Raw genomic sequence first — 72,089 nt, forward strand, 5'->3', positions numbered from 1 at the left:
CCGTGTGTTGTGGCTGCGACAAACAAATTTACACAGACTACAGAAGTCCCGTGGAGAAAAAGGGACAGCATGGCTGCTCTCTAAGTGAGAGAGAGGGCCCCAACCCCTGCCTGGGCAGGATTTTATTATTTTTCTGGGTACATTACATCGAGGATGGTCCCCATTTACTATGCACAGGTTCGCTGTAGGTGATGACCTTTTACAGATAACAAAGGAAAGAATGTTGCTAATTACTTCAAAGAGAAGAATGTTACAGATCAAGGGGAAAAGTTGTTGAACTGGTTACACTCCATACTTGGGAGGTTTAGCTCAGATTTTAGGAAGTCACTTTAGAGATATGCAGTAAACATTTGCTGCCTCAATCCAGAGTGAGGGAGTTTTAGCAAAAGCAAGTCTAATAGCAGCCTAGGTACAATGCAGGCCTGATTCCCCACGGGAAGACCCATGCCCACCCTATCTGTGGGCATGGGTCTTGTGTACCTGACCTCGCTCCCCACTGGACTTTCCTAGTGGGGACTGGGCTACATTCCCTATGCCACGTGGAACGGTCCCTATACCCTGCCTTCACCAAAGCTCTCTCAGCAACAGCAAGTGGCCTAAGTAAGTACCTTCTGCCACTGCAGGTAGTGCTAGCAGACACTTAAAGAACAAAGCAGGCCACAGTAATATTTCAAGGACTCAGGAAGTTAAACTTTTTTTAGAACTAAAGCCAAAAATGTAGGGCAGAACCTACATGCTAAACTTAAAAAGAGTAACTTCCCACTAAAATAGATTTAGATAGAATCAAGAGTCCCTTAATATAATTACCAACATTACCATAATTACGATAAAAAAAATCATCTTTCACACTAAGAAGCACAAGAACCACAACTTGAAAGAGAAAAGACAATTAATAGATGCTAATTCCAAGATGCTGGAATTATCTGACAAGAAACTCTCATAAAAATGTTCCAATAATCAATTACAAATTCTCTTGAACAGTGAAAAAGATAGAAAATCTTAGCAAATACATAGTAGTTATGAGAAAGAACCAATCAGAAATTATAGAACTCAAAAATACAATAACTTAAATTTAAAAATGTGCTGGATGGAATCAACAGCAGAGTGGAGATGACAGAGCACAAAATCCATTAACTTAAAGACAAATCAATATAATGTTCTTAATCGGAACAAAGAAAAAACGTCCGAAAAAAAGAACAGTCTCAGGGATTTATATAACAAATATCTAACATTCATGTCGTTGGAATCCCAGAAGAGATCATTGTTGACACTGTTCAAATTGATAAGAGACAGAAGTCTATAGATGCATAAAGCTGAGTGAATCCAAAATAGAATAAACCAAAAAGAAATACATACTAAGAAACATCATAATTAAACTTCTGAAATCTAATGACAAAGGAAAAAATAACTTAAAAACAGCCATAGATAAGTGACACATTATAAAACCCATCACCATTCTGAATGACAGGGGATTTCTCATCTGAAAATATGAGTCCAGACAGAAATGGCATAACATATTTCAGTTCTGAAAAAAAAAGAAGTGGAAACTCTGAATCTTATGAAACAGACAGCAAGATAGCTGGAGCTAATCATAGGTGTAAAATGGATCTTGACCTAAATCACACATCCTATATACAAATTTAACTAGGAAATTCTAGTTAATAAAATTCTAGGAAATAAAAAGCAAAAGAGAAAATCTTTTGGTTCCAAGGCTAGGTGAAGAGCTCAGATTTGTCACCAAATAAAAAAATAATAAATTGGGCCTCATCAAAATTAAAAGCTTTGCTCTGCAAAACAAACAAACAAACAAATAAAAACAAATACAGACTGGAATGAAGTATTTGCAAATCACATGTCTTACAAAGAAATTGTATCTAGAATGTATAAAGAACTATCAGAACTTAACATTAAAAAAACAAATAATCCATTTAGAAAATGGGAAAAAGACACACACATATATTTCATTGAAGAACATATACAAACACATGATATCTAACATTATTCATCAGAGAAATGCAAATTAAAACTACCATGAAATAGCACTACACATCTATTAGAATGCCTAAAGTAAAAAAATAGTGATAAAACAAATACTGGCAAGGATATGAAGAAACAGCCATATATATATACAGTGGCTAGTGGGAATGTAAAATAGTATAGCCACTCTAGAAAATAATTTGGTATTTCCTTTATGACTAAAATGGACTTAACCATAGGATCCAACAATCACACACTTAGGCATTTATTCCAAAGAACTGAAAACTCATTTTCACATGAAGCTTATATAAGAATATTCATAGCAGTTTTACTTGTAATAGTCCATAACTAGAAACTGTCCAATGTCCTTCTGTAGGTTGTAGATTAAATAGGCTGTGATACATTGACATCATGAGTTACTATGAACAATGAAAAGGAGTTAACTTAGTACTGCAACTTGGATGAACCTCAAGGAAATTATGCTGAGTTAAAAAAGCCACTGTCAAAAGGATAGATGATGCAAGTCTATTTGTATAGCATTTATGAAATAGAGTAATTATAGAGATGGAGACGAGATTAGTGGTTGCCCAGAGATAAGGGCTGAGGGAGAGGAGGTAGCTATAAAGGGGTAGCGTGAGGGAGTCTTGTGATGACGATACAGTTAAGTATACTGATTGTGGCGGTGGTTTCATAAAATTCCTCATGTGCTAAAGCTGCACAGAGTGATACAAATTCACACTCACACACATATAAATGCCTGTATAGCTAATGAGATTGGAATATGTGCTATGGGTGGTAGCAACATCACTTTCCTGTTTGTGATATTTTATTCTAGTTTTGCAAGACATGAACATTGGAGGGGGCTGGGGGAAGTGTGGGTGGGACTTCTTCACACATTTTTTAGCACCTTCTTGTGACTCTATGATGATTTTAAAATAAAACAAAAATTTCAAATTATATGGCTTTTAAATGATAAAAATGAATACCTTCATGACATCAAGGTAGGAAAAATTTTCTTAAATTACGTACAAAAATATTAGATATAAAGGATATTTCCTCAGTTTTCAATTTTACTCAAAAACTCCTTGTACCATTTATTACTTATCTTGAAATCTCATTTGGAAATTATTTTCTCGCTTGGCTTCTATAGGACTTAAACTTATCTAATTTTTCCATTTATCTCTCAGATTTCTTTATTTACTTGTTAAACAAATACTGAGCACCTATTATGTTCTAGGAATTCTTTTAGGTGTGGAATATAGCATGAACAAGACATATTTTTCAAATAGATAATTTCCCTATCTTGACAGGGCTTATGGTTTAGTGTCAGTTGGTAGGTGAGAAGAGAAAATAATGTATAAGTAAAATAAGTACAGTATGTTATTGGTGATTAGTGTTATGAAAAAAATAAATTTTAAAAAAGGGGGAATAAGGATTCTGGGAGAGATAGTGTGCAGTTTACGTAGCACGGTTAGTGGAGTCCTCCTGAAGGAGTCTTTTCAGCAAAGACTTGAAGGAGGTGAAGAATGTGCTGTGAGGCTATCTGGGGGGACAGTGCTCAGAAAAGAAGGACAGAGCAAGAAAAAAACTCCAAGGAAGGTGTATGCTTTGCTTGCTCAAGGACAGACAAGGGGGCCAATGTGTCTAAAGCACGGTGAAAGAAAAAGTAATAGGAGATGATGTGAGGTGGTAATGAGGCCAGATTCCTATGATAGAGCCTTGTGGGCCACTGCAAGTACCTTTCTTGTATTATACATCATTGGTATCAAAGTATGGCCCTGACCAATAGCATCATCATTCCCTGGGAGTGTGTTTGAAATGCAAATTCCCAGACCTGCCTCATACCCGAGAAACTCTAGAAGTGGGGCCAGCAGTCTGTTTTAACAAGCTCTCTAGGTGATTCTGACACACAGTGAAATTCAAGAAACACTGCCTTAAATGACATAAAACCATCTGCATGCTTTGAGCAGAGGAATGACACAACTTGATTTACCTTCTGGCTTCTATGTTGAAGGTGCTTTGTGGGAGGAGCAATGATGACCACAGGGAGAACACTTAGAAGACAATGATCCATGGGAGACTTGGTCTGCAGTCATAGTGGTGGAGAAGGAAGGGGGGTACAGTCACTGATTGCCAAAGGTTCCTCTCTCCATGTGAATTATATTCTTTAGAGCTTGAGAATATGGCTTCATGTGTAACTTCCTCAGATTCTTGTACTCACACTTTTCAGAGCTCCATTGCCTATATTAAATTCCAGGATATTTTGTCAGGAAATATTATCATATTCTCACTTAGTGAAAATACTTTGTATACTTCAGGATCTGTAGAATATACATATACTAATACAATCCAAAGAAGTTTAACATTTCCATTGACTGGACGCCATTATCTCCCATAGGATCCACCAATTCCCTTCCTCTAGGAATTGGAACTCTGAATCCAAAGCCCATTTCAATAAAATATTTTATCATTTACTATCCTAAGAGCTGAAACCCAGGTTAGGATGACAAATCTGTCATTTTGCAATAGTGAGGTATGCTTTCCCAAGTATGTATGGTTGGGCTGGTTTTCATGCAATCACTAGAGCCAAAGAATTTGCAAATCTCTGGTCGGCTCAGTCATAAATGTTGGCAGTGACAGGTGACAAGAATGAAATGAATGTTTATAAGAATTACATGCATCTCTGAGTACTTATTCATTTCATCTTTTGAAATTAATCTTAGAGTTTCTACAACATGTAAGGCTAAACAAATGTCACTTATTTCGAACTTAATACAGTGCTTGGAAATGTTTATAAGAATTAAAGGCACTTCAGAGTCTGTCATAGGGATAGACTATTGACACAATCTGCTTATGCCTTCTGAAACCTGTATTTAGTCTTAACAACTGTATGTTGCTCTTTTAAGAGTTCAATAGCTGAAATTATAAAAATGTGCTTGAGAAGAGTGAACTGTTAATTGTATTTACAATAAAATATAGGAATACATGAGTGAAATACATTAACACTTTATTACAACTGTTAGGATTTGCTAGAACAGCATTCATCACACTGGGTACAACTAGTAGATTTTATTTCTCATACCAAGTCCTACTGACCATTAGTGACTGCTTGCAGCTCTGTGAGCAGAATTCTAAGACTGAGTCTGGTTACAGCAAGAAAGGGGTCACATTTGGTACAAAGTGTTTGCCATTGGTGTGGGTGATGGTAGTAATGAGGGATTTGGGGCTACATACTGTCTAACCCTTCCATTGAAGCAAAAATAATCAGCTTTATTAAAGTAAATTTTAAAATTCCAAAAGTAGATGTCTCTCTTGGCTTTTCACTCTGAACATGCTCAACCTTCTCTGCTTTGTGTTTTTCTCGACCCCACCACTCATCTAATTGCCATTCTATCTAGTATAAAGTTCTCAATTTGGCTTTTAGGGTCCTTATGATCTCTCTTCACTCCTTCTTTGCATTTTATATCCCATAGGTCCTCTATGCATGCCCTTCATTCCAGTTAGCCTGGCTTCCTTGTTGTCCCACACAGAAATATTGCTACTTTTGTTTCTGAGCATTTGTTTAAAACTATCATGTTAGTCTGAAATGCCTGCCCTCCTTCTCTTGTCTCTTCAATTTCTATCCAAGTTCTAAGATATGGTACCAGTCCTTTATAGACCATGGAGTCTTGTGATTACCCTGACCCCTCCCTCCTCATATTCCAATTCTTGATTTCTCAGAAATTGTGGGTTAGCTACAGAAGACAGAAACATATTTTTCTGAGGGCAAAAAACATATGAAATACAAATAATTGGGTGGTGTTGTAAAGTTCAGAGGAATATGCTCTAGGTTGAACTTCTAGAAAGGCTCACTAAGTATCACAGAACCCATCCACCTGGGGAGCTGTTCCCTAGAACCACCCAAAAAGGTAAGGAATCAGGGAAAAAAGCCCTAGAACATTTCTTTTTAGGGACTTAGTATTTTAGGTAAAATCCAGGAGTCAGAGTGCTATCACCTCAACAACTTAGTCTTAAGATCCACATCAATCTCGCTAGAGCACACCAGGGACAAAAAGAAAGATGTGCTATGCCCAACATCTTGACATCCAAGAATCTGGTGACTGGATTCTGGAACATGCTGCACAAACACCACACCTCATGGTCATGGTTGCCGGCAGAAGGCAACAGATACATGAAAGGAGGTCCCACGTTTCCTTTATAGATCTTGCATGCGTAGACATGACTGTCTGAACCTAAATCTCAAAATCCAGGTGACAGAGCCAGGAAAATGCAGTTTTTAGCTCTCTACCACCTATGATACAGGAAGGCAGACCAAAAAAGGGGTGGAATGAATGTGTGCACCTATCTGCCATATTTGTCGTATCCATCACAACTTGTTATATTTTAAAGTTGCAAATCAACTCCTGCCATTTCCCTGTTTAAAACCATTAAAAAGTTTCTGAATAACCTACAGCAAGAAGCCCTAACTCTGTAGCAGGGCATAAAAGGCTTTCTGCTGGGCAAAAGGGGCATGGACAGTGCAAATATAAAATAGGGCTTATTATGGAGGAATGGCCAGGATAGCTTTTCTAGCTTCAGGGCACTAGAGTTCCCTCCTCTGTTATTTCACAAGTGGTTGAAAACATGACTTTCTGATATCATACTTTTTGGGTTGACTCCTCCGACCCTCTCCCTCACTTTTATTTGAAGCTTTCCCTCCCTATTTTCCTATTGTCCCTGTCATGCCCAATTTGTGTTGAACTCCTAGAAGTTTTTCCTTAGTGAATTTAATGATTTGCCTTGGAAGCAAGCTTTAGTTGGTTAGTTCCATGAGGTTTTAGGGTCCCTGCTGGTTTCGCACCATCTGCTATTATTGCACTTACCCACATTGCAGTCAATATTGTACATATCACATTGTTCCTTGCATTCACCCACAGGTTGGATCCTGCAGAATGCCTTCTCCTTTTTGGCTGCTGTTCTAGGGCTCCACAATTCCAGTGAATACCTATTGACATTTTATGGTTCTCATATTCTCAGGCCATCAGAGCACAGTTGCCTTCCCTTTTTTCCTCCAGCACAGATGCTGATATCACATGGATCTTACACCTTGGTGGTTTGTGTCTACATATTTGGGTGTTCATTAGAACCCCATGATTTCTATTTGTATCATAGATGTTTTACATAATTCTTTGGTTTTGATGCCCCCTTTTTTCCCCAATGAGGGAATCAAGGAAAAAATAAAAACCATTCCATTACTGTCACCATCTTCTTTAAAAAAATAACAAATGAATAAATATAAAATTACCCATGACTGTGAATACACTTCTGCCTTGTTTTTTAAAAAGGGACCTTTGTAAAGTCTTGATATCACAGAAAATAACAAGTTTACCAGAATCCTTCCAACAACCAGTGAACACCATCACTAAGGTGGCATTGTTGGTTTGTCTCTCACTCTACCCAAAGGTTCCTTAGCTGGGCCAAACATATCCCCTTTTTAACCACTACCTTTTTCCTGTGGGAAACAGATACTACTTTGGCTCTCTTAAAAAAATTAGGTGCGTCAGGGGTCATTATTATTTTTTTTAATTTTTAAAAAATGAATTTATTGATTATGCTATTACAGTTGTCCCATTTCCCCCCTTCACTCCACTCCATCCTGTCCACCCCCTCCCTCCCACATTCCCCCCTATAGTTCATATCCATGGGTCATACATATAAATTCTTTGGCTTCTACATTTCCTACACTATTCTTACCCTCCCCCTGTCTATTTTCCACCTATCATTTATGCTACATATTCTCTGTACCTTTTCCCCCTCTCTCCCCCTCCCACTTCCCTGTTGATAACCCTCCATGTGAGCTCCATTTCTGTGGTTCCATTCCTGTTCTAGTTGTATGCTTAGTTTGCTTTTGTTTTTGTTTAGGTGTGGTTGTTAATAACTGTGAGTTTGCTGCCATTCTTACTGTTCATATTTTTTATCTTCTTTTTCTGAGATAAGTCCCTTTAACATTTCATATAATAAGGGCTTGGTGAGGATGAACTCCTTGAACTTGACCTTATCTGAGAAGCACTTTATTTTCCCTTCCATTCTGAATGATAGCTTTGCTGGATAGAGCAATCTTGGATGTAGGTCCTTGCCTTTCATGATTTGGAATACTTCTTTCCAGCCCCTTCTTGCCTGTAAGGTCTCTTTGGAGAGATCAGCTGACAGTGGTATGGGTACTCCTTTGTAGGTAACTGTTCTTTTCTCTTGCTGCTTGTAAGATTCTCTCCTTCTGCTTAATCTTGGGTAATGGAATTATGATGTGCCTTGCTGTGTTCCTCCTTGGGTCCAGCTTCTTTGGGACTCTCTGAGCTTCCTGAATTTCCTGGAAGTCTATTTCCATTGTCAGTTTAGGGAAGTTCTCCATCATTATTTGTTCAAATAAGTTTTCAATTTTTTGTTCTTCCTCTTCTCCTTCTGGCACCCCTATAATTCGGATGTTGGAACGTTTCAAGATGTCCCAGAGGTTCTTAAGCCTCTCCACATTTTTCTGAATTCCTGTTTCTTCATTCTTTTCTAGTTGGATGTTTCTTTCTTCCTTCTGGTCCACAGTGTTGATTTGAGTTCCAGTTTCCTTCCCATCACTATTGGTTCCCTGTACATTTTTCTTTGTCTCTCTTAGCATAGCCTTCATTTTTTCATCTAGTTTTTGACCAAATTCAATCAATTCTGTGAGCTTATTGATTACCAGTGTTTTGAACTGCGCATCTGATAGGTTGGCTATCTGTTCGCTGCTTAGTTGAATTATTTCTGGAGCTTTGAAGTGTTCTGTCATTTGGGCCATTTTTTAAATTTTGTCTTGGTGCTTCTGTTGCTTAAAGGGGCGGAGCTTTAGGTGTTCCCCGGGGCAGGGTAACTCTGGTCGCTGCGCTATGAAGCTGCACTATGATGCTGTGCGTTGATGCTGTACATGGCGGAGGGGCGGAGAGGGAGTAATGGCGCCCGCTCCACTCTCTGCCAGATTTCAGTCACTCCCTCCGCTACCCATAATCAAACTGGGCCGCTCTGGTGCTGGTTCCTGAGTGGGTGGGCCTGTGCACTCTCTAGGTCCCTGTGGGTGTTTCCAACAACTCCTGTGAGGCTGGGAGTTTCTCCTGCTGCCGCCCCAACCCCCACGGGTGTTTTCAATCAGAGGTTTGAGGCTTTATTTAGTTGTGCTGGAGGCCTGGGTCCTGCCGTTCGTCCTGGTTTATCTATGTGTGAATGTGGGGCCTCGGCGTGCTACCCGCCACTCTGCCTGCCCCATTCTCCACCACTCTGAGTCCGGCCCTCTCAGTTTATCTGTGTGCGAATGTGGGGCCACAGGGTCTGCTAGTGGTCAGACTGCCTGCCCTGTTCCTCCCACACTCCGCCAGTCTCGGTCCCGCCACGGCAACGCGAGTCCTTTCTGCCCCGGCTGCCCGTCTCTGCCCCTCCTACCAGTCTGGATGAATGTTTATTTTTTATCTCCTTGGTGTTGGACTTCCTTGCCATTTGATTCTCCATCAGTTCTGGTTGTGCGAGGAGGCGCAGTGTGTCTACCTACGCCGCCATATTGGTTCTCCAGGTGTCATTATTAAAGAGAAAGGTTGTATATTATTACCAATGATGATAGTGAATCCTAACCATCATTCATCTCCTCATCATTCACTCCAGATTTAAGGTCTGGGATGGGAAAATTTAAATGCAACTTTTTGACTAAGTCTAGGATTGTTCCTATGATTTGCTGGCTAGAAGTAGAGAATGAAACTGGTATTTCCATGTCAATAGTAGATGAGGTAACACTACAGAAGAGGTGATTCTTCCACAATAGGAAAGGAGTTGCATATTAGAAAGGGGAGAAGGGGTGGAAGACAAATTTCTATTACAGTGCATCCGTTTGGTTGATGAAAATCCACTAACTCTTTCTTAAGTCTTAAAACTTATCCAAAGCATGAAGGAAGGAGAGAAAAAAAAAATTAAAACACAACTATCTTTCATACAACTGAGAAAAGCTCACCAAATGGAGAGAGTCTAAGAGCCTTCAGTTCTTGCTCAACAGTCATGTACAAGATTTCTGGTGATGTTTTAGCATTAGGCAGTCCATGTTTTGAAGTTCAACACCACCAATGTACATTACACCAATTCATGAAAGAAAAAGGAAGAGGAATTTATTAAGACACAAGGAAAGAAATACAGGTAAAGGCTGTATGAATTTTTTCTATAGCTGGTTTTGACATTGTAGTTAATTTTTATGACTTCCCATCTCTATTGCCCATTTAAAGTTTGCCTTGACTTTAGGTAGCTAGTTGGGATTCTTTTCCTCAGTGAGGTGGTGCATATGACCCATGCCTTCATTTCTGAGGGAGCTAAGCTATTGGTGATCCTGCCTGTAGAGACTTTCATGAACTTTTACCCAGTAGTATGTGTTCCAGGAGAGCCACTAAATTATTCCTTTCTCTCTCCTGCTCCCCTTTTGCAGCAGTAATCTTATTTCATCTCCATACTACAAAATCTTTTTTTTTTTTCCGCATGTTCTTGCAGGGCCATGAGAAGCCCAAAACATCTAGGAGGCAATTGTAATTTCCAATTTGGTGGAATAATTTTTGTGTTTCCTCATGGAAACATACCTCCTTTGAGAGGTAATGCAACATGGTGGTTTAGAGGTATGGGCACTGAGTGTAAACTGCCTGTGTTCACATTCTAGCTCCATTGTTTACCACTTTTTTTGCATTCAGTTTTTTAATGTGCAAAATGTAGACAATATATTGTAGTATTTACTCATAGAGTTGTTGTGATGACTAAATGAGTTATTCCAAGTAAATCATACAGAGCAGTGCCTGGCCCATGAATGTTTATGAAATACTAGCCATTATCACTGAGCACTAAACATGCAGAGCACAATTATAAGGAAAGGAAACAAACAAAATCATTTAAGAAGATTACCCGATATAACTGTGAGCTTTATACAACCCCTCACCATTCCATGCATATATACATGCTCATATCTTTATTTCTGGACCTGAAAATTACATTAATGAAAGAAATGTCATCATTTATGGAAAGAAAAATTACCAGTATCACTATATTGCTTATTCAAAGCATAATGCCAGAGGTGTCCAACCCACAACCCACAGGCTGCATGCAGCTCAGGATGGCTATGAATGCAGCCCAACACAAAATTGTAAATTTACTTAAAACCGTTTTTGCTCATCGGTTTTTGTTAGTGTTTGGGTATTTGATGTGTGGTCCAAGACAACTCCACTTCTTCCAGTGTAGTCCAGAGATGCCAAAAGTTGGGATACCCCTGTATGTACTCCAATCTTTTCCCACAACTGCACTGACTTTTACAAAGGTCCATATCCTTGTTTAATAAGGCTATTTATTTCTGGGTGATGGGCACTGATGTGATCAATGAATTCTATGGATATTGACCATTGTCTTAATTCTTTTCTGTAAAAATATTAATGATTATAATATTATTATTTTAATTATTTGATAAAAATAATGGGTGTGGATTGTCATAATGATATATTAAGGCATTACTTAGCCCACAGATCATATGTGACAAAATCATTTGCAGCAGAAAATCTTAAACCAGAATAACTTGGAAGAGAATAACTTTCTCTTCCAAGGGGTGGATAAATCATTGCCCTTTCAAAATGGAAAGGTTCACTGTAATCAACCTGACAAAAGGAGGCCAGCTGGTCACTTTGAAATATGAAACCATATCAGGGGCTAGGATTGTTGTTTGTTGCTTCTACAAATTGATGAAGGAAAGTCCTTTGTTCCTGTCAACCCTTGGTTAATGGACCTGGTGTTCATGTACGAAATAGCAAAGAACACTATATATTTTTCACTTATTCAGAATATGACTGTACTCTGAAGAACAGAATCCCAACACCAACTTTGCTTTGTTCATGAGAACACTGAGTGTCTTACTTACTCTTCTGTTGCTGCCATAAAAAGTTACTACAAATTTGGTGTCTTGAAACAACACAAATTTATAATCTCATAGTTCTCTAGGTGAGGAGTTTGACATGGGCCTCACATGGCTAAAATCAAAGTGTCAGCAGGGCTGTACTTTCTGGAGTCTCTGGGGAGAATCTACTTCCCTGCTTATTCAAGGTGTTGACAGAATTCAATTCCTTTAGGTGTAGAACTAAGGTTTTCCCTTCCTTGCTGATTGTCAGCTGAGGGCCGTTTCAGCATTTAGAGGTGTCTGTATTTCTTAGCTTGTGCTTCAATTTATCCATTTTCAAGGCCAGCAATTGTGGGTGAAGTTCTTTTGAACTGGTCCTGACTCTTTTGTTATATGACTCAGACTCTTCTTCCATGAAAGGTTCTCAGTTTTTCAGGTCTCATGTGATTAGGTTGGGTCCAACAGGACAATATAGGATAATCTTCCCATCTGATGATCCAAAACTTTAATCACAACTGTGAAATTCCTGTTGCTAAGTAACAGCACATATTCACAGGTTCCAGGGAGTAAGGCCTGGACATTTCTGGAGGGCCATTATTTTCGATACCATAAGCAAACACTGCAATGGTCAGAGAGGAAAGCTGATGAATATCTTTATGATTATCTGCAGTAGGAAACTTTGATGATTATTCACATGGGACACAATATTATTACACCAATCCTTGAATTTTGTTCCTTCCAATTCCCTAACCATTCAGAAACCACCTAGATCCTTAACTCAGTTCATCAGTCTTTCTGGACAAAGTGGGATAAGAGATGTACTGGCGAAAGGAAAGTTAAGACATTTCTGAGAAAGTCATAAAGGTGTATGCTTGTCCCATCAAATGAAAGAAAATTGCTTCTAGTGTCCTCCATTTGTTGGAAATTGAGGAGAAAAAGAGCATTTGTCAGATTAATAACTCCATATTCAATATCAAAGGCTGTTCTGATTTGTTCTAATAAGAAGACCATGAAAGGAAAAGCACCTGCAGTTAGAGTCATACATTATTAAGCTCACAATAATCCACTGCCATTTTCCAAGGTTCATCTATCCTTGACAGGATAAACCACAAAGAAAAAAAAAAAGAAAAAGAAAAGGTGGGGCGGGGAGAGGTTTGTGAATTAGAATCATCACTCCTGCATTTTTCCAACTATTTGATAGTGACAGTGTTTCCATGATTCTCAAAAGGATGTTGTTTCCATTTTGATTTATTATTTTGGTAGGCAGTAGAAAGTGTAGAGGCTTTCCTTTTTTAAATTTATTTTTAATTTTTTTATTGTTATTCAGTTACAGTTGTCTGCCTTTTCTCCCCACCCGTCCAACCCACCTCAGTCAAACCCACCTCCCTCCCCTCACCTCCAGCCTCCCCCTTTGTTTTGTCCATGTGTCCTTTACATTAGTTCCTGAAAACCCCTTTCCCCACTATCCTCGCCCCAGTCCGCTCTGGCAATTGTTAGATTGTTCTTAACTTCAATGTCTCTGGTTATATTTTGTTTGCTTTTTTCTTTTGTTGATTATGTTCCAGTTAAAGGTGAGATCACATGGTATTTGTCCCTCACCGCCTGGCTTATTTCACTTAGCATAATGCTCTCCAGTTCCACCCATGCTATTGCAAAGGGTATAAGCTCCTTCTTTCTCTCTGCTGCATAGAATTCCATTGTGTAAATATACCATAGTTTTTGGATCCACTCATTTGCTGATGGGCACTAAGGTTGCTTCCAGTACTTGGCTATTGTAAATTGTGCTTCTGTGAACATTGAGGTGCATAGGTTCTTTTGTATTGGTGTTTCAGGGTTCTCAGGGTGTAATCCCAGCAGTGGAATTGGTGGTCAAAAGGCAGTTCCATTTTTAGTTTTCTGAGGAAATTCCATACTGTTTTCCACAGTGGCCACACCAGTCTGCATTCCCACAAACAATACTACTAGGGTTCCCTTTTCTCTGCATCCTCTCCAACATTTGTTTGTTGATTTGTTTATATTGGCCACTCTGACCGGTGTGAGGTGGTACCTCATTGTGGTTTTAAATTACATCTCTCTGATGGTTAGTGATGCTGAGCATCTTTTCATATGTCTCTGGGCCCTCTGTATGTCTTCCTTGGAGAAGTGTCTGTTCAAGTCCTTTGTCCATTTTTTAATTGGGCTGCTTGTCTTTCTGGAGTGGAGTCATGTGAGTTCTTTATATATTTTGGAGATTAGGCCCTTGTCTGAGGTATCATTGACAAATATGTTTTCCCATACTGTTGGTTCTCTTTTCATTTTAATGCTGTTTTCTTTAGCCATGCAGAAGCTTTTTATTTTGATGAGGTCCCATTTCTTTATTCTTTCCTTTATGTCCCTTGCTTTAGGGGATGTGTCTGTGAGGATGTTGCTGCATGGAATGTCTGAGATTTTCCTGCCAATGTTTTCCTCAAGGACTTTTATGGTGTTACGACTTATATTTAAGTCTTTTATCCACCTTGAATTTATTTTTGTGTATGGCGTAAACTGGTGATCGAGTTTCATTTTTTTTCACATAGCTGTCCAGATCTCCCAACACCATCTGTTGAAGAAGGTAGTTTTGCTCCATTTTATGCTTCTGCCTCCTTTGTCAAATATTAATTGACCATAAAGACTTGAGTTTATTTCTGGGCTCTCTGTTCTGTTCCATTGGTCTATGTGCCTGTTTTTATGCCAGTACCAGGCTGTTTTGATGACAGTGGCCTTGTAATACAGTTTGATATCAGGTATTGTGATCCCTCCTTCTTTTTTCTTTCTCAAAATTGCTGCAGCTATTCAGGGTCATTTATGGTTCCATATAAATTTCTGAAATGTTTGTTGTATATCTGTGAAATATGTCATTGGTACTCTAATAGAGATTACATTGAATCTATAAATCGCTTTGGGTAATATGGCCATTTTAATGATGTTAATTCTTCCAATCCATGAGCATGGTACATGCTTCCATTTGTTTGTGTCTTCCTTAATTTCTTTCTTCAATGTTGTGTAGTTTTCTGAGTACAGGTCTTTTACCTCCTTGTTTAGGTCTATCCCTAGGTACTTTATTTTTCTTGTTGCTATATCAAATGGGATTTTTTTCCTGATTTCTGTTTCTACAGTTTCGTTGTTGTTACACAGGAATGCCTTTGATTTCTGAGTATTGACTTTGTATCTGGCTATTTTGCCAAATTCATTTATTAGGTCGAGCAGTTTTTTGGCGAAGTCTGTAGGATTTTCCATGTACATTATCATGTCATCTGCAAAGAGTAACAGTTTCATTTCCTCCTTTCCAATTTGGATGCCTTTTATTTCTTTTTCTTGTCTGATTGCTGTGGGTAGGACTTCCAATACTATGTTGAATAGGAGTGGTGAGAGAGGGCATCCTTGTCTTGTTCCAGATCTTAGTGGGAAAGGTCTAAGTTTTTGTCCATTGAGTATGATGTTGGCTGTGGGTCTCTCAAATTTGGCCTTTGTTATGTTGAGGAATGCTCCCTTTATTCCCACTTTGTTGAGTGTTTTTATCATAAATGGGTGCTGTATCTTATCAAATGCTTTTTCCACATCTATTGATATGATCATGTGATTTTTGTCTTTGCTGTTGTTTATGTGGTGTATTATATTTATTGATTTGTGAATATTGTACCATCCTTGCATCCCTGGGATGAATCCCACTTGATCATGTTGTATGATCTTTTTAATGTATTGCTGGATGCAGTTTGCCAATATTTTCTTGAGGATTTTAGCATCTATGTTCATCAGCGAAATTGTCCTGAAGTATTCTTTCTTTGTTATCTCTTTATCTGGTTTTGGGATTAGGATGATGTTGGGTTCATAAAATGAGTTTGGGAGTCTTCCATCTTCTTGAATTTTTTGAAATAATCTGTGGAGGATGGGGGTTAGCTGTCCCTTAAATTCTCTGTAGAATTCTCCTGTGAAACTGTCTGGTCCAGGGCTTTTGTGTGTCGGAAGCTTTTAGATTACTGTTTTAATTTCATCTGCTGTTATTTGTCTGTTCCAGCTTTCTGCTTCTTCTTCATTGAGTTTTGGAAGGTTATATTTTTCTAGAAATTTGTCCATTTCATCTAGGTTTTCACATTTCTTGGCATATACTTCTTCATAGTAATTTCTTACTGTCCTTTGTATTTTGGTGGTATCAGTTGTAGTCTGTCCTCTTTCATTTCTGATTGTGTTTATTTGGGTCCTCTCTCTTTTTTTCTTGATGAGCCTGCTCAAGGGATTGTCGATTTTGTTTATCTTTTCTAAGAACCAGCTCCTGGATTTATTGATCCTTAGAATTGTGCTTTTAGTCTCTATGTCATTTAATTCTGCTCTGATCTTGGTTATTCATTCCTTGTACTTGTACTGGGTTGTCTTTGTTGTTGTTCCTCGAGTTCCTGTAGGTGTAGGGTTAGGTTGTTTGTTTGAAATGTTTCTATTCTTTTTAGAATAGAAGCATCGCTATGAACTTCCCTCCCAGGACTGTCATTGCTGTGTCCCATAGGTTTTGGGTTGTTGTGAGTTCATTTTCATTTGTTTCCAGAAACTGTTTGATTTCTTCCCTAATCTCATTCTTGACCCATTCATTGTTTAATAGCATGCTATTCAATCTCCATGTTTTTGAGTGTTTTGGGGTTTTTCCTTTGGGTTTGTTTTCTAGTTTCAGTTCCTTGTGGTCAGAGAAAATGCTTGATATGATCTCAATTTTCTTGAATTTGTTGAGGCTTGCTTTGTGTCCTATCATGTGGTTTATCTTTGAAAATGTTCCATGTACATTTGAAAAGAATGTATATTTTGCTTCTTTGGGATGAAGGGCTCTATGTATATCAGTTGAATCCATTTCATCTAGGGCATTGTTAAGTGACACAATATCTTTGTTGATGTTTTGTTTGGAAGATCTGTCCTCTTTGTCAGTGGGGTATTAAAATCCCCTACTATAATTGTGTTGCTGTCAATATCTTTCTTGAAGTCCTCCAAGGTTTTCTTTATGTATTTGGGTGCTCCTATGCTGGGAGCTTATATGTTGACAATGTTTATGTCTTCTTGGTGGATTCTTCCTTCGAGTATTATGAAGTAACCTTCTGGGTCTCTCTTTATGGCCCTTTTTTTGAAGTCTAATATGTGTATTGCTACCCCTGCTTTTTTTTCCTGTCCATTCTGCTTGGAAAATTTGTTTCCAGCCCTTCACTTTCAGTCCGTGTAGGTTTTCTGTCCTCAGGTGGGTCTCTTGTAGGCAGCATATATGTGGGTCATGCTTTCTCATCCATTCAACTATTGTATGTCTTTTGATTGGAGGATTTAATCCATTTACGTTTAAGGTTATTATTGATAGGTACTTATTCATTGCTGATTTTTTGTACCTGTGTTCCTCTCTCTATCTTTTCCTTCCTCTCCTTAAAGCAGTTTCTTTAGCATTTCTTGCAGAGCTGGTTTGGTGGAGGTATATTCCTTTGGACTTCTTTTGTCTGGGAAACTCCTTATTTGGCCTGCTATCTTGATTGAGAGCCTTGCTGGGTAAAGTAGTCTTGCTTGCAGGCTTCTGGTTCTCATTACTTGGAATATTTTTTTCCATTCTCTTCTGGCTTGGAGTGTTTCCATTGAGAAGTTAGTTGCTAAACTTATGGGGGCTCCGTCTTATGTTACTTCCTGTTTCTTCCTTGCTGCCTTTAAGATTCTTTCTTTGTCTTGGAATTTTACCATTTTAATTATGATTTGTCTTGCAGTGGGCCTGTAGAGACTTTCTTTTGTCCCTCCCTGCAATGATATGCCTCCTTCCACTGGTAAAGGGGACTAGTAGAAGATTCTTGCTGAGTATATTTATTTCAGTTGTTGCCGTGGGTTCTTATTTCCATTGGTCTATTACCATAACTCAGGTGAAAACTGCAGGTGTTACCTATCTTGCATCAGCCTCTGTTCTGACTGTTAGATCACTATGGTGTCGGAGTACCCATATTTACCTTTCCCAGAGGTTAAATATTCACAGGTATCTTTGGAGAAGGATAGGAGAAAGATTCTAAGAATGCACTTGAACATTTTTTCAGCATATTTCCTCAAATGTACGCAATCTTACCTTTATTCAATGGTTTCTGTTTCTTTGAACTTGAGTCTAGCAATTGAGTAAAGGATTATGACCACTACAACATGGTAGTAGTTGAATACAGGCTTCTGCTTATTCAGTTGTATTCATAAAGTGGAGCTTTAGTAAGCATGGGAAAGAAAGTAATATTCACCAATATCCCACCTGATCCATCTATTTCCCTGCCCCCTTGTTGTTAAGTGGTACCATATGACTAGCTCTGCTCAATGGGCTGTGAGCAGAAGTAATTTATGTAACTTCTGGTCTGAGGCCTAGTAGAACAGGTATGAGTTCTCCACATAATTTCTTCCCTTACTGTGGAAACTGTGAAATCAGATCACAAAGAATGAAGCAGGCTCTGTCTCTAAGTCACAGCATGATCAATAGCCCTAGAGAGTCACTCAGACCAGTAGCAGACTTTGTATATATTAGAAATAAAGTTTTGAGTGCTAAGCTACTGACACTGGGGAGTCATTTTATCAGTACAGCATATTTAATTCATTGGGGAACCAATCTTTACAAAGAACCCCTTGAACAATCAACCACTATTAATGATATTATGGATTAAGCTATTCTATTTACCATGATGATACTTCTTTCTGTTGTGGTAATCAAGCTCATTCTGCCTCTGTCTGTTAAGTTTCTCTGCTTGTTTTTTTTCCAACCTGGAAGCCCTCTATCACTTTGAAACTAGGAAGCCCATTTTAATCACAGCAACATTCCCTTAACATCTCTGAAAGACATAGGACAGCCACCAAAGTGTCTCTCAAAGATGTTCTCACTTAAAAAAGATTTTTTTTTAACCAATTTCTATCTCAGTGCTCCAGTGAAGGGAATTTTTTCTGCCCTCCTTCTCTCCTCTCCCCCTCAGGGACTTAGGGAGTAAGTGAGTATATTGTGATTAATCCATTTCAGACTTCCTGTATCCTCATAATTCAAAGTCTTTTATCTATATTAGGCCAAAATATTTCTGTTATCTCAATTTTACTTAGGGAGGGTCAGCACTGAACACAAGTGTGCATTAACCGGTTATACAAACTATTATTGCCCATATCAGCAAGCACGCAAAAACAGAAATGTTTGGTAAATTCATCCATATTGATAAATTCAATCCCATCTAAAGTTATGTTTCTTCCCATTTGATGAAGATCTTTTAAATTTGTTCCCACATACATTCTAAATACTTTTGCAGATAAAAATTAACAAAGTCCTACAATTATTTTGGGATAAGTCCTCTCTTCCTTGATTTCATTTATTGTTTCATTCTGTGATCTAATTTAATTACATCTTTGGAGTAAAGAAGGGGTTGGGACAGAGGTAGAGGGGTAGATCAAAAGGGAAGCTAGCTAGTTGTGGTAGGGTAATTATCTCTGTTATGGGCCCAGGAAGGTTGTTTCTTCAGGTGTGGGAAGTTCAGTGACAGGTAGGGGTCCTGGATAACAAGACATTTTCAAATCCTGCCACATATACCTAATCCAGTGTTTCAAAGCCCTCTTCTTTCCTGAACAGAAGCTCAACTTAGACAGGCATTACAAGTTGCTTAATTCAACAGATGTCACAATTTGGCAATGTGGAGGGAGAAAAGCAACTCTCTGATAAATTTGTTTTTTACTTCTCTAAATCCTAAAGATGCAGCTGAAAAAAGATTTTTTTTCATACTGTCTGTAGAAAGCCGGATAAATTAGAAATCTAAGTGCATTATTTTCTTTTAAAAAAATCATCGAATGCCAAGTTGAGCAACTCCTTTACCCTGTAGTTTTTGAATTAGCAGCCACAAACAGTCTTCCAAGCTCTTTGCCCTCCATGAGCACTTTATTCCAGAAGACTAAAGGTAATATTTTAACTATTTTACTACGGTGAGCCGTAAACTAGAATTCTATCCTGGAACCCTAATGGAATGTTCATTGCTTTCTGCCTTACCTAGGCTAAATATCCAATCCCAGCTTTGCCATAATTTACTGGAGATGTGTTAATTACAATGTGCTTACTGTGTTCCAGGAACTGTTCTGAGTAATTTTCATATATTAACTCTTTGGGCATTTGAACAACCTAATGAGAACAGCACTATATTTATCCACACTTAAAAATGAGAACCTGATACACATAGAGACTAGTTCACATAATTCGTAAGTCACAAAGTTAGAAATTTAAATCCAGGCAATCTGGCTTCTAGTCCTTGTTTTTAACCACTGTGCTTTGTTGCCTCTCAATTCGAAAGTGAATTTTTATCAGTTGGTACAAGAAATAGAAACTAATTTTTACTATCTTAGCAAAGAAGTTTGTCAGAATTGACAGGAGCAGGCTAGAAGACCAATCTCGAATAACAAACAGGAACTGAGGTCTCTATAGTGGACCAAGGAGAAGGAAGCAGAATAACCATTCTTCAGGGAAAATAGTCTGATTAGGACATTCTTCTTGTCACTACTGCTTCCATCACTGCTACCTTCATGATAGAATTCTAATCACTCCATCATCAATTGTCACTTATTCAAATGTCAAATTCCAGGGCAAAAGCCTATGATCTGCTGAGTTTTTTCACCTGCCTGTGCTATGGCTGCCAAGGAATGAATGGAGAGACAGAGGATTAGACATTTTGGCTTCTCTTGTGGGAAAGAGATGAATGAAGTTCAGCTTCACAATGAGACTAAATACAATGAGGAAATCTTACAGTTAGTAAAAAGGTTGTTTGACGGACATCAAAATATTAACTTTTCGCTACAACTTATAAAGACCTAAAGAGATTATATATCTACAATCTTATTTGTGCCTAAATACGCAAGGAATCAAGGAACAGACATCGCTCAACCCTCCCACCCTCCAAGTCTCTCCCAATTACATGGTATAGTTGGATAGACTTCAGTAAAGAGAGGTAAACCAACTCTCCCCACCTACATCTCTGAAACACAGCAGGCTGGATACAAATTTTAGGCTCAGTCCATTTAATGAGGCTATTTTTCCCCCCACTGACTTGCAAACACAGAACACACCTTAGACAATTCTAACCTTGACGCTATTCTTACATACCTTTGTGGTATTGGTCACTCACAGTCTAGTGGTCCAAGCCCAAGCCCCAAATCATATAGCCCATCTGGCTTTCAGACAAAATCTGATGCACTAGGTGACAACTAGCTTTCAAGAAGCTCTGGGTTGCTAAAGATGTGAGAATAGGCCAACTGCCCAGATTTGATGCTCTTTCTTCCTATCCACCTCAATCAACCTGGAAGCCCTATAAAAAGTAACATCAAGACAATAGTCTCAGGTGATGCTGTAGGCAGATAAAATAAGGAAATAGTTTGAGAAGATTCTGCTACTGTTTCTTTCCACCATTGCCTTAGAGAACTCTTGCAAACACCTATTAGAGCTTTGGTCCAGTTCTCCTCAGGAGTAAAATCAGGAGAGCACAAAAGCTTATATAAACAGGTATGAACTCAAACTCTGGGCTTCCGCTTTTCCACCCTTCCCATTCTTGTCTGTTTCTAAAGTAGGCTTTTTCTGTAAGAGATAGGCAAAATGCTGAACTAATTAGTTGTTTGTAGGGCAAGAAGTTATTGACTGTGTTTCTCTTTGGCCTCTTTACCTTAAGGCTCAAACACTCTTACCTTATAAATTCGCTGGGACTCCCACAGACTTGGGGTTTGACTTTCACACAAAACACTGCCATTGCCGACAGTTAACTACAACACCTGTAGGGTCTAGAAACCTCCTGGTGAGAGTATTTTAACTTGAATATAAAACACAGTAGATCATGAATAGAGAGAAAGAAAGGGTGGCTCTACTTAAAAGAAAAAACACTTTCCAAAGTACTCCATCTCCAGAGTGGTGCCCTCTTTATTTTTCAGTTTCTTTACTACTAGCCTTCCTGCTTGCCTTTACCTGCAGACCCTACAAGGAACTCTCCCTGTCAACCTCTGTATTCAGTCTTCCCAGTGCCCAAATGCAGATGTGAGGATGAGGCTCATGAAACTTACACTCTCTTACTGAACTAATGTACAGAGTTCTTCATTCATAGATGTCAATAAATAGCCACTAGATACATGAGTAAAACCTATAATAGAAAATGGAGGTGCGAGGTGAATGGGAAGAGCTGACCATTGATGAAACAGGTGACAAAGAGGGAGCACAGAATAGAATTTTATAAACATTTGAGAGCTTATTGTACCCCCCCAAATGCAATAAAAAATAAAAAGAGGGAGTTAGGGAGTGTACATTATAATTAACTTAAAGATTAATAAACCAGTTAATAATAAAATGGACATGGTTAAAGACCAAGTTTGGTACTTAAAAGGTAAAAACCAAGGAAATCAATTACAATACAGAAGAGCAAAAAGTAAAGGATGGGAAATCTTGCAGAAAAGTTGAGACTTAGTGAACTGAGGTCTACAATCTAAATAAAATAATTTCTAAAAAGAGAAAAGAGAGAAAAATGTAATCAAAGAATAATAGTAGTATCCAGAGCCAAAGAGAGACACATTAGCAATAATGAATATATTTCCAAGGGGTTTTTTTTTGGTCTCCTCATTACTAATACACCTTATTCTTGTTCTCTGTTCCCTTAATTATCTGTTTCTTCTGTGGCTAATTCTGTTTATTCCCTAAATGTGAGCAAGATATATTTTAAAAGACCCACTTAGACCTTCTAGTTCCAATCATGATGAAGTAGGTGGTATTGGGCTTACACTCTTGCCATAAACAACTAGTCAGCAACTAGCTGGACAGATACATGTAAAACCTTTTGTTTGTAGGCATTGGAGAACAACCAGGGTAGAAATAAAATTCAGAAAAGAAGGAATGCACATGAGGTGAGCCCATCATTTGTACTTTCTCCCTTAAGGCATTTCCCAAATTGAGGTGCAGAGGTTCCAAACAGAGAGTGGTGGTCTATTAGGGCAGAAGAGACATAAATCAGAATTTAGACCTACCAAGAGAATTGGCAATTGAGAGGCTGGGTCACAAGTATGGAGAGACCTGCAGATGAATCCCAGAAATTTTAATAAAATATCTCTTCTTCCGTGGACAATCTCTAAACTATTCATGCACAGGGAGATACTCAGGAAGAAAAATTACAAGTTGGGAGGTAAAAGTGGAGATTCTGACACTGACAGAAAAGCAATATTTTGGTAAATCCCATAGACTTTCAGTCAAAATCAAAGAAAGGCCATGTCCTAGTAGTAAGTGTCAAATGTTTGGAGTCATAGCTACGTACTAAGAGTAGTGCAAAACTGAGGTTAACTTGCCTAGAAAATCCTAAAACTAAGCTTCTGCAGGATGAAATGACTCCTCCCATAATACTTTCTTTAATTGTTAAATCACTTTTTTGAAGATGTAATATATATACAATATGGCATTTTACCAACTCATATTAATTATGAAATTTTATGAGTTTTGACAAATGTTTAAATCCACATGACTCCATGCCAATAACAATGTAGATATTTTCCATCACTCCAATATTTCCTTCGTGACTTATTGTTGACAATGACACCTACTGCTTTTTTTTTTTCTAGACCCAGGAAACCACTAATCTGATTTTCACCTATAGATAAGTTTTGTCTGTTCTTTTATATCCTTTTGTGTCTGGCTTCTTTGTACTCAGCATAATATTTTTGACGTCATGTACATTGTTGTGTATATCAGAAGTTTGTTACTTTTTATTGCTGAGTAGTGTTTATCATATAAGTATAGTATCATCATTTATATGTCGATAGACTTTAAGTTGCTTTCATTTTTTGATATTATGAACAAAACAGCTATAAACATTAATGTACAAGCTTTTTGTAGACATGTGTTTTCATTTCTTTTATACAAATATTTAGTAGTGGAGTTTCTAGGTCATAGGGTAGATGTGGCTTTAACTAAATAAGAAACTGACCGACTGTTTTTCAAAATGGTTGTGACATTATACACTCCCACTAGCAATGTGTGAGAATTCCAGTGGTTCCACATCCTTGTTAACTGAGTATTGTCAGACTTTAAATTTTAGTCACTTTAGTGGATGTAAATACTATCCCATTAGGTTTTTCATTTGCATTGCCCTGATAACTATTAATATTATGTTTCTTTTAAGTGTTATTGGCTATTGCATATCTTTCTTTGTGAAGGTCTGTTTACACATTTTGCCTATGTTTTAAAATCAAGCTGTTTGTGTTCTGAATACTGAGTTGTAAGATTTCTTTATGAACTCTGAATACAAGTCCTTTGTTAGATATTATATATTGCAAATATCTTCTTCCAGTGTGTGGCTTATCTTTTAATTTTCTTCACTGAAATTTTGAAGAGCAGATTTTAATTTTGATGGAGTAATATTTATAACTTTTTGTTTTTTATCATTTGTTTGTGTTCCACCTAAAAATCTTTTGCCTAAACTTAGGTCACCAAAAATTTCTCCTCTGTTTTTTTTTCTGTAGGTATTATCATTTTAGCTCTTTTACATCCATTTTGAGTAAATACTAGTTTGTGTTAAGAGGTAAAGGCTGAAGTTCATTTCTACCCAAACAGATATTTACTTGTTCCAATACCATTTATTAAAATAATTATCATTTCCCCATTGAATTACCCTGTTGCAAATCAATTTGACATATATATTTTTGCCAGTAAATTTTCAATGTTCCACTTGGTCCTATTTCACAGTTTTAATTAATTTCCTTATTATGATTATGGTTTTCCATAAATTCCTGAGGTTTTTTTCACCTGAGTATATGTTTTTAATGATTTTAGGGGAAGAGAAAGTGGGGGGACGGAGGGAGGTAGAGAGAGAGAGAGAGAGATTGGTTGTTTCCCACATGTGCCACAACCAGGGATTGAACCCAAATCTTAGGTATGTGCCCTGACTGGGGATCAAACCTGCAACCATTTTTTGGTGTATAGGATGATGCTCCAACTGAGCCACCAGGTCAGGGTAATTCTTGAGTATTACTTATGACAGTGTTTTAAATGGTTTGCTAGTTTTATCATTTTTTTGTTTGTTTCTGAGTCTGCTTTGTTAACTGATTTTTCTCCTGAATATGTGTTACATTATCCTGCTTCTTAGTATGTCTGTTAAATTAATGATTGGATGCTAGGAATTTTGATTTTTATGTGTTGAATGTCTGAAACTTGTTAGCATCTTGAAGAATGTATATTCTTTTGGGAGGGGCATGTAATTAAGTGTTGACCATCTTCGTCTGTTTGAAGCTTTCAAAAGACTTTTGCATGTGCAAGCCTACAGTAACCTTTAATTTACCTACCAGTGAAACATACCTCTTTTGGGATCTTTGCTTAATATCCATGGTACAAGGTCTCTCCACTATCACTGGTCACAGTTTCAGTGTCACCAAGCCCTATGTAAATTCTGGAAGCCTTTTAGATTGTTTATGTTTTTACCTTTTTTAGCTTTGATAACCTGGAAGTTGTCATTTTCCCAGCCACATGGAGTTTCACTAAATACATGTATAGTTGGTATTCAGTTGAGGAATTAATAATATCCCTATGCATATTTCTGAATCACTTTTTCTGCATGGCTCTCTCCTCTCCAATATGAGAATAGTTGGTGTGACATCAGTGTAACCTGGCAGCCAAGGAAAGTAGACTGGAATGCACATGCATGAACAATGATGACTTCACTGTACTAGTCTGTGGGGGAGGTAGATGCCACTGAGTGAGCATGTGTACTGGGTGGCCATCACATTCAAAATGATTGAGCAAAGACAGCAATGGATCTGCATCAAATTTTGTGTTGAGCTTGAACATTCTTCCATGGAAATTATTTGGATGATTCAGAAAGCCATAGCTTTGGACAACTGGTGATCAGCAGCTTCATTATGACAATGCACCTGCTCATGCATCACATCTTGTGCAGAGTTTTTTGGTAAAACATGAAATCACCCAGGTGACTCAGTCCCCCTACAGCCCAGATTTGGTGCCCTATGACTTCTAGCTTTTCCCAAAACTAAAATCACCTTTGAAAGGAAAGAGGTTTCAGACCACCATTGAGATTCAGGAAAATAGGATGGGGCAGCTGATGGCGACTGGGAGAATTGTGTGAGATCCCAAGGTGCCTACTTTGAATGGGCCTAAGATGTCATTGTCTTACATACAATGTTTCTTGTATCTTGTATCTTCTTAAAAAAAAATCTATATTTTTCATAGCACATACCTGGATACTTTCTGAACAGGCCCAAGTATGTGCTTGATGTGCCAGAAGTGAGGATACATAATTAAACAGATGCAATAATTAAAGAAATAACAACTGAAAATTTTCCAGATCTAAAGAAAGACCTCAACTTTGAGATTTTTAAAGATCAGGCAGAATAAAAAAAATTAAAAATTCATGTCTAGGCACATAGTAGTCAAAATGCTTAAAATTGGGACAACCAGGGCAGGCAGTCCGACCCGCGGCCCCACATTTGTGCACAGATAAACTGAGAGGGCCGGACTCAGAATGGCAGAGAACGGGGCAGGCAGTGCTGCAGGTAGCAGACCCCGCCCGTGGCCCCACATTTGCACTCGCACATAGATAAACCTGGATGAACAGCAGGGGAGTGAAGCAGACCCCACAAACCAGGGCTCTAGGGTGGGGAAATAAAATCTCAAACATCTGAGTGAAAACGCCCGTGGGGGTTGAGGTGGCAGCAGGAGAAACTCCCAGCCTCACAGGAGAGGTCGTTGGAGAGACCCACAGGGGCCTAGAGCATACACAAGCCCACCCACTTGGGAATCAGCACCAGAGGGGCCTAATTTGATTGTGGGTAGTGGAGGGAGTGACTGAAATCTGGCAGAGAGTGGAGCAAGCGCCATTGCTCCCTCTTGGCCCCTCCACCACATACAGCATCACAGTGCAGTGACCAGCGTTACCCCACCCCAGTGAACATAAGGCTCCACCCCTTTACATAACAGGAATGCCAAGACAAAAAAAAAATGGCCCAAATGAAAGAACAGATCAAAGCCCCAGAAATAATTCAACTAAGCAGCAAACAGATAGCCAACCTATCAGATGCACAGTTCAAAACAATGGTAATCAGGATGCTCAAAGAATTGGTTGAATTTGGTTGCAAATTAGATGAAAAAATGAAGGCTATGCTAAGAGAAACAAAGGAAAATGTATGGGGAACCAATAGTGAGGCGAACGAAACTGGAACTCAAATCAACGGTGTGGACCAGAAGGAAGAAAGAAACATCCAATCAGAAAAGAATGAAGAAACAAGAATTCAGAAAAATGAGGAGAGGCTTAGGAACCTCCAGGACATCTTGAAACGTTCCAACATCCGAATTATAGGGGTGCCAGAAGGAGAAGGGGAAGAACAAAAAATTGAAAACTTATTTGAACAAATAATGATGGAGAACTTCCCTAATCTGGCAACGGAAATAGACTTCCAGGAAGTCCAGGAAGCTCAGAGAGTCCCAAGGAAGCTGGGCCCAAGGAGGAACACACCAAGGCACATCATCATTACATTACCCAAGATTAAGCAGATGGAGAGAATCTTACAAGCAACAAGAGAAAAGGACACAGTTACTGACAAAGGAGTTCCTGTAAGACTAACAGATGATTTCTCCAAAGAGATCTTACAGGCAAGAAGGGGTTGGCAAGAAGTATTCCAAGTCATGAAAGGCAAGGACCTACATCCAAAATTACTGTATCCAGCAAAGCTATCATTTAGAATGGAAGGGAAAATAAAGTGCTTCTCAGATAAGGTCAAGTTAAAGGAGTTCATCCTCACCAAGCCCTTATTATATGAAATGTTAAAGGGACTTATCTCAGAAAAAGAAGATAAAAAATATGAACAGTAAAAATGACAGCAAACTCACAGTTATTAACAACCACACCTAAAACAAAAACAAAAGCAAACTAAGCAAACAACTAGAACAGGAACAGAACCACAGAAATGGAGATCACATGGAGGGTTATCAACAGGGGATTGGGAGTGAGAGAGAGGGGGGAACGGTACAGAGAATAAGTAGCATAAATGGTAGGTAGAAAATAGACAGGGGGAGGGTAAGAATAGTGTAGGACATGTAGAAGCCAAAGAACTTATAAGTATGACCCATGGACATGAACTATAGGGAGGGAATGTGGGAGGGAGGGGGTGGGCAGGATGGAGTGGAGTGAAGGGGGGAAATGGGACAACTGTAATAGCATAATCAATAAATATATTTAAAAAATAAAACAAATAAATACAACTGCCAACTTTGAAACACATACTCCATTAAAAATATTCTTTAAAAATATGGATAAAATACAAATGTTTTAATACAAAATACTGAAAGAATTCATTTGCAGTAGACCTATACTATAGTAAATATTGAGGGAAAATAGAAGGCAAAAAACATGTTTGGGTGTCTAGAAGCCCAAAACATCAGGAAACAATAAAGAACACTAAGGAGGATAAATAAGTAGGCAAATACAAATTGATAGTGACTTTTAAAAACAATAGTAACAAAAATGTGTTATCAGACTTAAAACATATATAAAAGCAAACAATTGGCCAACAACAGCACAGACAAAATAAAGGGGAATCCATGGAACTAAATTGTTGAAAGTTTATAGCGTTCTTGGAAAAGTGATGTAATTATTAATTTAATTACACTGTAATAAATTAAGTATAAATATCAAAGTCTTCAGTATTGAAAAGAATATAAGCATTATGCTAAGTGAAATAAGCCAGGCAGTGAAAGACAAATACCATATGATCTCACCTATAAGTAGAACCTAATCAACAAAACAAACAAGCAAGCAAAATATAACCAAGGACATTGAAATTAAGAAGAAACTGACAGTAACCATAAGAGAGGTGGGAGGGGATATTGAGGGGGGAATGGGGAAGGGTTGTGACTAACATGTATACAGGATATGTGGACAAAGCCATCGAGGTGGGGGGGAAGGATGGAGGGTGGGATGTGGGGAAGGCTGGGGTGGAGGTAAAATGGAGACAACTGTATTGAACAACAATAAAAAGTATGAAAAAAATAAAAATAAATTTTTTAGCCCTGGCTGGTGTGGCTAAGTGGTTTGAGAACCTGTCTGCAAACCAAAAGGTCGCTAGTTCGATTCCCAATCAGGACACATGCCTTGGTTGTGGGCCAGGTCCCCAGTAGGGGGTATATGAGAGTCAACCACACATTGATGTTTCTCTGCCTCTCTCCCTCCCTTCCCCTCTCTCTAAAAATAAATAAATAAAATATTTAAAAAAATAAAATAAAATAAAATTTTAAATCCTCATATAAAAAAACAATAGAAGAAGAAACAAATAAGAAAAAGGCGGAAAGTACAAATAAACTCAATTGATTTAAAAGGGAGGAAAATATAATAAGAACAAAGAACATTATGGAACAAATAAAACATAAAAACAGGAATACGAAAGATGGTGGAGGAGTGAATGGAAGTCACACTGACCTCCTCCCTGGGCCAACTTGGAATTACAACTCAATTGTGGAGAAAACACTGGGAACAAACAACTGAGCAATAGCCAGAGAGAGGCATATAACCTCAGATATACAGAGCCAGCTTTGGCAGAACTGTTCTGGTAAGATGTGCAGTAGAGACTTGAGAAGTCTGGCTGGGTGCCCACAAGTGGCAACACCCACAGGATAATTAAGCAGCTGGTTGGATCCCCTGGAGAAGATTGGGGTCTAAACCCTAAGCTAGGATCCCCAGCCTAGAACACCAGAGCCCAAAAAGTACACAGATAACAGCCAGTGGCGAAAAGCAGCAGGGTTGCTCTCTACCAGATGGACTTTGGAGATGCCATTTAAAGGGCAACACACAAATTTTCATTTGCAGCCACCTAGCTGGGGCTCTGGTAAAGGTGGGGGCAGAGTGGGCTGGAGATGCCTGAGGAGAGACAGAGGATGGAAGCCTTGGGGAGAGAGCTGGGAGAGTAGCAGCAGGGATCCTGGTGCTGAGTCACCCCCAGATGGCAACAGCCTTTGTGCTCAGGCAGACTACTCCCCTCCAAGGGGCAGTAGCCTGAAGGGAAACAATAGCCCCTACCCCTAGAGGGATTCTGCCCTGCCCTACAATGCTTAAACCTTACTGCTGAGTGCAGAGTGACCATATTAACAGTTGAAGGAGACAGCCAGTGACAGGACATCACTGGAATAAGAACAGGCTGAATAAGGTCAGTTGGGGTCAACATCTTACATCACCAGGGCAGATCCAGAAAGAAAAAATTAAGTGGTAAATACAAGAGGCTACCAAGATGAAAGCCACTCTGTTCTTCTTCATGATTTGCGATATTTTCTTTCCTGCACAGCTTTATAACATTCATTTCTTGTCCAGTGAATTTGTATATTATAAGTTACTAGATTTTATACTATAGTGTATTTCAATTCACATATTTTGCCCCTCACTCTCTTAGCCCATCTTACCTTCCTCTTTTTTTGCAGTATTCTCATTTCAAATTTGGTTTTCTCTCTAGCTACAACTTGTTTCCATTCCACACTCTTACTATTTCTCCCCCATCCAGACAGACACTCAAAACGAATTCTCTTGTCAAGGGTCATTTCACATCCTTTTGTCCAGCTCTTAAAATACCCGTGTTCTCTCTACACCTGTAACAAACTTGGCTAGTTGGTTGTGGGTAGGGTAGTTGTTGTTGCATTGTTTTTTCAAGGTTATCTCTAGAGATTCATTAATTCTGTATTTCAAGTAACAAACTTTACTGGACCCCTCTCCTACTCATTTTTATGACTCAAATTTTAATTCTGCTGTCTTAGCCTGGTTTTTTTCCTTTTCTTTTTTGGTCTTTCTTCTATTTCTATTTCATTTGCCCTTTTATTTTTCTTTATTCTCCTTTTTTTCTTTTCCTTTACTTCCCAAATTTTAATTTTTCCCTCACTTAGTGTAGTTTTTGTTCCTCACTCTTAATATTCCCTCTCCCTCTATCATTACAAAATCATTTCCATTTTTCTAAACATCTCTTAAACTTTTCTTTGTTTCTTTTTTCCCTCTTAGTCCCATACCACCTATATTAATTTTAGCTCATTTGTTGCTAATAGTACTCCAGTGGATCATTCTCTCCAATTTGTCTCCTATATTTTTATTAATTATTTAATATTTTTCCTTCTGTTTTCTTTCTTACCTTATTTTATACTATTTAATTTCTGTTTAAACCTAATATTATACTATTCCCTTCTCATACTCCATTCCACATTCTTCAGCCCTTTTTTTATTCATGAGATAAACTTTACCTTCTCTCCTTCCATTCCTCCAACTCCGAATTAGTGCTGCTCCCTGTACCCTCTCAAAATCATTTCTCTTTCACTAGGTAATCTCATATCCACTCTCCTTTCTTATAATAGTCTTAAACTCATTACACTCTTATTAATAGTGGTTCATTTGCTATTAACAGTATGGCCATAGGGGCAAGTTATATTTGCAGGTGTGGGTTACTTTTTGGGGCTCTGTGGTTTTGTTCAGGCAGCACCTGCACAACAGCACACAAGACGTGGTGGGTGGAATGATTCTCAGTTAACCAGCTGGAGGGAAGGACCCACGAAAGAAATACCCAAAATCAAACGACAATTACATCCAGAAAACCAACACAAAAGGCATAAAGGACATCCCAACAACATCAAGTTCAGGTGATCAAGGAGACTCCACCACTGAATCTCACAGGCCTTCCACCATAGATGTTAAAACCACAAACTCAGAAAGGCAAAAGATATGAATATAAGACACAGAAGCAAATAAGAAGATTCCCACAAACAATGGGAAAACAAAGAAACAACTTCCAATGCAAATGAAAGGATGAATCCTCAGAAAGAATGCTAAGTGAATTCGAGGCAAGTCAACTATCAGATATTTACTTCAAAACAATGGTTATAAGGAAGCTCAATGAACTCAATGTGAATTACCAAAAACTATAGGGAAATTACGACGAACTTACTACAAACTATATCATCATAAAAAAGGAAACAGAAACTATCAAGAAGAGCCAAGAGGAAATTAAGAACACCATTTCTGAATTAAAGAACACAGCAGAAGACATCAAAAGCAGGCTAGATGAAGCAGAGAATCAAGTCAGTGAGCTGGAGGACAAAGTGGAAAAAAACTCCCAAGAAGATCAAGAAAAAGAAAAAAGACTGAACGAGAATGAAGAGGGACTAAGGGAAATGCAGGACAACATGAAACATAATAATATCCATATAATAGGGATACCAGAAGGAGAAGAAGAGGAGCAAGGGATAGAAAACCTGTCTGAAAAAGTAATGATGAAAAACTTCCTTAATTTGATGAGAGAAAAAGTCACAAAAGGCCAGGAAGCACAGTGGATCCCAATCAAGAGAAACCCAAAGAGCCCCACTCAAGACACATCATAATTAAAATTGCAAAAATCCAAGACAAAGAGAGAATCTTAAAGGCAGCAAGGGAGAAACAGGAAGTAACATATAAGAGAACCCACATAAGGCTAGCAGCTGACTTCTCAATGAAAATGCTCCAAGCCAGAAGGGATTGGCAAGGAATATTGAAAGTAATAAAAAGCAAAGGTCTGCAACCAAGACTACTCTATCCAGCAAGGCTCTAAATTAAAATGGAAGGCTAAATAAGGAGCTTCCCAGATAAAAGAAGCCTCAAGGAATATACCTCCTCCAAACCAGCTCTGCAAGAGATGCTAAAGGGACTGCTTTAAGAAAAGGAAAAAAAGAAAACAAAAGAGTGAGAGAGAGAGGCACACAGGTATGAAAAAATGGCAATGATAACTACCTATCAATAATAAACTGTAAACATGAATGGAGTAAATACTCCAGTCAAAAGAAATAGGGTAGGTGAATGGATAAGAAAACATGTCCCAAGCATATGCTGCCTACAAGAGACCCACCTCAGGACAAAAGACCTACACAGACTGAAAGTGAAAGGCTGGGAAAAAATATTACAAGCAAATGGACAGGAAAAAAAAATCCAGGGTAGCAATACTCTTATCAGACAAAACAGACTTCCAAAGAAGGGCCATAAAAAGGGACTCAGAAGGTCACTCCATAATACTCAATGGAAGAATCCATCATGAAGACAGAAACATTGTAAATATATATGCACTCAATATATGAGCACCCAAATACATAAAGAAAATCTTGGAGGACATCAAGAAAGATATTGACAGCAACACAATTATAGTAGGGGGTTTTAACACCCCACTATCATAAATGGATAGAACTTCCAAAAAAATATCGAAAAAGATATTGTGACATTGAACAATATGGACTTACCTAATATATAGAGAGAGCCTTTCATTCCAAAGAAACAAAACACACATTCTATTCAAATGCACACAGAACATTTTCAAAGATAGACCACATGACAGGACACAAAACAAGCCTCAACAAATTCAAGAAAATTGAAATCATAGCAAGCATCTTCTCAGACAACAAGGGCCTGAAACTAGAAGCCAACCTCAAGGAAAAAACTCAAAAACTCATGGAGATTGAATAGCATGCTATTATACAAAGAATGGGTCAAGAATGAGATTAAGGAAGAAATCAAAAAGTTTCTGGAAACAAATGAAAGTGAACTCACAGCAATCCAACACTCATGGGACACAGTGAAGACAGTCCTGAGAGGGAAGTTCATAGCAATACAGGTCTACCTTCAAAAGATAGAAACATTTCAAACTAACAACCTAACCCTATACCTACAAGAACTGGAGGAACAACAACAAAGAGAGCCCAGAGCAAGTAGAAGGAAGGAAATAACCAAGATCAGATTAGAATTAAATGGCATAGAGACTAAAAGCACAATTCTAAGGATCAATAAATCCAGGAGCTGGTTCTTTGAAAAGATAAACAAAATCAACAAGACTTTAAGCAGACTAAACAAGAAAAAGAGAGAGAAGACCCAAATAAACACTATCAGAAATGAAAGAGGAGAGACTACAACTGACACCACCAAAATACAAAGGATTGGAAGAAATTACTATGAAGAACTATATGCCAAGAAATTCGAAAACCTAGGTGAAATGGATACATTTCTAGAAAAATATAACTTTCCAAAACTCAATGAAGAAGAAGCAGAAAACCTGAACAGACCAATAACAGCAGACGAAATTGAAGCAGTAATCAAAAAACTCCCTACACACAAAAGCCCTGGACTGGATGGTTTCACAAGAGAATTCTACAAAGCATTTAAGGAAGAGCTAGACCCCATCCTTCACAGACTATTCAAAAAAAATCCAAGAAGATGGAAAACTCCCAAACTCGTTTTATGAAGCCAGCATCATCCTAATCCCAAAACCAGATAAAGACATAACAAAGAAAGAAAACTTCAGGCCAATATTGTTGATGAACATAGATGCTAAAATCCTCAACAAAATATTGACAAACCACATCCAGCAATACATTTAAAAGATCATACAACATGATCAAGTGGGATTCATCCCAGAGATGCAAAGATGGTACAATATTCGCAAATCAGTAAATGTAATACATCATATAAAGAAAAGGAAAGACAAAATCATATGATCATATCAATAGATTCAGGAAAAGCATTTGGTAAGGTACAGCACCCACTTATGATAAAAGCACTCAGCAAAGTGGGAATAAAGGGAGAATTCCTCAACATAATAAAGGCCATATACGAGAGGCCTACAGCCAACATCATACTCAATGGGCAAAAACTAAACACTTTCCCACTAAGATCAGGAACAAGACCAGGTTGTGCACTGTCACTCACAATTCTATTTAACATAGTATTGGAAGTCCTAGCCACAGCAATCAGACAAGAAAAGGAAATAAAAGGCGTCCAATTGGAAAGGAGGAAGCAAAACTGTCATTGATTGGAGATGACATGATAGTGTACATAGAAAGCCCTACAGACTCCACCAAAAACTACTCGACCTAATAAGTGAATTTGGCAGAACAGTGGGATACACAGTCAATATTCAGAAATCAAAGGCATTTTTGTATACCCACAATGAAATATCAAAAACAGAAGTCATGAAAAAATCCCATTTGATATAGCAACAAGAAAAATAAAGTACCTAGGAATAAACCTAACCAAGGAGGTAAAAGACCTGTACTCAGAAAACTACACAACACTGAAGAAAGAAATTAAGGAAGACACAAACAAATGGAAGCATGTACCATGCTCATGCATTGGAAGAATTAACATCATCAAAATGGCCATACTACCCAATTTATAGATCCTATACAATCCCTATTAAAGTACCAATGACATATTTCACAGATATAGAACAAACACTTCAAAAATGTATATGGAACCATAAACGACCCTGAATAGCTGCAACAATTTTGAGAAAGAAGAAAAAGTAGGTGGAATCACCATACTTGACATAAAACTATACTACAAAGCATAGTAATCAAAAACAGTCTGGTACTGGCATAAGAACAGACACGTAGATCAATGGGACAGGATAGAGAGCTTAGAAATAAACCCAAGTCTCTATTGTCAATTAATATTTGACAAATGGGGCAGAAACATAAAGTGGAATAAAAATGGCCTCTTCAACAAATGCTGTTGGGAGATCTGAAGAGCTACATGCAATAAAAAAGAAAGAAAGAAAAAGAAACTCAACCACCAACTTACACCATACACAAAAATAAATTCTAGGTGGATAAAAGACTTAAATATAAGTCGTGATACCATAAAAGTCATAGAGGAAAACATTGGCAGGAAAATCTCAGATATTCCACACAGCAATATTTTGACCGATATGTCCCCTAAAGGAAGGAACGTAAAGGAAAGAACAAACAAATGGGAGTTCATCAAAATAAAAGCTTCTGCATTCCTAAAGAAAACACTAGCAAAATGAAAAGGGAACTGACTGTATGGTAAAATATATTTGCCAATGATACTTTGGACAAGGGTTTATCTGCAAAATATATAAAGAACCCACACAACTCCACTCCAGGAAGACAAACAACCCAATTAAAAAATGGGAAAAGGAGCTGTACAGACACTTCTCCAAGGAGAACATACAGAGGGCCCAGAGACATATGAAAAGATGCTCAGCATCACTAGCCATCAGAGAGATGCAAATCAAAACCACATGAGATACCACTTCATACCAGTCAGAATGGCCGTCATAAACAAATCAACAAACAATAAGTGCTGGTAGGGTTGTGGAGTAAAGGAAACCTTAGTGCACTGTTGGTGGGAATGCAGACTGGTGCAGCTCTGTGGAAAACAGTATGGAATTTCCTCAAGAAACTAAAAATAGAGCTCCCTTTTGACCCAGAAATTCCACTGCTGGGTTTATACCCGAAGTATCCTGAAACACTAATTCAAAAGAACCTATGCACCTGAATGTTCATAGCAGCACAATTTAAAATAACCAAGTGGTAGAAGCAGCCTAGGTGTCCATCACTAAATGAGTGGATCGATAAATCATGGTATATTTACACAATGGAATACTATGAAGCAGAAAGAAAGAAGGAGTTTCTACCCTTTGTGACAACATGAGTGGAACTGGAGAGTATTATGCTAAGTGAAGTAAGCCAGGTGGAGAAAGATAAATGCCTTATGATCTCACCTGTAAGTGTAACCTAATTAATAAAACAAAGAAGCAAGCAAAATATAATCAGAGATATTGAAATTATCAACAAACTGATAGTTACCAGAGGGGAGGGGAGAGGGAAATAATGTGGGAAATAAGGGAAAGAGCCCTAAATCAACGTGTATAAAGGACCCACGTACCAAGCCAAAGGGGGAAAGGGTTGAGGGTAGAAGGTGGCGGTGGGTAGGGCAGGGGAAAGTGGTGGCGGGAAAATGAAGACAACCATATTTGAACATCAATAAAACATTTTTAAAAAGCATAAAAACAAGTGAGGAACATTAGGCAACAAATAGAACATACAAAAAAATCCCAAAATGGAAGGGTTAAAGTTGACTAGACCAGTATTATTAAATATAAATTATTTAAAGAGTATACTATAAATGCAAAGCATTATACATTATAATTAAATGCAAACATTTGTCACAATAGATAAACATATGAACCTCAACTATGTGTCTTTTTAAATGATGCTTTTCATTAATACCCACTGAAAATAGAAAATAAAATGATAAAAAGAATATCCTATGTAATCACTAATGCAAAGAGAGCTGGTATAAATATATTAAGTAAAATACACTTTAAGGCAAGAAATATTATAAAATATAAAGAGGTATATTTTATAATGATAAAAAGGCTAACTTAATAGAATGTTAAAATATTGCTTAGTTTGTGTGCACTCAATAACACAGTTTCAAAACCTATAAAGTCAAAGTTGATAGAACTTTGGAGAGGGAGATAAATATAAAATTATGGTTGGGGACTTTAACATACCTTTCTAATTAACTCATTGAAAAAGTAATCAACGAATCAGTTAGAATATAGGAGATTTGATATACATGATTAGTTAGAATGATCAACTTGACAATATAGCACATTATATCCAGTAACTGGAGAATATACATTTTATTTCAAATGGGCACAGGTACTTAGTAAAATAGGTTATATCTTGGGCCAAATACAAATCTCAATAAATTTCAAAAGATTGAGATTATATAGTGTGTTATTTCCTCTGATCACTGGGTATTCAATTAGAATCAACAAGAAGTTAACTTTAAAATCTCCAAATGCTTTACAAATTTTAAGAGAAAATAAAATACTTCTAAATAAATCCTTTTTGGCTCAAAGAAAAATCACAATGGAAATTACACAATAATTTGAGGTGAATGATGATAATAAATATCACAAATTAAATTTGCAGACTGCAGCTAAAGCAGTATTTTAAGGAACATTCATAGCTTTAAATGTATTTATTAAAGAGGAAGTATTAAAGTATGTTTAAAAACCAATTATATAAGTTTTAAATTCAACAAGCAGAGAAAGAATGTAAAATTAAACCCCAATAAAATAAAAGGAAATAATTCATTTTAAAAGAGTCAATGAGAAAATATAGACATAAAAAGAGAAAATCAACAAAGTCAAAAGGTTGGTGTTCTGAAAAATTAATAAAAACAATAAACTCGTAATAAATAATAAGAGGGAAAGCATAATCACTATCATTATAAATTAAAAGAAATATAATTACATTACTAGAAACATTAAAGAGATAAGGAGAGGATATTAAAATATTTTTATACAATAGCATTCATAATTTACATGAAATGTATAAATTCCTTGAAAAACACAAATTATCCAACCCTGCATGAGCAGAAATATGAACTATAATTAGTGCTATACTTATTGAGGTAATTGAATTGATAATTGTAAACATTTATACAAAAAATGTTTCAGACTCAGCTTACAACATTAGTGAATTCTATCAACAGTTAAAAAAGAAATATGCCAACTCTACACAACTATTTCCAGAAAATAAAGAGAAAATACTTCCCAACTCATTTTATGAGTATCTTTATATGAAAATCTGACAAAGACATTGCAATAAAAGATGTTCATATACTATTATCTCCTAAGAATATAGAAGCAAACATACCAAAAAATATCAAATAAAATCCATTAGTATATAAAATAATAACATTTCCCAAGTGGAATTCATCCAAGAATAAAAGGTTGGTTAACATTTGAAATTAATCAATATAAATTACCTTATTTCAGAAAAAAAGAAACTTTTTTATTATTATGTAATAGTTGTAAAAATATTTGATAGAAATCAATATCCATTTATGATTTTATAAACTCACAGCAAATTAGAAATAGAAGGGAACTTCATTGAATTAATAAAGAGTATCCACAAAAAACGTATGATATCATCATACTTAAATAATAACATAATGAATGCTTTTCTCTGAGTTAGGGAACAAACTACTACTTTTATTTCACATTGTAGTGATAGGTGTGAAAGCAATCAATATTGGAAAAGAAGAAATAAAACTGTCATTATTCACTGATGACATAACTGTGTGAGTAGAAATCCCAAAGAATATATGTATTTTTAAAAATCTATTACATATAATAAGTGAATTAAGCAAATTTGCTGGACACCAGGAACATGTACAAACTCAACTGAATTTTTGTACATTAGCAAAAATAGTGGAAAATAAAAACCATTTATAATACTACCTCAAAAGAGCAAATATCTAGAAATTAATCCAGTAAAAAATGGATAAGACCTCTAAGCTGAAAATTATAAAACATTACTAAAAGAAATTTAAGGGGACATAAATAAATGAAAGAATATGTCATGTTCATGGGCTAGAAGACTCAATATTAGGATATGAAATCTGTCCAAAATGATCTATAGGTGCAGTACAACCCCAGAATTTTATTTTTAGTAGATGTCAACAAGCATGTTCTCTAATGTACATGGATAATCAAATGACCTAGTATATCTAATGCAATATTGAAAAGGAACAAAGTTAGAGTACTTGTACCACTAGACATTATTTATTATAAATATACAGTAATCAATATGGTATTTATATATAAATAGAGAAATATACCAATACTATAGAATATGGAGTCCAGAAACAGTCTTGCATGTATGACACACATGGTCATCTCCACTGTCATTCAGAAGGAGAAGAGGATAGTTTTTTAAATATATGGTTCTGGATCAACTGAAGAGCTGCATGGAAAAAAGAAGTCTTGGTCCCTATCTCAAAATGTACACAAAAATTAATCTGATATAGATTATAGACCTAGATGTGGAAAATAAAACAATCAAGATTCTGAGCAAAAAAATAATAGAATATATTCATGATTATGGGTCAAAGATTTCTTGAACAGGACACAACATGTTTCAAATATAAGAAGAAAAAATTGATATGTTGGACTACATTAAAATTAAGAACTTTTCTTTATCAAAAGGCAATATTAAGAAAGTAAAAAAAATAACCCAAGCTACAGGCTGGTAGGAAATGTTTGGAACACACCCAGCAAATGGCTCATATCCTGAATCATATCAAGAACTCCTGCAAATCAATAAAAAATTGACAACTTAATTTTTAAAACATGGGCAGGCAACATAAAACTCGAATACTTCACAAAAGAAGATACACAAATGACCAATAACCACAAGAGAAAGTTTTCATCATCATTAGGTATCAAAAAAAGCAAATTAAACCACAATGTGATACCACTACATACACATCAGAACATCTAAAATTAAAAAGAGTATAACAGGGGAAGGGCCATCAAGGACCATATATAAAGGACACATGGACATAGTAGCCAAAGGGTAGATTCTAGGGTGGGAGGCAAGGATGGGTGGGGTGGGGCAGGGGGGCATGGTGGGGTGAAAATGGAGATAACTGTACTTGAACAACAATAAAAAAATAAAAATAAAATAAAAAGAGTATAGTATTACCAAAGAGATGAACCATGTAAAATTCTCTCATATTATTGGAACATTTATCAACACTAGAGAAAATCTGGCAGTATCTACTAAGCTTATGTTAACTTTATAGTCTGCAATTCTGTTTCTGGGTCTATACCCAAGAAAAATGGGAGCTAATGTCTACCAACTTACATGTACAAGAATGTTCATAGCAGTTTTATGCTTACTCCCAAACTGGAAAGAATCCCAGTAGCCATCAACATGTGAATGGGTAAATAAATTGTGGTATATTCATACAGTGGAATATTATATAGCAACAAAAGAGCAAATTACTGACACACACCTGAGAACATGGCTTTGGATCAATCTTAGACATGTAATTTTGAGTTAAAGAAGCAAGGCACAAAGAACTATGTACTTTTGATACCAGTTATGTGACTTTAAGACCAGGTGAAAGTATATTTTGATAGAGGTGAAGAGAATGGTTATGCCTGGTAGTGGAATGATGGAAAGAGAGTAGAGGAAGCCTTCTAGAATGCTAGAAATACTCTATGTTCTAATTTGAGCTGTGGTTAAATGGGTTGGATTCATATGTACGAGGCACATTTAAGATTTGGGCATTTTACCATATACAAATCATACTTCAATTTTTAAAAAAGGGAGAGGAGGGGAAGACCCACAACTTGACACCTGATGAAATTTTAGCATACTATGGCTAAGGAAAAATATACTAAAACCACAAGGAGGAAAGACTACATTATCTAAAAAGAAATTAGAAAAGTTGATACCAGACCTCATTAGCAACTTTGGATGTCTGAATACACTGGAGCAATTATTTGAGAAGAAAATACCTGAATACCTGTGCTAAAGGGAAATTTTTTGAACTTAGAGTTCTGTAACTAGACAAACCCATTCAAGTGTTAGGGAAAAATACAGCCCTTCTAGACAGGCAAGATCATATGTGCTTATAAAATAATATCTCAACATGATCAAGTACAATAAAAATATAACCAGGATAGAGAACATCATGTTGTAAAGAAATAATTAGATTATTCTTAGAAGTGTCAGAATTATGACTCATAGGAGTGAAGAAAGTAGAACGAAAGTGGAACAGGAGCCATTAGATCTTGACACTTAATTACATTCCAATTCTATAGGCCCAAGTACCCCACTTGATTTTACTAAAATAACATTTCTGTAATCACAATATTGTAAATGTGACCTACTGATTTCAATTTTGAACCAACTACTTCATAAAAGAATAGCAAAAAATGAATGAAGTACAGCTATAGAACAGAATGTAATTGTTACTGTGATAACACAAAAATAATAATATAATTAACAAAACTTATGAAGTGGAGGTAGAAGAAAAATAGAAGATAAAATGAGTTATTAGTCTCAAATTTCATTATAGGGAGTCAATAAATGAGGTGTACTTTAATAAATCAAGGATGAAGTGTTTAAATACAAAGTATTTATTTATTCAAAGTGTTCATTTTATTCAAAGTGTTTATTTATTCAAAGAAGCAGCCAGTAGAAAGAATAAAAATATATAACCATTTTAAGTTGGGAGATGTAGTAGAGGAAAGGAGATGGGGTCAAGAGTGATAAATTCATCTTTCATATAGGAAGACGGTCAATAAATAAGGTTTAAATTTGGCAAATCCAAATGTATAAGTATATACATGTATAAGTAAATGTATAAGTATATTATTTAACAGCACAATGGTAACCAGGGAAAGAAAAATTACTAAGTCAGCATTTACTGGAAAGTTCCCAGAGGACCTATGACAGCCCCAGAGAATGACAGAGAGGAGAACAGGAGAGAACTAGTAGCATGGACTTCAGAGCCAAGGCCTCACACACAGCCTCCATGACACCAAGACCAAGCCTTGAAGGGAGGATGGAATGACAGGTACCTCGTACAGTTTTGGAGGAAAGTTCCCTGAGCCAACATGGGTTAAGTGGCAGCAGTGTGACCCAAGCCTTGGAGAGGGACTGAGAACTTCTACCCTCCCCTACACCTGCCCAGTCTCCGGAGTCAGATGAGCCTGGTCAAGCCCTGGGGATCTGAGAGCTGGGCAGGGGGAACTGTGTACATCCCTGCAGCTGTCACTGGAACGCATGATGATGATCAACACACAGGGAGATGAGGACCATTTCAGAGGATGTCGTACCAAGACTGGCCACAGACCACAGGCTCTGTGCTAACTATCATGCTGTAGGAGTCCCAGAATGTAGCTGCCACTCTGGGGAGAAGAGTTCAAAAGTAAGGAGTTCAGAGTCGACTGAGTTTAAATCTGAAATGACAGAACAAACTCTGAAGTGAGTTTACTAGAACTGAGAAGATTATGTTTTGTGTTCAAACATAATGGGGAAATGAAATAGAGATTAATCTGAGTTACAAAAAAAGGGAGAGTTACTGTTTTTTGCATAATCCAGTATGTGGCTATAATATTCAAATCCCATATAGTTATATAATTATAAATAATACATTATGATATATTGACCTCATGGAATACTGTACAGTACTTAAAATTGTATAGGTACTGTCATAGAAAGACATTAACAGTATACTACACTTTAAAAAAGTTGCATAATGGTATATATGACATCAATTACATGAAATACACATAAGCAGTATAGACATATGCATATGCGTGTGTCTAGACACACACACACACAGGCTTTTAATGATGATTAACCCTGAGGATAGTATTGGAGGTGGGGGTGTGCTAAAACTGGTAATTTTGTAACTTGTTATAATGATCACTTCTCAATATACACAAATATTGGATCATTATGTGTGCATCTGAAATTAATGTAATGTTATATGTCAGTTACAACTCAAGAAAGGATACTTTCACTTTTAAATTATAAGTTTCTGAACTGTTGGGCTTTTTAAAAAACAGCTAGCAAGCATTATTTACATGTACTTTTAAATAATTGGAGATGTGCATGACACCAAGTAGGCAGTCAATAAATGTTAGCTGCTATTGAGAGAAGGTGCCATTCATTGAGCTTACTATGTGTCAGGAGCAAGATCAGGTACTTTCACATAAACCATCTCATCTAATCCTCCCTCACTGCTAAGTGCGAAGCTCACCTCAGAACCTCACCTCCTGATCCTCAGCTGGTCCTCTTCCTACCACCTTCACTGCTGCTTCCCATTCTCCAACAACATGCAAACCGCAGATTCCTGGGGCTGCTCTAATTGGGCTTCTGCTCAAAGAGCCACTTTGCAGTCCAACTATTCCGGGGTGGGAGGGAAGCCAGAGTGGGGGGGCTACCGCCTGGGTGACCAGAGGTGTGTGGATGTCCTGAGCAGCACAATTAGAGACGGATTAAGACAGACACAGTGTGGTGGCCAGGCGTGTTGTGTATTTGCTGTCTTGCCTGGGATTAGTAGTAATAATAACTGCTGGAGTGATGGACACATCTGTTTTTGTTTATTCTGAACCCTGTGAAGCTCACAGGTCTGGATTAAAGCAAAATCATGCTGAGTGAATGTTCCTAATTTAGCTATTTTTCTCTCTGTTCTTTTTCCTCCCCATCTTCAAATTTGAATGTGAATACAGCAAGAAGACATTCCCTTCCAACAGGATGATTTGGGAAAGCCTCTAGTTCCTGTCACCTGAATGGCAAGGGCGATGAGGAGGCCTGAACTGGAAGGTGGGACCTGAGAGGTCAGACGTATATGGGGAGAGAAAGAAGAGGAGACAGGAGAGAGAATGGGGGCAAGAGGGGAGCAGAGGAAATGTGAATTTGCAGGAGCTCCTGTCGTGAATAGATCTGGAACACTTCCCTGTTAAGCAGCAAAAACCATCTTCTCTAAGACGAAGCAAAAAGCTTCCTGTGTATTTCAGTACATAGTCTCCATCCACGTCCTAGAGAGAATCAGGCTTTTCCTTTTTTTGTTGTCCTGGTCCTTGAGGCTGTCTCCCCAGTTCCTAGTCTCCTCAGTGCTGGGATCCTTCCCTTGCAAAAGGCATGTGACCTCCTCTCACAGCCGTTGCTGCACAACATGCCTGTTACAGGTGCACCATCTCATTTCTGAAGCCAGGTTCTTCACAAGTTTGTTCACTGTATTTCATACTTAGTATACATGTTCAGCTCAGTCTCTGGTTAACCCAGTCATTTCTTGCTGGCTGCCCAATTCTGCTTCTCAATGGCTCCCTTCACAGCCTCCAGAATCCCATTTTAGAGATTCTGTTTTTCCTTGGTTTCAGCCCAGAACCTATTTGTCAAAGCCATGTTCTCAGCCTTCTTGTTGGTCCAGACAAGCTCTTGGGATTTCCCTTTCTCCATTTCAGTTGGGTTTTCTCTCAACAATATGATCCTCTCTCCTGATTATTCTTCAGTTTCTTATATTTTTCTCAACTTCCCTTTCCTTTTTTTTAAATATACTTATTGATTATGCTATAACAGTTGTCCCATTCCCCCCCACTCCACTCCAACCTGCTCACCCCCTCCCTCCCACATTCCCCCCCTTATAGTTCATGTCCATGGGTCATACTTATAAGTTCTTTGGCTTCTACATTTCCTACACTATTCTTACCCTCCCCCCATCTATTTTCCACCTGTCATTTATGCTACTTGTTCTCTGTACCTTTCCCCCCATCTCCCCCTCCCACTCCCCTGTTGATAACCCTCCATGTGATCTCCATCTCTATGGTTCTGTTCCTGTTCTAGTTGTTTGCCTAGTTTGCTCTTGTTTTTGTTTTAGGTGTGGTCGTTAATAACTGTGAGTTTGCTGTCATTTTTACTGTTCATATTTTTTATCTTCTTTTTCTTAGGTAAGTCCCTTTAACATTTCATATAATAAGGGCTTGGTGATGATGAACTTTAACTTGACCTTATCTGAGAAGCACTTTATCTTCCCTTCCATTCTAAATGAAAGCTTTGCTGGATAGAGCAATCTTGGATGTAGGCCCTTGCCTTTCATGACTTTGAATACTTCTTTCCAGCCCCTTCTTGCCTGTAAGGTCTCTTTGGAGAAATCAGCTGTCAGTCTTATGGGAACTCCTTTGTAGGTTACTGTGTCCTTTTCTCTTGCTGCTTGTAAGATTCTCTCCTTCTGCTTAATCTTGGGTAATGGAATTATGATATGCCTTGCTGTGTTCCTCCTTGGACCCAGCTTCTTTGGGACTCTCTGAGCTTCCTGGACTTCCTGGAAGTCTATTTCTGTTGCCAGATTAGGGAAGTTCTCCTTCATTATTTGTTCAAATAAGTGTTCAATTTTTTGCTCTTCCTCTTCTCCTTCTGGCACCCCTATAATTCGGATGTTGGAACGTTTCAAGATGTCCTGGAGGTTCCTAAGCCTCTCCTCATTTTTCTGAATTCTTGTTTCTTCATTCTTTTCTGATTGGATGTTTCTTTCTTCCTTCTGGTCCACACCATTGATTTGAGTTCCAGTTTCCTTTGCATCACTATTGGTTCCCTGTTCATTTTCCTTTGTTTCTCCTTAGCATAGGCTTCGTTTTTTCATCTAGTTTTCGAACAAATTCAACCAATTCTGTGAGCGTCTTAATAACCAGTGTTTTGAACTGTGCATGCAATAGGTTGGCTATTCCTCGCTTAGTTGTATTTTTTCTGGAGCTTTGAAGTGTTCTGTCATTTGGGCCTTTTTTTTTTTTTTTTTGGTCTTGGTGAGTCTGTTACTTAAAGGAGGGGAGCCTTAGGTGTTCCCCGGGGCGGGGTGACGCTGGTTGCTGTGCTGTGACCCTGTACATGGGGGAGGGGCTGAGAGGGAGCAATGGTGTCTGCTCCACTCTCCACCACATTTCAGTCTTTCCCTGTGCTACCCACAATCAAATTGGGCCCCTCTGGTGCGGGTTCCCGAGTGGGTGGGCTTGTGCATTCCCTAGGCCCCTGTGGGTCTGTCCAAAGACCTCTCCTGTGAGGCTGGGAGTTTCTCCTGCTGCCTCTGCAACCCACAAGGGAATTCTCAGTCAGAGGTTTGAGGCCCCATTTCCCGTGCTGAAGCGCTGTGTCACGTGATCTGCCTCACTCTGCAGCTTGTCCCGGTCCATCTGTGCGCGAGTGTGGGGCCACGGGGTGCTACCCACCTGCTCTGCCTGCCTTGCTCTCTGCCACTCTGAGTCCGGCCCTCTTGGTCTATCTGTGCGCGAATGTGGGGCCCGCTAGTGTCCCGTTTGTCCCACACTCTGCCAGTTTTGGTCCCACCACGGCAACGTGAGTCCTCCCCGCCCTGGTGCCCGTCTCCGCCCCTCCTACCAATCTGGATGCAGGTTCATTTTTTATCTCCTTGGTGTCAGACTTCCTTGCTGTTCGATTCTCTGTCAGTTCTGGTTGTGCAAGAAGGTGCAGTGTGTCTACCTATGCCGCCATCTTGGTTCTCTCTTCCCTTTCCTTTTAACATATGCAAAAACAGCAACATCTTTGTTAACCAGGAAGAAACATTACAGAAAACATTTTTCTTTTTTTGAAATGTTATAGCCAGATGTAGAAATAATGAATGAAGTCTAGGAATAAATGCAGGATGCCAGATAAAGGGGATTAAGACATGAACAATCTTCCAAAGTAAAATAAAAGTCAGCATGGTGTCTTGGGACAAAGGGAGGGAGGAGGTGGCAGGGATTAGGTTAAAGGTTAGGAGCATTTGACCCAGCAATTCAGCTGCTGGAATTATACCCTAAGAACCCTGAAACACCAATCCAAAAATACCTATGCACCCCAATGTTCATAGCAGCACAATTTACAATGGCCAAGTACTGGAAGCAACCTAAGTGCCCATCAGCAAATGAGTGGATCCAAAAATTATGGTACATTTACACAATAGAATTCTACGCAGCAGAGCGAAAGAAGGAGCTTATACCCTTTGCAATGGCATGGATGGAACTGGAGAGCATTATGCTAAGTGAAATAAGCCAGGAGGTGAGGGACAAATACCATATGATCTCACCTTTAACTGGAACAGAATCAACAAAAGAAAAAAGCAAACAAAATGTAACCAGAGACATTGAAATAAAGAACATTGTAACAATAGCCACAGGGGAGTGGGGAGGGGGTAGTGGGGAGAGGGGTCTATAGGAGCTACTATAAAGGACACAAGGACAAAATCAAGGGGGAGGGTAGAGGTGGGGGAGGGAGGTGGGGCTGGCTGGAGTGGGGTGGAGGGAAGGGGAGAAAATGCAGACAATTGTAACTAAATAAAAATAAATTAATTAAAAAAAATAAAGGTTAGGAGCACTGAAGAAGAGAGCAGAGCAGGGCTCAAACCAGAAACCAGGTGGTGATAGCAGAAGGGCAGGGGCTGCAGCCAGCCCCTCCCAGAGTCAGGGCTGTGCATCCGAAAGACAGTGGCTGAATCTCTTTTACCATCTCCATGGCTGGAGATATCAACAGCCTCAGTTGGTGTTTGCCTTCTCCCCAACCCGATCTAGGACAGCAGGTACTGTTTGGTGGGGAAGTCCCCTCCAGCTCCAGCAAAATAAAAGGCACTTGCAAAAATTAAATTCACCCTCAAAACTAGCCGAATCTGACTAATGTGATTTCTAGCTCCCCCTCTTCCTGCCCCCTGAGCTCTTCACCTACTTGCTGATATCTCAAATTCTTTTAACAAGGGCAAAAGTCTTTCATGCCACAATTTAGGATAAAAGACAGAAAATGCAAACGCCTGGCTGAACTCCAGTGGAGAATAATCAATCAATCTCTGGACAATAAATTATGAACATTCCAGTCTTTCCTCATATAATAGAGAGAGGAGAGTTAAAAGAGCAGGATGATACTGACATCTGAAATTGGGGGTTGCCAAGGGGATGAGGGCAGAAGAGGGGCAATTTCTTAAGGTCAGGGGAATGGGAGAGAGTGAGATTATACTTTGTATCACTGCTCACAATTCTGCAAGGCAGGCATTTGTATTCTCCTCATGATGCATAAGAGGAAACTGAGGCTCAGACATGTCGAGAGACATGTCGAGTATCAATTCCCAGGGCCAGTGGCCACTGAACCAGAGATCTTCCATGTAATCTTAAACCTAGGATTCTAACTGCAAGCCCATGGATCTTTAAAATACAATTAAGCTACAGAAAGAAACTGGTAACAAAAGAAATACCCTACAAACTTTTACAATTTTGCCTTGGCCGAGACTTGTTTACTTTAAAATGGGGGAGGACACATGAGTCTGTGCACGGAGTAATTTTAGTACAGAACTGCCAAGGCAAGCAGCCTGCTTTGCATGATTTATGAAAACTTATAAAGAGAGAGGTTGAGTGTTGACTTTATAAAAAATGGGGCTTAATTTTTCCTGGGTGTTTGATATTTGAAGTATCCCCATATTGTTGTTTAATTTATCCTCTCCAAATAAAATTCCATTGCCTTTCCTTCTCAATTGACCTAGGTAGTCCGGGGCTTAGAGTATTTTTAGTTTAGTATTGCTTACTTTTCTTTAAAAACTTTTATTGAAATATAACATTCATATAGAAATCTGTTGGCAGAATTGGGATTACTTCCATTTTGGGGTTATTGTGAATAATGTCTCTAAATATCCTTGTGCGTGTCTTTCATTGCTTATGTGCATATTTTTTTCTGGATGTATACCTGGGATTAAAACTGCTGGGTCATAAAATATGTTTAAGTTTAATATATAATACCAAACTGTTTTCCAAGTAATTGTACCAAAGTGCAGTTCCATCAACCATGTGTGTGTTCCAGTTGCTCCACAACCTCCCCAGCATTTGTTATTGCCAATCTTTGTAATTTTAACCCTTCTGGTGGATGTGTTATAGCTTCCATTGTGGTTTCAGTTTTCATTTTCTTGATTACTAATAGAGTTGATCATTTTCATATGTTTACCGGTCATTACAATATCTTGTTTTATGAAGTACCTTTCTCACTCATTTTTCCATTGGGTTATTTGTCTTTTTCTTATTGGCGTGTAAGAGTTCTTTACCTATTTTGGTTTAAGCCCTTTGTCAGCCTATGTGGATTGCAAATAACTTCTCTGGCTCCATGCCTTTTCCTGCTTAGTATCTTTTGATGAGTAAGCGTTCTTAATTTTAATGTAGTCCAATTTATCTGTTTTTTCTTTCATGGTTAGTACTTTTGTGTCTTTTTAAATAGTTCTGTTTTTTTTCTGCCCAAGTTTATAGAGATGATGCCCTGCATGATCAGATAGAAGCTTTATGGCACTGCCTTTCACTTTCAGATGTACAAACCACCTGAAATTAATCTTTGTATATGCTGTGGTATAAAGGTCATTTTAATTTGTTTTATATAAATATTCAAGAGTTTCAACACCATTTATAGAAAAGATTATCCTATTTCACCATTGTGCAGTGTCAGAAACCAGTGCCCATACATGCATGGTGTTTTCTGGACTCTCTTCTAATCTGTTGTTCTACTTAACTATTTTTGTGCTAATATTATATTACCTTAATTGTTGTAGCTTCTACCTTTTTGTTCTTTGTCAACAGTGTCTTAGCTTCTTGACCTTTTGTACTTCTATGAAAATTTTAGAATAAGATTTTCAATTTAAAAAAGAAAAGGAAGAAGAAAGGAAAATTCATTAACATTTTGATTTTGATTATAATTAAACTTGCGGATAATATTTTTGCAATATTTAGTTTTTAATCCTTGAAAATTTTATATATCCCAATCAATCTGGATCTTTTTTCAATAATAGTTTTATAAGTTTTTTCTTTTTGGTGTATGTGTAGAAGTGTTAATATCTTTTATTAGGTTTATTCCTAGATATTTACATTTGTTGATGCTATTATGAATGTTTTATAATTACCTAAAAATAATTCATATTCATTTGTTGCTATTATACTTGATTTTTATATATTGACATTATGTTCAGAACCTTACTAATTTTAAAATTCATATGTATGCAACTGTAATTGAAAAATAAAAAATTATTTAAAAGTAAAAATAAATAAAAATTTAAAAATAAAATACTTATCTATGTATTCTTTTGTACTTTATACATACAAAATGGTATTATATGCAAGTGTTGACAGTTTTAGTTATATCTTTACAGTCATACAATTTTGAACAGCAGTATATCCTTGTCTTCTTTCCCTTTTTAGGACTTCAAAGGGAAAGCAATATTTTCCATTAAAAATTATGTTTGCTGTTTTTTATAGCTACTTTTCTCATAAAATAATTTTCTTCTGGGTAAGGAAGATGGCAGCAAGGTAGGTGGGAGCAGAGTCTTCTCCCCCCTGTGCACAGGTGTAACACCTAGGCAGTCTTCTGAGGAACAGAGTGAACGGCCAATGGAATCCCAGCATATATAAATATTGGAGGCCAAAATTGTAGAGGACATTGAAAAACAGACGGTAAGGAGATTGCTTTGGGATGGTAAGGTCCCTGGGACCAGCACAGGAACCAAGGCTACTGCAGCCCTAGGCCCCATGCTTGTGGGGACTGCCATAGGATTCTTGGAAGAAAGCCAAATCAACAGCTCCCTCCCCTGCCAAACAGGGAGGATAGAAGGGCACCAGAATGGACCTGGGTGCTTGAAGTTGCTAGGGGAAACAAAGACGAAGTGGCAGACGCACAGGGGCAGTGTTCACCTGCTGAAACTGTGGACTCCGGCTGGGTCATTACCAGAGAAATTGGGGAGCCAGGTGATGCCTGAAGAAGGGAGAAGAGTTGAGCCATGATGGACCCAGACCCAGATAGTCTCCAGTGTGGTTGGAAAGATAGGCTGTGTGAGAGGCCGGGCACTTGTTAGGAGCAATAGGTTTGAACAGGAGAATATTGTCCAAAAAAAGGCTTTCCGGGGTTGTTTAGGGAATTTGCTCACATTGGCCACTCCCACTGTCCCAACCTCACCCCCGCAGCCCCTTTAGCTACAACCTCCACTGTGCCCCTGTCTCCAGGCCCTGCCTCTAGGAACACATCTGTGCCTCTGCCCTGCCCCCCATCCCAGCAGTGGAGACTGCACGCCTGCGCCCAATGCCACACTGGTGAGTGCCCACCCCCGCCCCTGCCAATGCCCCAGCCACAGCATGCACCCACATCTGCCAATGTTCGGGCCTGTCCCCCAGCCCGCTGCTGCCCCTGGCTGCGCCCCCACCTCCACAGCTGCAAGCACCCACCCCCACCACAGCAGCCATGGCAGTGCCCCTGCCCCATGCAGCCAGACTGGCTTGCTAAGGGGAAGGAGGAGGCGCCCCTCACAGAGGAGAGCCGCAGGTCTCAGGGAGTCAGCAATCCCCAGAAAGACTTAACTCAGTGGGGGAGCTGAAGAGACTTTGAGAGTGCTTAGGACCTAGGACAGCAAAGAGCAAGAAGGTGGTATGTGAGTTGCCCCTAATTGGTGCACCTCAAGGACAGCACAACTGGTGGGTTGAAGGCACCTGACAGGCACAGAAGGGCACTGGGGCCTGGCAGCAAACTGAGGAACTGGGCTGGAGACTAGGCAACTGTGAAGAGTGTGTCCCAGACTGAGATAAATTTCACTTTGAGATTCCAGAGAATTTGCATGTTACTGTTTATTTGTATATATTTTTCATTATTCTCACTTCTTTTATTTTATTAGTATTTTTTAAATTTCTCTTCTTTCTGTTTAGTTTTCTTCATTTTACATATTTGTTTAATTGCATTGTTTGACTGGTTTTCCTTGTTCTCTCTTTCACAGTGTATTTTTAATTTTCCTTCTTTCACTTCACTTATGTTACAATAGCACACTACTCTAGGTCGTGAACTTCCTATTCTTGTTATTCAGATCATACAGATTCTGTCATATGATTGTTGTTCCAGTATTATTGCAAATAATTGTTGCTCCACAAATTGTAAATACTACATAGCACCCTTCCCGAATCTTAGCCCATTTCACTGTCTTTTGGAACTTTATTACTGTTGTGGTTAATTCTATTCTCTCACACACTACACCTATTTTCTATCCTTTATTCTCACTATATGTCATAATCTGACCTTCCACAAGCTCACTGTTTTCTGGATTCAACTCACAATCCTTCCCCCATCTAACAAGAATCTTATGTTTTTCCACTCTTTCTAAAAAGAAGGTAGTTGGGTGAAATATCATGGTTAATACTATACTTATCCGGAGGACCTCCTATCTCTTCTTTACATGTTGGTACTTTAAGTCCCATAGAATATACTCCTGCTATCATAATCCATTTTGCCTTCACCCTCCAACTGATCACATAACAGGGTAGGTGGGAGCTGTGAATACCAGTATACCTGAAGGAAGAGAAAACCCACCAAAAAAGGAACCACTAACAGATAATAATGGAAGAAGGTGAAGGAGTCAGTGGAAGCCACACTAACCTCCACCCAGGACCAATCTGAAATTACAACTAAATGGTGGAGACATTACCCAGAAAAAACAACTGAACAATAAATAGCAAGAGAGAAGCCTCAAAGTCTTGGACGGACAGAAGAATCAGCTTCAACACAAACTGTCCACACCTGCACAACAGCATACAAGACGTGGTGGGTGGAGTGGCCCTCAGTTAACAAGCTGTAAGGAAAGATGCACCAAAGACAGACCCAACAATAACCAAAATCTAAATACATGCAGAAAGCCAACATAAACGAAAGCCCCAGAGCAGCAAATTCAGGAGAATAAGGAGACTGCATCACTGAATAACACATGTCTCCTTCCAGAGAAGTTCACATGACCACAAACCCAGGGAGACAGAACAGATCAAGTTAAGAAGCAAGGGCTAACAGGAAGAGTCTCACAAACAACAGGAAGAGAAACAAACCCCAAACGAAAGGAAAGGAGGAAAGAAAGAATGCTAAATGAAATAGAGGCAAGTCAACTATCAGATACTGAGTTCAAAGCAATGGTTATCAGGAAGCTCACTGAGCTCACAGAGAACTACCAGAAACTACAGAGAAACTACAGTGAACTCACTGCAAACTACATCAACATGAAAAAGAAAATAGAAACTATCAACAAGGGCCAAGAAGAAATGAAGAATACAATTTCTGAATTAAAGAACACAGTAGAAGAAATCAAAAGCAGACTGGATGAAGTAGAGGATCGGATCAGTGAGCTGGAGGACAAAGCAGAAAAAAACACCCGGAAAAAGGAAGAAAAGGAAAAGAGGCTCAGAAAGAATGAAGAGGCAATAAGGGAAATGGAGGACAACATGAAATGTAATAATATCCATATGATAGGGATACCAGAAGGAGAGGAGGAGCAAGGGATAGAAAACCTGTCTTAAAAGGTAATGACGGAAAACTTCCCTAATTTGATGAGAGAAAAAGTCACAAAAGGCCAGGAAGCACAGAGGATCCCAATCAAGAGAAACCCTAAGAGCCCCACTCAAGACACATCATAATTAAAATTGGAAAAATCATTTAGCATAATGCTCTCCAGTTCCATCCATGCTGTTGCAAAGGGTATAAGCTCCTTCTTTCTCTCTGCTGCGTAGAATTCCATTGTGTAAATATACCATAATTTTGGGATCCACTCGTTTGCTGATGGGCACTTAGGTTGCTTCCAGTACTTGGCTATTGTAAATTGTGCTGCTATGAACATTGGGGTGCACAGGTTCTTATGGATAAGCCATGCAGTGAGGGACAAATACCATATGATCTCACCCTTAACTGGAACATAATCAACAGAAGAAAAAAGCAAACAAAATACAACCAGAGATATTGAGGTTGGGAACAGTCTAGCAGTGGCCAGGGGGGAGTGGGGTGGGGACAGTGGGAAGAGGGGATTGCAGGAACTATTATAAAGGACACATGGACAAAATCGGGGGGGGAGGGGGGAGGTCGGGGAGGGAGGTGGGACTGGCTGGGATGGAGTGAAGGGATGGGGAGAAAAGGCATACAACTGTAATTGAATAACAATAAAATTTTTTTTAAATAAAAAAAATAAAATTGCAAAATTCCAAGACAAAGAGAGGATCTTAAAGGCAGCAAGGGAGAAACAGGAAGTAACATATAAGAGAACCCACATAAGGCTAGCAGCTGACTTCTCAATGAAAATGCTCCAAGACAGGAGGGATTGACAAGGAATATTGAAAGTAATAAAAAGCAAAGGTCTGCAACCAAGACTACTCTATCCAGCAAGGCTCTAAATTAAAATGGAAGGCTAAATAAGGAGCTTCCCAGATAAAAGAAGCCTCAAGGAATATACCTCCTCCAAACCAGCTCTGCAAGAGATGCTAAAGGGACTGCTTTAAGAAAAGGAAAAAAAGAAAACAAAAGAGAGAGAGAGAGGCACACAGGTATGAAAAAATGGCAATGATAACTACCTATCAATAATAAACTGTAAACATGAATGGAGTAAATACTCCAGTCAAAAGAAATAGGGTAGGTGAATGGATAAGAAAACATGTCCCAAGCATATGCTGCCTACAAGAGACCCACCTCAGGACAAAAGACCTACACAGACTGAGAGTGAAAGGCTGGGAAAAAAGATTCCAAAAAAATGGACAGTAAAAAAAATCCAGGGTAGCAATACTCATATCAGACAAAACAGACTTCCAAAAAAGGGCCATAAAAAGGGACTCAGAAGGTCACTCCATAATACTCAATGGAAGAATCCATCATGAAGACAGAAACATTGTAAATATATATGCACTCAACATATGAGCACCCAAATACATAAAGAAAATCTTGGAGGACTTCAAGAAAGATATTGACAGCAACACAATTATAGTAGGGGGTTTTAACACCCCACTATCATAAATGGATAGAACTTCCAAAAAAATATTGAAAAAGATTTTGTGACATTGAACAATGACCTAGATCAAATGGACTTACCTAATGTATATAGAGAGCCTTTCATTCCAAAGAAACAAAACAGACATTCTATTCAAATGCACACAGAACATTTTCAAAGATAGACCACATGACAGGACACAAAACAAGCCTCAACAAATTCAAGAAAATTGAAACCATAGCAAGCATCTTCTCAGACAACAAGGGCCTGAAACTAGAAGCCAACCTCAAGGAAAAAAACTCAAAAAACTCATGGAGATTCAATAGCATGCTATTATACAAAGAATGGGTCAAGAATGAGATTAAGGAAGAAATCAAAAAGTTTCTGGAAACAAATGAAAGTAAACTCACACAAATCCAAAACTCATGGGACACAGTGAAGGCAGTCCTGAGAGGGAAGTTCACAGCAATGCAGGCCTACCTAAATAAGATAGAAACATTTCAAACTAACAACCTAACCCTATACCTACAAGAACTGGAGGAACAACAACAAAGACAGCCCAGAGCAAGTAGAAGGAAGGAAATAACCAAGATCAGATCAGAATTAAATGACAGAGAGACTAAAAGCACAATTCTAAGGATCGATAAATCCAGGAGCTGGTTCTTTGAAAAGATAAACAAAATCAACAAGACTTTAAGCAGACTAAACAAGAAAAAGAGAGAGAAGACCCAAATAAACACTATCAGAAATGAAAGAGGAGAGACTACAACTGACACCACCAAAATACAAAGGATTGGAAGAAATTACTATGAAGAACTATATGCCAAGAAATTTGAAAACCTAGGTGAAATGGGCAAATTCCTTGAAAAATATAACCTTCCAAAACTCTATACAGAAAGCCTGAATAACCAATAACAGCTGATGAAATTGAAGCAGTAATCAAAAAACTCCCAACACACAAAAGCCCTGGACTGGATGGTTTCACAGGAGAATTCTGCAAAGCATTTAAGGAAGAGCTAGACCCCATCCTTCACAGACTATTCAAAAAAAATCCAAGAATATGGAAGACTCCCAAACTCTTTTTATGAAGCCAGCATCATCCTAATCCCAAAACCAGATAAAGACATAATAAAGAAAGAAAACTTCAGGCCAATTTCACTGATGAACATAGATGCTAAAATCCTCAACAAAAGATTAGCAAACCGCATCCAGCAATACATTAAAAAGATCGTACAACATGATCAAGTGGGATTCATCCCAGAGATGCAAAGATGGTACAATATTCACAAATCAGTAAATGTAATACATCACATAAAGAAAAGGAAAGACAAAATCATATGATGATATCAATAGATGCAGGAAAAGCATTTGATAAGGTACAGCACCCACTTATGATAAAAGCACTCAGCAAAGTGGGAATAAAGGGAGAATTCCTCAACATAATAAAGGCCATATACGAGAGGCCTACAGCCAACATCATACTCAATGTGCAAAAACTAAACACTTTCCCACTAAGATCAGGAACAAGACCAGGTTGTGCACTGTCACTCACAATTCTATTTAACATAGTATTGGAAGTCCTAGCCACAGCAATCAGACAAGAAAAGGAAATAAAAGGCGTCCAATTGGAAAGGAGGAAGCAAAACTGTCATTGATTGGAGATGACATGATAGTGTATATAGATAACCCTACAGACTCCACCAAAAACTACTCGACCTAATAAGTGAATTTGGCAGAACAGTGGGATACACAGTCAATATTCAGAAATCAAAGGCATTTTTGTACACCAACAATGAAATGTCAAAAACAGAAGTCATGAAAAAATCCCATTTGATATAGCAACAAGAAAAATAAAGTACCTAGGAATAAACCTAACCAAGGAGGTAAAAGACCTGTACTCAGAAAACTACACAACACTGAAGAAAGAAATTAAGGAAGACACAAACAAATGGAAGCCTGTACCATGTACATGGATTGGAAGAATTAACATCATCAAAGTGGCCATGCTACCCAATTTATAGATCCTATACAATCCCTATTAAAGTACCAATGACATATTTCACAGATATAGAACAAACACTTCAAAAATGTATGTGGAACCATAAATGATCCTGAATAGCTGCAGCAATTTTGAGAAAGAAGAACAAAGCAGGTGGGATCACAATACTTGGTATCAAACTGTATTACAAGGCGACTGTAATTAAAACAGCATTGTACTTCTGGCATAAGAACAGACACATAGACCAATGGAACAAAACAGACAACCCAGAAATAAATGCAAGTCTTTATGGTCAATTAATATTTGACAAAGGGGGAAGAAGCATAAAATGAGGTAAAAATAGCCTCTTCAACAAATGGTGTTGGGAGATCTGAAGAGCTACCTGCAAAAAAAAAAAAAAAAAAAAAAAAAAAAGAAACTCAATCACCAATTTACACCATACACAAAAATAAATTCAAAATGGATAAAAGACTTAAATATATGTCATGACATCATAAAAAGTCATAGAGGAAAACATAGGCAGGAAAATCTTATATATTTTATGCAGCAATATTTTGACCAATATGTCCCCTAAAGCAAGGGACATAAAGGAAAGAACAAACAAATGGGACCTCATCAAATTAAAAAGCTTCTTCACAGATAAAGAAAACAGCATCAAAATGGAAAGAGAACCAAGTATATGGGATAACATATTTGCCAATGATACCTCAGAGAAGGGTTTTATCTCCCAAATATATAAAGAACTCACACGACTCCACTCCAGGAAGACTAACAACACAATTAGAAAATGGGAAAAGGAGCTGAACAGACAGTTCTCCAAGGAGGACATACAGAGGGCCCAGAGACATATGAAAAGATGCTCAGCATCACTAGTTATCAGAGAGATGCAAAATAAAACCCCAATGAGATACCACTTCATACCGGTCAGAATGGCCATCATAAACAAATCAACAAACAACAAGTGTTAGAGAGGATGTGGAGAATAGGGAGCCCTATTGCACCATTAGTGGGAATGCAGACTGGGGCAGCCATTGTGAAAAATAGTATGGAACTTCCTCAGAAAACTAAAAATGGAACTCGCTTTTGACCCAGCAATCCCACTGCTGGGATTATATCCTACGATCCCTGAAATACCAATCCAAAAGAACCTGTGCACCCCAATATTCATAGCAGCACAATTTACAATAGCCAATTGCTGGAAGTAACCTAAGTGCCCATCAGTAAATGAATAGATCAGAAAACTATGGCACACTTACACGATGGAATATTACGCAACAGAAAGAAAGAAGGAGCTCCTGCCCTTTGCTACAGCATGGATGGAACTGGAATTATGCTAAGTGAAATGAGCCAGGTGGTGAAAGACAAATACCAAATGATCTCACCTTTAAGTGGAACCTAATCAACAAATGAAACAAGCGAGAAAAATATAATCAGAGACATTGAAATTAAAAACAATCTGACAGTAACCAGACATGAGGTGGGAGAGGATAATGGGGGGAAGAGGGGAGGATTTTGGGGAACAGGTATAAAGGACACATGGACAAAACTAAGGGGGGGTCAGAATCATAGGAGGGAGGTGGGGATGGCTGCGGTGGGGGGGGAAGTAGTAGGGGGTAAATGTAGACAACTGTACTTGGACAATAAAATAATTAAAAAATAAGTTCCTCTATTTCTATTTAGCTTAGAGCTCCTATCATCAGTGTTTGATTTTATTAATTATTGTATCTGCTTTATTGAGATTATATTAAATGTCTTCTTATATCTGTAAATATTGTGAACTAGATTATTTTTAAATATAAACCTACCTTACAGTTTTAAAATAATGTTTTCTTTGTCTTAATGGTCTTGTTTTCATATATGTCTAAATTCTGTTTGATGATATGTTTAGAATCTTTGTTTCTAGCTTTGTGAAAGAGATTGATTTACAATTTTCCCTTGATATAAGGTTTTCTAACTCCTTAAATAGGTTAGGGAGTATTCTCTCTTTTTAAGTCTCTGGAAAAGTTTTTGTAAAATTGTTGCTGTCTCTTCTTTAAATGTGGTAGATCGCTATGGAGGACACCTAGGTATTTGTGTGTGCATAAGAGTATTTTGAACTATGGATTTGATTTCCCCCTTTAGAAATAGAATGATTCATAGCTTCTTCTTCTCATGTTAGTTTTAGTCAGTTGTGTTTTTTAAAGGAATTTGTCCATTATAGTGATAGTTTCAAATATATTAGTATAAATTTTTTATAATAGCTTGGGGTGTCCCAAGATGATGGAGGAGTAAGTGGAACCTGCACTAACTTCCTCCCAGGACCAATCTGGAATTACAAATAAATTGTACAGAAATCATCCTGAATAACAATAGCTGCAGAGAAGCCTTAAAACCAGGGACAGACAGAAGAAACCACTTCACAACAACGAGATAGGTAGGGAGTGTGGAGGAGGTGTGAGAGGGCTGTCTCAGTTCCCATGAGCAGCAGCTGAAGTTTTGGGGGATGTTTCAGTGCCCGGGGTGTTTCCCCCTGATAAGTGTGGGGTCTAAACCCCAAGATGGGTACCCCAGTCTACAGAACCAGAGCTGGAAAGGAACCCAGATAACATCCAGTTGTGAAAAGCAGCAGCGTTTCTGTCTCCCAGTGAGAAAAGACTGGAGACGCAGAGAGCCCCTAAAGACCCAACACACACAATTTTGATTGTAGCCACTTACCCTGGGCTCCAGCAGAGGGAAGGCACAGTGGACTAGAGATGCTTGAGGAGATTTTGGGGCTGGTGGTTCTGGGAAGAGAATCAAAACAACAGCTACCAGGATCCCTGTGCTGAGTCATTCCCCATAGTGCAGAAGCCATCTTTCTCCAATGGAGGACTCCCCTCCAAGTGGCATCAGCCTGAGGGGAAGAAATAGCCCCACCCACAGGAATTACTCTGCCTCACTCTGTAGTGCTTAATCCAGGCTGCTGATTACAACTTGATGCTATAATCACTAATCAATTTAACAACTAAGGAGGAAAATACAGAGAAGCAGCCCAAAGGGGAAGACAAAGAAATACACCCCAAGTGAAAGAAGAAGAAATTCTCCAGGAGAACTAGATGAAATTGAGGCAAGCAATTTATCAGATAGAGAGTTCAGAGTAATGATTATAAGGATACTCAACAGCATGAAAAAAGATAGAGAAACCATAAAAAAGGACGGGTCAGGTAAAGTATACATTATCTGAAATAAATAAAACACCAGAAGGAATAAACAGTAGATTAGATGAAGCAGAAGATCAAATCAGTGATTTGGAAAACAAGGCAGAGAAAAACATCCAGGAAGAGCAGCAAAAAGAAAAAAGAAATTTTTTTAAAAAATGAGGAGACATGTTAGACAACATGAAATGTAGCAATATCCACATCATGGGAATGCCATAAGGAGAAGAGAGTGAGCAAGGGATTGAGAACCTATTTGAAGAAATAATGGCAGAAAACTTCCCTAATCTGGTGAAGGAAAAAGACACCCAAGTGCAGGAAGCTCAGAGAGTCCCAAATAATTGGGACCCAAAGAGGCCTACACTGAGACACATCATAATTAAAATGACAAGGCTTAAAGATAAGGAGAGAATCCTAAAAACTGCAAGGGAACAGCAGGTAGTTACATACAAGGGGATACCAATTAGACTGTCATCTGATTACTCAACAGAAACATTTCAGGCCAGACGGGAGTGGTGTGAATATTCAAGATGATGAAGAGTCAGGACCTACAACCAATGCTGCTTTTTCCAACAAAGCTATCATTTAAAACTGAAGGAGAAATAAAGAGCTTCCTCGACAAGAACAAGCTAAAGGAGTGTGTTAATAACAAACCAGCACTGCAAGAAATGGGGTTGCCAGAAGAAGAAGGAGGAGGAAGAGGAGGAGGGGGAAGAGGAGGAGGAGGAGAAACAACAGAGGAAAATAGTTTAACAATAAAATGGCACTAAATACATAGCTATCAATAATCATCTTAAACATTAATGGCTTAAGTGCTCCAACCAAAAGACAGGGAGTAGCTAAATGGATAAGAAAACAAGACCCATAGATATGCTGCCTTCAAGAGAACTATCTCAGATTGAAAGATACACACAGACTAAAAGTAAAGGAATGGAAAAAGATATTTCATGCAAATGGAAAGAGAAAAAAAGCTGTGGTAGCAGTACTTATATCCAGCAAAATAGAGTTTAAAATCAAAGTTTATAAAGACCTTACAAAGCTCAACACCAAAAAAACAACCCAATTAAAACAATGGGCAAAGTACCTGAATAGATACTTTTCCAAAGAGGACATACAGACGGCCAATAGACATATGAAAAGATGCTGAACATCAGTAATCAACAGAGAAATGCAAATTAAAACCACAATGAGATACCATCTCACACTTGTCAGAATGGCTATCATCAATAACCCAATAAACAACAATGCTGGTGAGGATGTGAAAAGGGAGAATACTTGTGCTGTTGGTGGGAATGCAGACTGGTGCACCCACTGTGGAAAACAGTATGGAGATACCTCAAAAAGTTAAAAATTGGATCTGCCTTTTGACCCAGCGATCCCACTTCTGGGAATACATCTGAAGGAACCCAAAACACTAATTTGAAAGACCATAAGGACCCCTATGCTCACTGCAGCATTATTTACAATCACCAATTTGTGGAAGCAGCCCAAGTATCCATCAGTAGATGAGTGGATAAAACTACTATGGGACATTTACACAGTGGAATACTACTGCTTGTAAAAAAGAAGAAAGTTTTATCCTTTGCGACAGTATGGATGGACCTGGAGAACATTATGCTAAGTGAAAGAAGCCAGTCAGAGAAAGACAAATACCATATGATTTCACTCATATGTGGAATCTAATGAACAAACTGAACTAACAAGGAAAATGAGGACAGACTCATAGATGGAGAGCAGGATGACAGCTATGGGGTGAGAGTAGGGGGTGGAGGGATTGGGCAAAAAGGAAAAAGGACCTGTGGACAAGGACAACAGAATGGTGATTGCTGGGGGAAAAGGGGGTATAAGGGTAATAAATGGTAATGGGAAAAATACAATAAAATTTAAATAAAAATAATTAATTAATTAATAATAGCTTTATGTTCTATAGTAATATCACCTTTTCATTCCTAGTATCAGATACTTGCTCTTGTACTTAATCAGAAACAGTGAATTTTTTTTCAGAAGTGCTAGTTCAGAACTCTCTTACTTCTGTGTTACTATTCCCAGAACCCAGTTCTGACCTCCTTCCCTTCCCTTTGGGCACAAATTGCCATGGTTAACAAAGGCAGAGGGAGTCTCTCTAAGTGCTATAGCCACTAGCATCAACTCCTTATTTCTGCAGTTCCATTTTAGTTTAATTTTAGACAAAAATGTACATATTTTACTCTTTTATTAAAGTATGATATACATACACAACTGTACATATCATATCACTTAATTCTTAAAAACACATCTGTATAATCAGTACACACATTAAAAAACCAAAACATTACTAGCACCCCAAAATCTTCCTCATGCTTCCTTTACTTATACCACCCTCAATGGTAATCACTATTCAGATTTCAAACAGCATAGATTTGTTTTGCCTTTACATAAATTTATGTCTTCTTTCACTGAAAAGTATGCCTTTGAGAACCATTCCTTATGTTGCATACAGCAGTAGAATGCTCATTTTCGTAGTATACTATAGCATTGTGTTAATATGCCATAATTAATTTGTGTGTTCTACTATTGACAGGCATTGGGATACTTTTGATAATGGTACAATTACAAATAGTTCTACTATGAACACTCTTATACATATCTTTTGGTGAACACATGCATGCATTTCCCTTGAATAAATATTTAAGAGTGAAATTGCTGTTATATGGTTTGCATATGCTCCACGACAGTGTAAATAACATACTACCAAAACTTTTTTACAAAGTGATTCTATGAATCTACTCCTTACTAGCAATGTATGAGTTACACTTTTTCTTTGGCCATGCCAATGCTTGATAGTCTCTGTCTTTTTCATTTTACCTTTGGGCCACACGTGCAGTGGCATTGCACTGTGATTTTTAAATGGAATTTTCCTGACGTTGAAATGAAGTCAGGCATCTTCCTTTATGTTTATTGGCTACTTGGACATTTTCTTCTGTGTTTATTGAAGTCTTTTGTTCATTTTTACTATTGAGTTAATATTTATTTTTATCATTATAAATAATAATGTGTATTCATGATAGAAGATTTGGAAAACACAGAGGAGTATAAAACATAATAAAAATCATGTATAATCCTGTTAGTATTTAAATAACTAAACATTTATCATTCTACCACATATCATATAATATAGTAGTTATGTTTATACTGTTCAAACTACTTTGTTGTCTTTCATTTTATTTAGGGTCCTCCAGAACACAAACAAATTGGCAGTGAATGGAAGTAAATTTTCCTCTCAGCTTTAAAGTTTGTTGAGTATAATAGCCCCTTCATCTCATACCTGATCAGAGGGGCCCCACTAGTTGGTCACAGGGTGAAGGCTGTTCCCCGGCTTTGCTGAGATTTGAAGAGGGCACAGTAGGAGTATCACTTGTGTGAAGTTTGTTCCCTCTCCAGGTTCGTGGCATTGCCACCTTCCCTGTTTCCTAAACCAGATACCCAAGTCAACTCCGACTCCTTTATTTTACAAACCTGTATTTTCATCAAATCCAAAGCCCCTCCTTCCCTACTGTTGGTTCCCTAATTTGAGCCTTATCTGTCTTTGGGATTATTTCCATCCCTCTTGACTGATTTTTCTTGCCTCTAATCTTGTCCTATTCCCTTCCTTCCACCCCGCCTTAGTTCATACTTCATACCATAGGCAGTCTTTCTAAAATGCAAATGTAACCACGTCACTTCCCTGCTTACACCATCTAAGAGGCTTCTCATTACTCTTTGCCAGCTCCTTCACATCGTTTGTGTGGGTGGGTGTCTCTTAACCTGGTCCCTCTCTCTAGCCTCAGCTCCTGCCACTGAGTCTTTGTTCAGAGCCTTTGTTCAAGGTCTCTCTCTCCTTACAATGCCCTCACCTGGCTTCTCTGCCTTGGTGAAATCCTGGCCACTTTCAAAGCTTGGGTCAAGTGGCATTCTGAGGTCCTAGATAGGATTAGTCTGCCCTCTCTCAGTTGGTTGTACAAACCACTCAGCCCATTGAATTGTTATCATTTATTTCTCACCCTAGCTATACCACACATTTCTCAAATCTTTATTTCTTGCATCCTGAGCATTGGCACAAGGTCTGGCATATAATAGGTGCTTAATACACATTGGAGAAATGTCTAAAAGATTTAATAAAAGGTAAAGAGAAGAGGGAACTGACATTTGTTAAGAACTTGCCATGTACCAGACACTTTGCCTGTGTTATCTCTTTTAAACTTCCAAACAGTCCGATGGAGTAGGTGAGATTATTTCCATTTTATGAATGAGGAAATGAAAGCACTGGGAAATTTAATAATTTGCTCGAGGTTACACAGCTAATAAATGGCAAAGCCAGGAATTAAATCTTAGTCTGGAAACAAACCTGCCTATTTACCCTTAAACAGATTATTGTAATAATGATGATGATAATTATAATGAGTGTACTAATAAAATGGTCATAAAACTTTACATGTCTATGTCACTTGTCAGTTCACAAAGTTCTTTCTCATCCATTATTGCTACTTGAGTCTCATCACAAACATACGAAGTTGGCAGAATTATCTTCCAACTCTACCTAATGAAGAAAATAACGCTTGAGGGTTAACATGCCTTGCCTAAGCTCACAATCTTAATAAGCAGCACAGCTCTAACTCAGATCCAGATCTTCTAGCTCTGCATCCAGCAGGGGAGGGAGAGGAGGATGGAATTCCATAGGAAGAAGTAATTTGAAATCATATGCTAGCTGCTCGCTCTGACAGACATCCTTTCCGTTTCCCTCATCTGTCTTCTGGATCCATAGCAGCTTCTAGGAGGTATAAAGAAATCACAGGGTGAAGGATTTCACCATTTCTGGAGGGTGGGAAATTCTTTACCTAAGAGCCATTGTTTGCCTTGGCAAAATAAATAATTAACTAACTAACTAACTAACTAACTAACTAATTAAAAGGTAGAGAAACCAGTCTATATAAATGTTTTTGAAAAGCTCCATGGAGCCCAGAGCTGTATAGCAAACAAAACCTCTCTTGGGCGGCTGCCTGGTAAGTCACCCCCAGGTAACCCCCTGTAGGCACTGCCCAGCAGGTCTGCCTAGGGAATCTCCCACTGTGGTGAAGAAAAGCATAAAACAACGCAAAATCTCTAGGAGCCTCATTATTCAAACAGTTCCAGAGGCGATGAGAGGACAGTGTGACTTTGGGAGAAACACAATCTTATCTCCAGGGTGAATAGGACCATTTGTTGTTTATGTCCAGAAAAGCTGGGCAGCACAAAAAGAATGAGAACTTGGAGGCGGAGGGCGCCAAAAGCCAGCCGCTGATCTAAAAATCCTCTGCAGAAACAATGGCTTCTCCCTGCAGGAGCTGCAGCCCCTTCTGGAAACAAAAGCTCTCACTGAGGAAATTGGTCTTTTGTGGTTCTGGCAAGAAGCAACCCAGATAAAGTTAACCTGGCCTGACCCTCTCCCTTCAAGCTGGAGACACAGAATGTGTCAGGAAATGGGGGCAGTTCCTCTAGGCTTCCTAAACTTCCATCTGATTTCCCAGTTCCTTGGATTCTCCACAGAGACCTCCACTCTTCTCCCAGGGAGGCCCCAGGATGTCCTGGTGACCAATGGCTGAATCCCCTTTTCAGTGTCCCTCTGTGGCCTGTGGTTTGTCCTTTTGTTGTTCCAGCCAAAACCAAAAGCTGCTATTGGGCCTGGAGGCCTCCGAAGTTTTTCAGACAATTTTTGAGTTTAAGCTATAAATAAAAACTGGCCTGGGACTTTGAAGCAGACCCAAGCCTTCCCTTACTTGACCTGGTTTTGCTCTACTCACTGTGCCAGCAAAAGCCACTGGATTTCAAAGACAGCACAGCTGGACACAGAACAGGCTGGCAGCAAGCAGCTGGCCCTCCTGCGAGATCACCTGGGTCCATCTGACGGTGCCCCCAGTTCATCCTTTATCCCCCGAGACCTGAGCCTGGGGTTCAATTTAAGCTGGTTTTGCAGAGTTGATTTTTATGATAGTTTCCGAATATGTATTTAGGTGGGACTTGGAAGAGGTAATTTGGTTAAAAGAGGGTCCTAGGGACCTTGTCTTGAGAATATATTGGCATAGCAGAGGAGCTGTTTTTATTTAGATTGCAGGTTTAATTCCAGTGGTCTGTGGGGTGAACTGCTGGAGATTGCTGGAGAGGGGAGGCTACCAGAGCCTCTCCAAACCACCCTCTTCAGGTCTGCCTATTAATGAACTTCAATGGCAGGGAAGAAAGATCACCCCCAGGAGCAGAGTAGGATTTGTTCTACCCACTGTCTAGCAGGAAAAAAAAAAAAAAAGGCTATTCCCAAAGCTTCCATTGAGAAGGGCTCAGGCACCTCTAGCACGAGCTGGTCTGTGGTACCCTAGGCCTCAGAGAAAGGAGACAGAGTCATTTCCCAGAGGAGTGCTGTGATCTCTGTCTGTGGGGTGATGTGGAAGAGAAGCTGGGCATACACGCCCTGCATATGTATGAGCAGCAGACAGTGACCAGACTTAACCAGTGTTTGCTAATAATAGTAACCAACAAGCATCTCACACTTAGAAGGTAACCCAGTGCTTCCATATACCTTATGGAAGGTATACCTATAGTCCTTCCAGTGAGAATATGAAGTGTTCATAATACTAATAAAAGCTGTCTTTTACTGAGTACCTACTACTGATGATGCAAAGTGCTCAGTGCTTTTTACACAGCAGAAATTTTTATCATACAGCTAGAATGAACTTCAGGCTCCCCGTAAAATGTTGAAATTCCAGGAAAAAACTTTGCATTTATGTATAACTGAGCTTGTTTCTGGAGTGAAAGGCCATGACTTTCTTCCAGTTTTTCAGAGCATTTAGGAAATATAAAATGTTCAGAACCACTGCTTTCAAAGTAGGATTTTGGGTTCTGTATTGTACAGAGTCATTCCCCCTTCTGGCAGGTCTGAATACCTTATTCCCATTCTCACATTGCAAATGACTTCATTAGCAAAATGATACTTTTTTTTATATTTCAAAGGGTCTTTTTGAAACATTTCCACCTTCATTCACTAGAGTATAAACTCTTTGAGGATAGGCATTGTGCCTTATCACTGTTTTAACTCTGGTACCTGAAGTAAGTTCAGTACTTAGAAAATGCTCAATAAAATTTTATTGCATGAATGAATTATAGTGAAACTAATCCTGTTTAAGTATGTGAATGTGTAAGAGAGCGTTTGCATGCATGTATGTGTGTGTGTGGGGGGGGTGGGCAGGTGGATTGTGGCGGTGGAGGCTGTGTGTATGGAGAGAGTCAGGTTTGGTTTACAGGTAAGTAGAAGCAGCCTGAGTGTTGGGCACAGAGCCAAGGGAAGCTTTGACCGCTCATCCTGGTGGCATGCAAATTTGGCTCTGGACTGGAACATCTCCTGCATGCCCCTCTCTCCCAGCACCCCCGTGCCTTCGCTTTCCATGCCATCTATTAATGATAAAAGTCCCCATGGCTTATAATTACCAGTTTGACAAGTTCAGGAGTTCTCTGTTAATTATTATAATTAGCTTTCACTCAGTGCAGCTTCAGGAGTTTAACAACAATATTAACAACGGGAGGAAAACGATCAGGAACTGACTACAAAGAATTGACTGGAAAGACTTCCTTCTGCTGTCAGGGAAACTTATTAATGAAGGCAAAACCTGCATAGTAGCTCCCCTCTGTCTGCCTTAACTCAGTGATGGGGGTCTAAACATGCCTTGGGGAATTAAAAGCAATTGTTCTGGCCAGTGCTTGCAAACTCCAAGTTTAAAATCAACCAGACAGGAAAGAAGCCACTAAACTGACAGCTGTGGGCTATTCCTTGACCAGAAATCAAGCAGAGGCAGCAGCCAGAGAGAAAAGCCCAAACCAAAGCTGCCAGTCATGGCTCCAGACCTGGTTCTTAGGGTGCGCAGATACGTACAAGGTACTAGGAGCAGAAAGAGGCAGGGGAGGGCTGGGTGATCATTGGGCCATTATTCCCTGAGCTGTGGCCTTCAGCATCTTTCACCTGGACATTGCTGAACTTAGCTGAACTCCTGGCCTGCACTCCATTTTCCAACTCCGTCCAAACTCCCAGATCTGCTAGATGACACTTTGTGGAGGACAGCACTGATGACCTCACTTCTCAGCTCTAGAGTCTTCAACGACTCCGCACTGCTCACCAAATGTAGTCCAGAGTCCTCATTTTGCCACCCAAGTCACTCAGTAAGGCCCACCTTGTCTTCCTAGTATTGTATTCTACTGATCTTTCTCTTAGTTCTTCACTCAGACGATAAGTACCCACTGAGTGCCCGTTAATACCAGTGTTTTGATGCTGTGGCATAAGTAGCCAAAAGACAGACAATCCTTGACCTCATGGGGTTTTAATTTCTCTAGTAGAGAAAGTCCCAAAATAAACTTATAAACTGATAAATAATATAATTCAAGTAGATGATAAGTCCCCCATTGTTATCATGACCAAAAACAGGCTAAAGTCCTAGAACGTGATGGGGAAGGCCTCTCCAGGAGATGACCTTGAGACAGGAGTTGCAGGATGAGAAGCTGGTCTCTTGAAGAGTATTTAAATCAGAGGAACAGCAAGTGCAGGGTCCCTAGGCAAGGATAGCTTGATACCTGTGAGCACAGAGGGTGGGTGGGACATGTGAATGGGCAAAATGGCTTTAATCAGAGAGGTTGGCAGGTACAGATCATGAGGACCTGAGCCATGAAAGAATTTGACCTTTATTCCAAGAGTAGTCAGAAGCCTCTGGAGGCTTCAGGCTGGGTTCTTTCCTTTGAGTGTGGTGGACTTCTGCTGAGCTGAGCATCCCGGTCTTGGTGATCTCTTATGAGGCACACCTTTCCTAATAGGAACCCAGGCTCTTGATCTTTTGAGGGTAATGCCTCTCTGAGTTTATTTTTCTGCACCAACCTCCAGCTCTTTAATAAACCTCTTTGTGCTAATGGGTGTGAGTAGGTAATTTGACTGGGCTCACCTCGTTCACCTGGACTCCAGATGTCAGCCCAACATCAGGACTGCTCCACACATCTTCATTCCGGGGCCAGCAGGTCCTTCCCAGGGCATGCATGAAAGCAGTGACCAAACTCTCAGGGAATACAATTTAGAGAAAAGGAAAGCAACCCAGGCAGCAAAAGGAAAACAGTTTTAAACATTCCCTGTAAAATCTGTGGAGAGATAAGAGAAGATTTACATTCAAGAAACAAGAACAGGATATTATATATATATATATATTAAGGGAACAATGTGATAACAAGAAAGAGCTCTTGAAAGTTAAAGCTATAGTGACAGAAACTATTTTTAAAAAATCAGTGGAATATTTGTAAAATAAAGGGGGTGTATCTCCTAGAATGTGAAAACAAAAGACAAAGGGAAGTGAAAATAGAAGAGAAAGGACAAACATATTTAACTGTGTTTTCCTGAATCATTAGAATAACTGTATAAGGTAAGTATAATTTTATCTACTTTATGGAAGAGAAACTGAGGCTCCAGGGAGCGTAAGTAATCCCTATGATCATGCATAGTGAAATGGCAGAGCTAGAATTGAACCCATGTCTTAGGACTCCAAAGCGATTTGTTTCTGCTCACCTGTGCCCTAGAAAAGCAGATTCAGGGGAGCCTGGCCAGAAGCTGTGGAGTGGGAGGGCTGAGAATGCAGCTTTATTGGAGGGCACCATATTTTCACCTTTGGCATGTGGTAACTATGACATGACATGGGCTCTCCATCTTCAACAGCTTTTTGTGATGATATATAAAAAAGATATCACATGTACTCTACAGGTGCTTTTTTCTCCTAATCTGCAGCTGGCCTGAAATCCTGGTAATTCTTTGTATTGGGATTTTATCTGATAAAGCTATGAGCATTCGAAACAAAATTTTGTTGTCCTTTTATCAGACTTAGTGGGGAATTTTCTTAAAGTGGCAGTGGGATTGAGGAGACAGTTATACATCAGACCTTTCATCTGGGTGGATTAGGTGATGACATATATTTCAAGTCAGGGAAAAATGTAATGTCAGAGGAAACATAACCAATAACAACTGGGATTGGCAGGGCTTCTGATTAATGGGCCTCAGCTCAGCTGCTGGTCATGGACGGAGGAAGGAGACAAGACCCCCAGCAGACCAGTCTCTTTTTTCCTGGGAGAGGAGAGAAAGATTAAGAGACAATGGCTTCGTGTAGATCAAACAAAGCCTGGCAGAAGAGACAACCTGCAGAAGTTTTCACTTCCCTCCCTCCCTCTCTTCCTTTCTTCTTCCATCCAGGAGACAGAAGATAGAGGTCAACACAGCCATATTGATTATTGATTATTGATACAGGTTAGTTTGAGGATATTAGTTAAATATGTGACAACAATGGGTTTCCAGACAGACAACTAGAATAGAGAGACATGGTCATGGGTGTCAGGAGATCTGGCTGGCCAAAAGCATCAGCCCCTTCTGGGGCAGAGACTTTATGCACCAGGGAAGAAAGGGTAAGAAGTGGCAAAGGGCTTGGCTTGTCATGCTAATCAGCAATCCTCCACATGGAAGGAAGCCCAGGAGTGGGGACTATGTTCCCCTTAGTCCACAGCACACACTGGCGTGAAGGGTGTTTCATGGGGGTGGGGGCAGTTGTGACAGACCATGGAGAAAGGGTGTGGAAGAGCAATAGGATGTGAGTTTTCTTTTTGTTCCTTCCTCTCGTACATTTTGATAAACATTTGGCAACTCTGAAGTCATTAATTTCTACTTCTTCTTCCTAGTAGCTGGAAATCTGTGATCTGGAGATGTCATGATGCTACCCCGGCCACGTACTCCATCTTCTTGGGTTTCAGCTGGCCTGTCTGTGGGCTGGGCATAGATCCAACTGCTTTATTCCCCTTCCAGGGTTGCTGCAAAGATCAAAATGCCACACTGTTGTAGAAAAGAATCACAAGCACTTAATATTTTTGAGGACTTTTCCAGTGATACCTGGTGATGCCTGATATGGCAACAATTCAAGGCTCCAGAACTTTGCCTCCATAGACTGGTCCCCTGATACTTCTCTTGGGTCTGGTCCCCAGACAAGCTCAGGAGAACCCCCATCTTGCCCATGGCTGCAGGCCTGGCCTCCTCTGTTCTCCACCCTGCTGCCCCTGCCTCTTAGTGTCTGTGCCTTTGCTAACAGGCAGAAACCTACCTAGCTGTAATCAAAAGAAAGGGATGGAGGGAAGGATGGAGGAAGGAAGGAAGAGAGGAAGGGATGAAGGAAGGGAGGAAGGTAGGAAGGAAGGAAGGAAGAAAGAAAAGATTTAAAACAAAACAACAAAAACCTAAACCTACATCTGCACTTTTGCTCAAAAATGGCAGAGTTAGAGGTGTCTCAAGACATAGTGATTAACTTTCTCTGAAAGCCAGAGCACCTGGGAATACACAGTGAGACTCAATAGGCTGAGCAAATATTAGACAAATACCTCTTCTGCATTGCCCACTTTGCTGGAGATGAATGGATTGACTTCTCAAACACCAGCCTGTATCCAAGATCAACATCACTTACTTTTCTTTCCTTTCTACCCCTGCCTTCTTTCTTAATTTCTAGGGTAAATGTATGTAAAATATTTATCTAAAGTAGAGGCACTCAGGAAAGCAAGCTGTGCAAATAATTAGTGATCTGCAGCCATTGTGTGTCTGATCTGGGAGACCCCTGTCTCTAGTATTTTGTTGGCACCATGTTGGCTCCAACCTGGGCTTCCATAGCAGAAGCACTTGAGGGAGGTTCCTGGCATTTCCCTGGCTCAAAGGTGATGTTATCTGGAGGCCTCTGACCTCTCCAGGCAGTGACGGGGTGGAGGGGGTAGGGAAGGAGTTGTGTACCCAGGACACCACAGAGCACAGAGGCCTGCACTCTCTCAAGAAAGAGCTAGAGATTAAGCAGAACAAACAAACAAAATAACTCATAGACCCTGACAACACTATGGTGATTACCGGAAGGAAACAAGGTGGGAGAGGTAGCAGAAGGGAAAGTGGGGGTAGGGGGATTAATGGTGATGGAAGGAGACTTGGGGTAGTGAACACACAATACATTATACAGGTGATATATTATAGACTGTATCCTTGAAACCTGTAAAATTGCATTAACCAATGTCACCCCAATAAGTACAATTTTTTTTAAAAA

The sequence above is a fragment of the Desmodus rotundus genome, chromosome 5, assembly GCF_022682495.2.
Source record: "Desmodus rotundus isolate HL8 chromosome 5, HLdesRot8A.1, whole genome shotgun sequence".
Classification (NCBI taxonomy): Eukaryota; Metazoa; Chordata; class Mammalia; order Chiroptera; family Phyllostomidae; genus Desmodus; species Desmodus rotundus.